General features: G+C 40.6%; 1 protein-coding gene across 1 annotated transcript; it reads left to right on the top strand.

Moving 5' to 3' along the window:
* The first annotated feature begins 12,937 nt into the window (after positions 1–12,937).
* Positions 12,938–52,455, top strand: SUSD4 (sushi domain containing 4). The gene is made up of 8 exons (XM_009994812.1): positions 12,938–12,989; positions 21,252–21,464; positions 28,747–28,926; positions 33,297–33,485; positions 48,604–48,795; positions 49,276–49,420; positions 50,738–51,120; positions 52,295–52,455. Exons 1-8 carry the CDS (start codon positions 12,938–12,940, stop codon positions 52,321–52,323), a joined length of 1,383 nt encoding a protein of 460 aa, XP_009993114.1. The 3' UTR covers positions 52,324–52,455.
* Positions 52,456–72,089: the final 19,634 nt, after the last annotated feature.

Below are 72,089 nucleotides of genomic sequence, written 5' to 3'. Positions count from 1 at the left end.
GTATATCTAATCTGTAAACATGTGCAATACTAGACATTTCTGTCCAAAAAGAATCAAAAAAGCAATCACTGGCCATATATATTCCAACTTTCATCTGCAGTCCATTAAGCAAGAGTGCAACATAGCTAATTTTTTTTTGACACTTTCTCCACTTGATCTCTTTGAGAAAATTCCTATAGAAAAACCTAGGTTGTGATATGAGTCTTGTATTTCATTTTGGTAACAGAAAGTTTTGAGATCACAATCACATTCGATATGTGCGAGTTCTGCAGAAGAGGTGAAATTCTGAGACCCTTTGTCACCCTCATCTGTTGTAGTTGCAGGTCTTGTTTTGGGGATCTCAGTGCTAGGAGCACTGAGAGATGGCAGCTGCTGTGGCCATAAAGGGGCTGTTTCAGGAGGGCGTGGAACTTACTTTCTTCAAGATTTGGAAGATCAGTTTGAGTTTGGGTCCTGAAACAAATGTGGTATGTTGGGTCATTGAGAATATGTTCTTCTTTCCCTTAGTTATAAACTCTGTAGCTTCCTTGTCTGTCTGCATGTATAGTGCAATATGGTAGCTGAGCCAGCAAATGAGAAAGATGTAGTGTGGTTTGGCCATGACTTCAAGGCATATGTGACTTAACAGTAGAAGAAGTATTTGTCATTACAGAAACCTTGTGGATATCAAGTAAAGAATCCAGAAGACATTCCAGAGTGCAACAAACTACCTGCCACTTCCCTTTTGATTGAAAGCAATCTTCAAAATGTAGCCAATTCAAAAAAATATGTTCCTTTTCAAGGATTCACTTCTTCCTTGTCCATACCTGGGGATCTGGATAGCTCAGTGGTAGTTTCATCTGTGTGTTTGAAATTGTGGATGTACAAAGTAGAGGACTGGTTGTGTTTCATAGGTCATATAAAACCTCATGGCATTCACTGGAAGTGTATCTTCACTTTCTGTATAGGAAAGGATTTAGTCTTCTCAAACTATACTAGGGACATGTTTTCAAAGTAGGAGACAAACTGTCTATTAGATCCTATGTGAGTATCTGGGAAGGATGTTTTAAGTCAGGTTAGTGCAAGCTGAGCTCTCCACTTCAAGACTTGTATTTTACTCATCAACATTGCATAGTCAACTGTTAACAAATTCCTCCACCTGCCCTAGTCTAAAGCACTTTTGTTAGCTGTTTTTGCATCTACATCCAAGTCTGGTGTTATGCAGGCACACATTTTAAAGGGGAGGCTCATTTTCAGATGCTTACAAATCCTAATCATCTCAGAGCTGAGCAGATGGAAAGCAGCTCTGCAGAGAATGAGCCTGGGGTCCTGGTGGACAAGCTGACCATGAGCCAGCAGCCTGCCCTTGCAGCAAAGAAGACAGCATCCTGCATTATGAAGAGAGAGACAGACTGGGGCATGGTTCATGTAAGGAGAAGCTGAGTTGAAATTGTTCAGCCTGGAGTAAAGAAGGCTCAGATGAGATCTTACTGATGTATAAAAATAACCTGAAGGGTGAGAGCAAAAAAGACAGACCAAGGCTTATTTCAGTGGTGCCCAGTGGCAACAGAAGAGGCAACAGGGACAAGCAGAAACACAAGAGGTTCCTTCTGAACATCAGAAAACACTTTTTCTGTGAGGGTGACTGAGCACTGGTTGCCCAGAGAGTTGTGGAGTTATTCAAAACCTGACTGAGTATAGTCCTGGGCAGCCTGCTCTAACTGACCCTGCTTGAGCTGCATCTTTGGTCTAGATGATCAGAAGGTTCCTTTCAACCTCAATGGTTCTGTTCTTCCATGATATACCACCTATCAGCAGACTTAAGAAGAAGTCTCCCTGTTACACTTGTTTATCTATCAGTCCTGCCAAGGACATGGGAAGTGTGTGAGACACACTCCATTACATAGACATTATATAGCTGTGGTATGACTGAATATGAGGTGCAGGTCTTGTCCAAAGCACATGGACTTGTGGCAGTTTGGGTGCCAGGCTGGGATCTGTTCCTGAAATAAAGAAGGAGCTGAAGATGAGTTGAAGAAGCTGAAGTGAGTCCAGAGAAGGGCAACAAAGATGGTGAAGGGTTTAGAGCACAAGTCCTCTGAGGAGCAGCTGAGAGAACTGGGGGTGTTCAGCCTGGAGAAAAGGATGCTGATGAGAGACCTTATCACTCTCTACCTGAAAGGAGGGTGTAGTGAGGTAGCCAGTGGTCTGTCCTCCCAACTAACAAGCAACAGAACAAGAGGAAATGGGCTCAAGATGCATCAGGCAGCCTTAGATGAGATACAAGAAAAAACTTCTGCACTAGAAGGGTAATTGAGCACTGGAATAGGCTTCCCAGAGAGGTTATTGAGTCTCCATCCCTGGAGGTGTTTAAGGGATGTGTAGATGTGGTGCTTGTGAGCGTGGTTTAAGCATTGGACTTGTTAGAGTTAGGTTAACAGTTGGTAGAGTTAGGTTATGGTTGAACTCTATGATCTTAAAGGTCTTTTCCAACCAGAATGATTCCGTGATTCTGTGAAGACTGAGACCTGTTTTAAGTGTATCCAACAAGATTTGTATGTGTAATACATGTATGTGGACATTTTTGCTCATGCTCAAAGAATCTGAATTATTCCAGCCTGAAAATATGGCCTAAGAAATACTTCATTCTGGCAGAATGTAGTCTACCTTTCCTCCCCTTTATTTCATATCGCTTCTAACTTTAGTTCAGAATGAATATAGTACTTGGTCAAGGTGAAACCATTTAGCAGTCCTTTCAAAACAGAGTTACAGGTCTATAGTGCAATCTAAGTAAAGGGAATTACTGTTAGGAAAAAAAGATACATTATGTATGTGTTCTGGTTTGGTTTGGTGGGTTTTTTGGTAGCAGGGGAAGGGCCACAGGAGTGGCTCAGGTAAGAAGCTGAGAAGCCGCCCCTGCTCCAAACCCAGCCAAGGAGCCCTTAGAGGGACAATAGATGCACCTCAGTGATTAACATAGCAAAGAATCAAGGTAACACCTGAGCAGAGAAGCACTTAGGGGAGAAGAGCTGTGCTGGAGGAGGAGAGCGGTGCTGGTGGTTGGTGAGGAAGAAGGGGGAGAAGGTGCCTGAGCAGAAGTTTCCCTGCAACCCATGGCGAGATGGCAGCTGTGCCCCTGCACTCGTGGGGGAATGTGGTGGAACATTCCCTGAAGGCACCAGGATGGGTGAACTTGGCCACTGGACTTGGATTTTGTGGCCAGAGGATTTCCTGCCTGTGGACTCTGATTATGCAGCTGTGGAAGACCCCGGTGTGAGGGGAGTTTGTTCCCCAAGGAGCCCGTGACTCTGTGGGAAGCCCAGGCTGGAGCAGCTCCGGACCTTGTGGGAAGGACTCAGGAAGGAGAGGTTCATGGAGGACTCTCTGCCCTGGGAGGGACCCCATGGGGAAGCAGGGAAGGACTGTAAGGAATCCTTCTTCCTGTGGAGGAAGGAGCAGCAGGAACCAGCAGCCTGTGAACTGACTCTAAACCTCATCCCCTGTCCCCCTGTGCCGCTAGGGGGAAGAAGGGAGAGAAGAAAGGAACAAAATAAATTTGGCCCAGGGAACAATAGTTTTTTTTTAACATAGTCTGGCTGTTATCCTTAGCTAAAACTAGGAAGAGTTTGTTGCACTGGTGTCTTTATGAACACACAACATGACCGTATGCTGCCTTGGCACAAGTAGGACCAAACTGCTAAGGCACAGTTCGCATTCTTCAGTGTCCCTGTGTTGTTGCTTTCATTATAGGAACAGATGGCTTAGCAGGAGTGTTCCCAGCTTGGTTAAAACAAAGATGCAGAAGGTCATATGAACTAGCTTTTATTGGAACTTGCCTGCTATTACATTTTATAACAATCAATACTAGATGTACTTCTCCACTGCACAGGTAGGGTCAAAGATCTCTCAAGAGTGGGAAATATATGTGGCACAGGCATGAACTGAATGGTTTTAAGAAGGTGTAAAATGGCTGATTTCGTAGACATATTATGCATTTTGAGACATTTCTTCCCATATCTGATTCTGAATGTGTAGAGATAACATTTTTGTTGTACAGCTATAAAATCACTGCTATATTGGCAGTATCTCATAGTTGCTTACATAAGAGCTATGATGGCCTGGAAACCTTGAGTCTGGGTAGAGGGATCAAGAAACAGTTATATGTTAAGGTCCTGATTAAGTGACCATAAGTCAACAGTGACAAAAGGTTGCTGCCATCTAAATAGGTATTAGATGACCTCACAAATGGAAAAGGGATTTTTCGGTTGCTGAAGTGTTTGCATCATCTCATGACCTCAGCAGAGATGCCAGTTTTGGATGAGATCTTTGAAGCTGAACTGTGCTTGGTTGCAGAATTGAACTACTTGGGGTTGAAGAGGTGCTGCTGGGGCCATGGGAGAAATTTGCAATCCCCTTCCGCTAAGAATACTATTCCTTTACATTCTGGTGCTTTACATCCATGCCAAAAATCCTTTCTATGCTTTTTTTGACTGTATTCACTGATGTTTGCTTACTGTATTCTGGCCTTGTATGTATTGTACAAGGCAGTTGTATGTAGGCTAGTTTAGTTGGCATGTGGTTGCTTGCTGGACTTGTCCCTGAAACTGAGGGGAAAAAGCTAGGGACGTATCTGCAAAGTGACTTTATTTCATTTTCTCCTTGATTTATTTTGCAGGAGGTTGATGTACATTCTTTTCTTTGTTTTGACACGTATATCTTGGTCTCTTAACTTTCTGCATAAAACTTAGCTGCTCACTGATCCATGGATATATTTCAAAAGAGGGAAGAGGTCAATGAAGAAACTAATTATGAGATGGAGATGAAAGATACTTTTGGAAATAGGTTTCTGGTTTATTTAGATTTTGCTCCTGGTTCTAAACATAAAATCTTTGCAAACTTTTCTCCCGCAACCTTGTTAGGTTTTGTTCCAAATCAATTGAATCTTTTGGCCAGCATGCCATTAAAAGTCCATTTTGTAGTTCCTAATTATAGGAAAGAAAATGCAGCAACCTATGTATGGAAGGCCTTGTCTGATTCTGAGATGGTCCTTTTTTATAATTAACTTAATTGGTCTATCAAAATACATTTTTATTCCCTACCAACGTTGCTGTGGTGTATTCTGAAGGTAATTACAGCTACAACAGTATTACTGCTGCTCTGAAAGTCACAGCTGAATATGTCAGTGGGAGTCAAAATAAAAGGTGTGATAGAAATCTTATGAATTATTATTAAGCTACACAAGAGAGCTCTGCAGAGAGGAACTGGAATATCTTGGGAAATGGTCTGCAGTCAGCCAGCTGGGGAGGCTGGAGACAGAATGTTAATAGAAATGTTTTTCAAAATCACCATGACATCAACATTTATATCAAGTGCCTTGTGCTGGTTGTGTAACTATGACTTTATGAGGTACGATGAACAGCTGTGTAGTTGAGTGGGGCTGGACTGGTCTGGGCTGTGTTGGGGAAGGTGGAGTTGGTAGTGATGCCTGTAGCTTTTCAGTGGGAACCCTTGTTTTAATGCCCTATAACTTTGAAATTGGTTAACTGAATTTTCCCATGCTTGTTTTATCTTTGGCTTCACAGCTTTGTATTTCAGAAAATGTTAGAACAAGATTTTAGCAAAACCTAATTGTGTGCAATGTGTTCCTTTTTTGTATTAATTAATTACCAGAGTTTGCAAATGCTCAAAAGGCATTTAGGTGCTTGTGAAAGTATCTCAGTATTCCTATGCTGCATGTTATCCTACTCCATGCATTTAGAGCTTCAAGTTGCAGGAGGGAGATGTAGTCTCCACTTTGTCTCCTATGGGAAGGGCTGTAATCAGCCTTGACTCTGAGGCAGAAGCTACGCTTTTGCCTAGGAGAAAATAGAGCCACATGAAGGAAAGCACCAGTTTGCCTTCTTAAAGTCATATGCAGTTCAAGTTAAAGACATAGTAGAAGAGACTGAAAGGACACTGGACTGCAAAAACCCTCAGGTTACAAAATGCTGAAGTTATACTAGCTCAAATTGCCATTTTTCCAGTCCTTCTATAGCTGAGCCCATGATAGACACTTGACATCTTTCCCAAGACTTTTAATTTATTTAAACCCTGGTTGCCTGTGTAGAGTTATTTCAGATACATAAAAGAAAAAGTATTGGCAGTATGAGTTCCAGTAGGATATTTTCTTCAGGAAGAGAAGAATCCAGAACTGAAGTCCTTAGCATACAAGGGAAGGATCTTGAGGGAGTAAATACCATCTAGCAATCGCTCTGGTGTAGGCTTGGCAACATTTTCCTCCATTTGCAGGAAGAGAAAGGGAAAAGTCCCAGTTCCAGCCTAAGCAAACTAAAACATAAGCACTTGTCATTGTGAAGTAAAGCCCATCTGGCAAAATTTCTTGGTTAGAAGGATTGTAGTTAAGAATAACAACATATAACATCTTTATATGGTGAGCATCTTCTCAGAAACAGCATAAGCAATTCAGAAGTAGTTCGGGGAGTAGAACAAGTGATGAATATTTCAGTACATGTACCAGTGGAGATACCAGAAACATATTATATTATATCCTTTTTCATCCTCTAAGCAATATATGCTCTAAGGCAGATTTCTGAAGAGCCACAGAAGGAAGGGGATATAAACCACAGATGCTACTCTCTAGTAGTGTATTTTTAATATTTCATATTTTTAATGACATTTTGAAGGTCAATTGTCTAGGGGACATGAGGGGAATTGTGCAAGATTTTGAGAGATCTGAGAAAGCTCTACTGTCTTTTCTGAAAGGCTCTGCTTTCATCCATCTGCTCAGCAAGGCAGACGTGATGTCCTGTGTAAACACAGGCTTCATACACAGGAAACAAGCTGCATGTTTTCTTTTGCAAATTACGCTAAAAAGTTTATGTCTAGGTAGGGAAAACTTGATACAACTTTATTACCTTCATGTATTTATATATTAATATCTACTAGCAAAAGGCTAGCTCTGTTGTGTAATCTGAGTTGCTTCTAGCTACTCTCTGAGGCTGAAGAGTTGCTGTATTTTTGGATGAGGCAAGTGTTAATTAGTCATTCTCATCCCAGTCTGATTCTTGTCCTTTCTCTGCATGCTTTCCATATTGAAAGAGGCAGTTATGCCTTAAATTACATCTTTTTACAAAAACTTACACTGAAATAGTATTTGGTCTTCAGGCAAAGCTGCTGCTTCTTGGAATTCAATTCCTCAACTGTAATTATTTTCATTAATTTGTCTATCATTTTCAATCATTTCTTCTCCTCTAGAATGATATCAGAGGCTCCCTCTGGTGGCTACATTAACTTAATTTGGCTCGATTATTTTATTTTTTTAAAGAAAATTTAAAAAGCAGAGTATCCTGTAAGAGTGGAAGCACTAACCAAAAGAAGCAGTCAATAATAATAATAATAATAATAATAATAATAATAATAATAATAATAATAGTAATAATAATAATAATAATAATATTTGTCTATCATTTTCAATCATTTCTTCTCCTCTAGAATGATATCAGAGGCTCCCTCTGGTGGCTACATTAACTTAATGTGGCTCGATTATTTTATTTTTTTAAAGAAAATTTAAAAAGCAGAGTATCCTGTAAGAGTGGAAGCACTAACCAAAAGAAGCAGTCAATAATAATAATAATAATAATAATAATAATAATAATAATAATAATAATAATAATAATAATAATAATAATAATAATAATAATAATAATAATAATAATAATAATAATAATAATAATAATAATAATAATAATAATAATAATAATAATAATAATAATAATAATAATAATAATAATAATAATAATAATAATAATACATCTGTTGTATGGGAGCAGCAACGTAGATTCATCCTGAAGAGGGAAAAGGTAATTTCTTGCAGGGATAGCTGAAGGATTTGCTGCACAACATGAGTTTTAATATAACACATTTGTACAGTGTTGCTAGTGAGCACTATACTCAGATAGGAACAGGACATGAGATCTACTGAGTGAAAACAAAGCCTCTCTTTTTTATTACCTAAAAAATGACATCTGCTATCTCACTTAACGTAGGAAACTACTTTGACTTTTGATTAATTTTTTAAAAATAGAATTGTAATGCATAAAGGTGTTTTGAAGTAATGGTGGGGTCTGTTGCATTTAAAAACCCATCGCTCAGTTCCCATCAGTTACTTTGTTTGTGTTTATTTTCTTCCCATGCTTTCTGAGTGTATGTGAAATAATTCAGCAGTGTGGTTCTGTTGTTAGAGATCTGGCTGGCAAATAGTCTGGATGCAAGAAGTTAAAGCTCATGGAATTAGTCTCATGAGTGAAGGGTGTGCACAGTCTGTCGCTGACGCAGGGCTGACATCTCCTTCCAGTTGCCAAAGCGAGGATTGGTTTTAAGTGGTGCCCTTCCCATTTCTGCACACCTTATGCTGTCCAGTACATCCATTTTCTGTAGGTCATGAGCAAATACTCAGAAGGTTTCAGGTTGAAAGCTGCGCTCCCTGGTCTTCATGTTCTGCCTCTCCCCTTCCACTCACTGCTACTGAAAGTTGCCCACAAACACAGCAGTCAGAATTTGCAGTAAAATCTCTTAAAGTGGCCCACTAGGTTAGATATGTGGCAGATTTCCACTGGTTAGTGGCAATTTGAAGGAGCCTGGTGTCTACAGCATAAATAAAACCAAAATGGAGAGGTGATCATGAGTTATTACCGGATTTATACACAGGCCTGATTCTCATGAGGATTTCACAGTTTTGCTGAAATCTGTAATGGTAGGTGAGACAGACAAAATACTTCAGAAGCTTACTCCCAAAGATAAAATGTATTGCACAAAATTGTTACTGAAAATAATATAAGTCTTCATTGCTGTTATAAATCACACTAAAACAATTTCCAGGTATGCCATATTTCAAAAGTAAGTGTAACAGGATGTGGTTTTCTTGTCAGATTAAGTTTACCTGATTGCTGACTAAATTTTTTTTTAAATGCAGGATTCATCCCAAATTGGATTATTTGTTCTTGTACTTTCTCTATACCATGTAGAACAGCTGATAAAGTTGAGACAGCATCTCTTGCCACCTAAGAGAAAGCTGAGTTGTTTCAAGCCAGAAACGCATACAAAGCTTTGAGGAGTAGCAATTTTCTCATTATTTCCATGGCATGCACTCATTTTACCTTGATCTTCACTCCATTTCCAATTAAGCTTCTGTATGTAGTGTACTGTATGTCTATGACATAGGAAACATGCTGAGATTTAAGATGTATGACAACATATGTATATATAGTTATTTTCATTAAGATAGCAGAGTTAATGAAATGTTCAACATGCAAGAGGAACTTAGCTTTTTTATTTCCCTCAGAGAATCAGGAGCAAGCGATAACATTGGCTGTTTTTTTTCCTGAGAAACTTCCTTTTTAAACTAAGTTTAAGAAGTTCAAGTTTAAACTTTCAATATAAATTAATTAGCTAGGCGGGAAGAAGGATGAAGTCCCTGAAAGAATACTTCAGTCCTCAGGCTAGATTGAAGCCAAATCCCAGAGTATGTTTGTGCATGTGGTGTGTAGGCTGTGTCCTTCACCACAGCTCCTTTCTGAGTGGCACACAGGACACAGGGTTGTGCTTCCTGGGTCAAGCCTAATCCTAGCAAAGCAAAACATTCGTGCTGCTCCTCCAAAAGATCACTTTGACATCAGTCCTTCTCGGCTGAGTTGTCTGTCCCATGTCAAGACAGCTACTAAACATGAGGCTGGCATTTATCCCTTTACGCTATTGCATATATGTCCTATAGCCTTTCATTTAACCTTCACTTTAACCGAACAGTATAAGCTTATCATTCCTATAACCATGCCTAGTTTCAACATGATGCTGACAGGGCACAAGAGGTTACGTTTTATGAGAGCAGTAGGTCTAAAGGTGTGGAGGACATGCATGCCTTCTGTGAAATATAGACGTAGTGCTTAGCAGCATGATTTAAGCACTGATTAGGTAGATTAGGTTATGGTAGGGGGATTTAGGTTACGGTTGGACTAGATGATCTTCTGGGACGATTCTTTCTCCAGGGTTAGTACTCTAGGTCAAGGTTTAAGGGTCTAGGCATAAGCATCTAAATTAAATGGTCTAGGGTTAAGGGTCTGGGGTAAGGGTCTGCTGTTATAGGTCTATGGTTAAGTGTCAAGGGTAAATGATCTAGCTGATGTGGTGGTGCTAGGTCATAGGCTTGACCTGATGATCTCAAAGCTCTTTTCCAGCCTTTGCGATTCTGTGATTCTGTTATCAGTGGAGACTGCAATTTGCTGAACACTGGAAGGCAGGATCAAAAATCAGTGCAGTTATAAAAAGAAATGGCTGAGCCAAATATTTTGTAAAAACAAAGTAAGATTTGAAAAAAGAAACCCTGAATTAAATCAGGCAACCTGTTATGTGCGTGGCTGGAGTCTATAGTGTAAGGAGGGAGCCAGACTCCTTCATTTATTTGTCTGCTTACTATATCATTCAGGGTAGCGAGGTGAACTAAGGAAGAAACATTAGCTTCAGCGTAGAATTTTTATTCTGGTCACTGGAGCCTAAAGTTATTAAAAGAACAAACACAATTATGACATCCTAGGGGACTGGCACACATAAATCTGGGTACGCTCCCTGTTTCTCGCAAAGCATATGTACGGATCTGTGTAACACCTGCTTCTCATTTTAAATAGGTTTGCTGCAGCTGCTGCTCTGAAAAGAACCATTTAGCACTCTGGTGAAAGAGAAAGTGCAGAAATCCACAATATTAATATATATTAACAGAAGTAAGTTTTAAATAAATTGTTTGTTTATGTGGCTAAAACTCTTAACCCTTGAATGGAACAAAGAACCATCTCTTTGCTATCTCTAGACCTTTCCTAGCTCCCAGCTAATCAACTTGCAATACCACAAAAATGTAATAACAGCATATTCTTCCTCTCCCTCTCATTCTTAAAAATGATGGGAATCTGTTTTTGTGACAGGTAGGGATGTGAATACTTTCTGAATAACAGAAGCCCATAGTCTTTAAATTTAGCCAGTAGATGTGATTTTCAGATTGGCTTTTATGAAAATATTTTGAGCGTCAGGTAGTTCAGCATTACTTATTATCTGTGCACATGAATCCTCTAACTCCCAGTCTTTCCACAGACTAGTAATGATGTGTATATATTACAGAAAGTATATTAGATTTCATCTGACAGTCTCAACTTCAATGTTGTCAATGCAGAATTCATTATGGAGTCAGGAGTTTTTAGAGGTGTCAGAAGGAAAAAACCAAAAACAAGTGGGGTCTTCTGGTGCCAAAGGATAGGCTGTTAACTCCTGGGAAGGCTCTGACTGTATTTCCAGCATCCAAAACTGTCTTGCCAGGCATCTTCCTGGCATTGATGCCCTGTCCTTGTTTCATGCACCTGTACATCCTCTTAGCCCTGATGCCTGTGGTGGGGGTTTATCCCACTGTTCCTTCTTGTCCCGCTCTGGCTCTCCATTTTAGCCTACTGGGAACCCTGTTGGGCTTCTTGTGTCCCCATATCCTTCTCTCATCTTCTAGTGGCATCACCATCCAAACAGCTGTCAGTCTGCTTCCAGGCTAACAGATTATTGCATGTCATTACATCCCATCTCTGTACCTTTGCCAGGTCACTCCTGTTCCTGCTCTGGTTTCTTCAGTTTCTCTTCTGTCCACAGTTTCCTCCCCTGCTGCTTAAGTTCACTGCCATATCCATAATGGAGAGAGTAAAGTCTTAAGATACTGTCTGTTATAGCCATAGATTAAAGGGGGGGAGGGGAGGGGAAGAGAAGACCACATGATCAGGACAATCAGGGACTTGGCTTTCTCACTTCAATAATCCACAAGATTTCAGATTTTTTTTTAGGCTAGAGAGGTTAAAAGCCTGAGAGGTATGATATAAAGTAAAGCATAGATGTGTTAAAGAAAGATTGTGTCAGACTAATCTGCTAATCTCCTGAGACAACAGCTAGTTTTGCAGACAAGGGCAATGCAGAAGATAGAGTCTAGCTTGACTTTAGAAAAGTGCCACCCGGGAAGGTCCATGTGAAGGTTTGGATTAATAGAAGAATTGTGAAATTGATAAGAAACTGGCTAGATGGGAAACAGATTGGGTTGAAAGGGGAAATACTGGGCCAGGGGGGATGATTTTTTGATGATGCCACAAAAATTGAGAGCTTGCCAGTGCAATTTATCATTGATGTTTTCCTGGATTTTTTTTTTAGGGGGTTAAGTATGATGGCTCTGTAGTGGCACTGGGTTTTAATTATAAATGTTTCTGTCTCACTCACCAGCTCTTCTGTGACTTTGCTCCTTTAGTTGCTTGTTCTGCTGTTCCAAGCAGCCAGCCATCACTTACCAGCATCTGGGAGGGAGGTCCTGGGGCAGGACTGCACCAGGGGCATGAGCACAGCAGGATTTTTAGTGGAGAAGGGTGACAGGATTATCTGCTATTATATATTATCTGCTGCTCCTAACTAGCCATTAGGGGAGTTTTTACCCTGTATCGGGTAATTAAATTGAACACAATTATGAGTCAAAAAGAATGGGAAAAAAATATGTTCCAGCATCATCTTAACCTACTGCTGTTTTTACCTGTCTTTTCAGTATGGACAGGTTTACTCACAGGACAGAGCATTTTAAATTAATAATTAAAGTAACAAGCGTTTTGGTATCATAACAATGCTTCACTTTCTGTGCCCAATTGGATTCCTGCTTTCTTTCAATACAATCTTGTGGGTTTGTCGCATTCTTGAAAAATAACAAGCCAACTTTGTTTCATTTTTCTTCAGTAAATCCTTTCTCAGGAAGGCAAACAGCAAACTAAAACCTGTGCTTAATGCTAACAGTACTAGTAAAATGTAGGAACATAAAGTCCCTTTTCCATGTGGAAAGAAATCAGAACTTCTCCTTGGGTCCAGATGAGGACCAAAATCAATCAGGCTGGTTTTTTTTCCAGCGGATATGTCGAAAAACCTTTACTTGATTGTGGTGTTGTCTGAAGCAAATGTGAAAGGTGCAGCAGCTGTCCTCATGTGGAAAATACGTTATGAAAAATATGAACATAGTCTTCTTTTCCTATACATCTTCTAGACCTGTTGGTAGATAGTGCTTCAGCTTTGCGAGGCTAACCAATTAAGATCCAGCAAGCAAAACATACACAGGGGAAAAGGTGAATAAAAATGGATGGCTGCCATGAGGTCCCCATCTAAGAGGAAAAGTCACAGTTTCAAGGGTAGGTGCATATAGAGAAAAAAAGACGGTAGGGCATAAGAGCTGTCAGAGCACCCAGAAGCATCAGAGGATTTGCAATAAGGAATCAAGTGCAAAAGATGGAAACGGTGTCTGTCTGCTCGCCTGCTTTAACTATGTGCCAGATTCTTTAATCCCTTGTCTCTCTGTTTTCTCTAGTGTGCATTTTATTTAAAAGTTTAATATTGTAATATTCACGCATTAATCCTGATTGTCCCTATATCCAGCTCTGCCTGTTCCTAGGAAAGTATAAAATCAATTTCTACAGCCCATCTGAAAAGCAACATTTGTTGGATTACCATACCGTTTTGTGCAATAAAAGTACAGCATTATCTAGGGAAGTCTGTAGTTGATTAGCACATAAATATCAAAGCCCCAACTCATACCTTTGAGTATATGAATCCTGCATCTTACAGAAACAAGGATCTCTGCTGAACAGTGAACATTTCATTACTTTGGATTTGCTGTGATGAAAAATATTACATGCTATTGGCTTAGAAAAAATATTGCCATAATAACTAGCTCATAATTCATAGTTTGTGTTGGGGTTTTTTTGCAATGTTTCCTAAGGGATGCCTGTCTAGACTAAAAATGTTTAAACTAAGTCTTGGTAATAGTAATTAATTTTTTGAAGAGTGTAAAAAATATGAGACAGATAAACAACAATACTTAGATACTGCTTTTTAAAAACACAGCAGTCCCATAACATTCTTGAAATTATAGGAGTATAGTTTTATTTTATCTGGCACTTTTTTATTGGTAGTTTTCTGTGTTGCTATTAATCCTGTTCAGTGACCTAAGGCTGGATTCCCAGATCGACAATATTGCAGCTCTAATGAAATCCTTGGACGTATAATATACCCAGTGTTACATATGAGGATGAAAATACAAGTGGGATTTGTTAATTTAAATTCAAGTAATGAGCCCACTTATTCATTTGAATCAGTAAAAAAGGAAATCTTGGCGTAAGTGATAAATTAATATTTTATATTTTTAATTTGTACATATTTCATTCCTTATGAGGATTCTTATGGGTCACCAGTCAACAAACACATGTTGGCAAAAGTATTTATTATAGTGCCTTATGGACATAAGGATCTGTTAGGTACATCCCCATTTATTGAAGCATATATGTAGCTTAATGTGCATTTGCTGCGTCCTTGGTTTTCTTATGGTAAAAGATGTAATTTGATTTTTTAATTATTTTTTTTAATAGATTGTTGAAAAAACCTCATAATCTATGTCAAAGTGTGTTTGTCTGCAATTACAATTCTTAGATGCTCAGGGTTCAGGTAAGAAACATGAAACTACCATTTTAAGGAACATACATTTTGAAGTAGTTAAAATTACCTGAAATATCATAAATATACATTAAAATAAGCTTACTTGGGGACATTTTATATTTAAAATTCACTTAGAAATGTGAAATATTATCTGTAACAAGGGAATGAAAGAAGTCATTAATGCTCACCTTGCTCTTCTTCACAGAAGAGGAAAGAAAAACCTGTTTTTATACTTTTAAAATTCCTGATAGAGTTTGAAGCTTGAACAGATCTAATAATTAAACAGAACTAGCTGAGTAAATGGAAATTAAGAAAAATTCACCTCTATGCAGGAGGATGAACAGACTCTGGCTTCAGGTTTTTAGTTATTTCTGCTCAATGCTTGATTTGAACTGGAGTCAGTTAAGACCTCAGCGTGCAAGTGCAATTTCCTATGAGGAAAGGATGAGGGAACTGGGATTGTTTCATTTGGAGGAAGCTGAAGGGAGACCTTATTGCTCTGTACAACTACTTGAAAGGAGGTTGTAGGGAGGTGGGTGTTGGTCTCTTCTGCTAAGTGGATAACAATGAGACTGGAGAAAATGGTCTGAAGTTGCACCAGGGGAGGTTTAGACTGGATATTCGGAACAATTTCTTCACTGAAAGAGTAGTCAGGTACTGGAACAGGCTGCCCAGGGAGGTGGTGGAGTCACCATCCCTGGACATATTTAAAAACTGTATAGATGAGGCACTTCAGGACATGGGGAAGGGGTTGACAGTTGGACATGGTGATCTTAGAGGTCTTTCCAACCGTGTAAAATTCTTTTATGCTGTGATTCTGTAATGGCCTTGGCTAAAAGCTAAATATCCAGTTTAAATGTTTAGGAATTGGGAGGAGGTTGTAGGATTTCTTGTGTCATCTGTGCATTTTAGTCACTCTGAATCATACTCCAGGATAGCCATGATAACTTTTGGTAATGAAAACATGGAAGAGCTGAGCTCTGCCAACAGACCTACCAACAGTTTACTTCCTTCCTTCTGTTTTTCATTTAAGTGATGGAAGGTTCAGAGGATCACCCAGTAGCATATGACATTTCATACAGGTTCAGAGATTATGCAGCCAGACTTGTTGGATTACAAGAGGCTGGAAGCAACAAGTGCTTATTGCGCTATAAGTGAAATGGCTTATTTACAAAGATGACAAAGCTATATTAATTCTGAGAAGTTATGATTAAAGGGACAGGCTGTGCTGTTTAAGATGTTAATTAGAAGGAACTCATTTTCAAGAAGAAACAAATGCATCTTTTTGGTTTGCTGTGGGTTTACATAAGTGCTCCACTGACTGTATTCTAAACCATCTTCCTTTGCCAGCAGATTTAAGTGGCTTTTTCTCATGCATTAGCCTAATGTCAAGGCTATAAAAGAATCCTCTATCAAGGTTCGCATTCAGAATTAAAAATGGTCACCTCCATGGGTAGGAAATGCAATTTGCTCCCTGCTGTATGACACTGGTCAAGCACCAGTTGGGGTGGACTGTCATCCCTGAGTGTTGAATGGTATTGGAGTGACTAATTGGAGGCATGACCCCTGAAATAAAGATGCTGTTCTTACATCTGCAGTCATCTATTCAGGGCCCTTGCACCTGCCCTGCTGATACCGTGGCTTTTGCTCAGTTCTCCCTAGTGATGTTCCCAGGCAGAAGCAGCTACCGTGTGGCTCCTGGAAGACATCTTTTGTCTTCCATGTGCACTTTGTCCTGCTTACAGCTCCTCACATTGCCCTAACTGTGCCTGCTCTGGAGGAAGCAGCAATCTCCAGGCTTTCCAGGGAGATGTCAGTTTGATTTAGCACAGAAATGGCCAGGGGCTTGTCATGCCTGAATAGGGATTCTGAGGTTAAGCTGACCATCACTCTTGGTAGCATCTCTGAGTGACTGCTCTTTCCCAAGCTTACATTGAGAAGAGGAGAGAGAGAGGTGGTGAGCATAGTGGTGGACAGGATTTGGGAGCATGGAGGTCTTAGCAGGAGGGTGCATGGGCAGGTGGTGAGTTGGCTTGAGGTGGGTTGAGGTGAAGGATGATGGAGAACACATGTGGAAAGTCAGGGTTGGCATAGAAAAGGACATGAAATTGAAAGAGAAGAAAAATAGGGAATTGCAAATGAGGCAGCCTTTCAGTGTTTTGAATGATCAGTTGCCTCTCTTAGAGCTTGTTGTCCTTTGTGCAGGGTTTGCTACTTCATTTTTTGTTGCAGAATGGTGGGTTTGATGCTCGTGAATTGCATTACACACTGATTTTCTTATTTTGTGCTATGACACTCTTGGGTTATATGAAGGAGAATGATGTTTAATGGTCTTCTTGATTTTATAGATCAGCTCGTGGCTTAAGTGAAGTACCCACCCCTGGAGGTCTTATTTGCTGCTCTGTTTCACCTACAAAGTAATTTGAACTTCTTCCATTCTTCCAGTGTGTTGTTCAGCTGCTCTGGATAAGGCTTATCCAAGTGAGGAGGGATATCCAGCAGTGCTGGGAGTATGTTATGCAAGGATAGCGAGGAAGGTTGTGATTCACATCTTAAACAGGGCAGGGTTTTACAAAGCAGCTGAAACCTCAGGGAAGCCTAAGCATTAGTGACCCTCAAGGGATTAAAGAGAATTTGGACTTCAGCAGGTATTTCACTAATGAAATCACGGGTTTATAATTCCATTTCACTTCCAAGGCCAGATGCCAGTCAAGGCACATCCTTCCTTTTCTTGTTACAGAGTTATGGAGATAGTTCAATTAACATCATCAACAGTGAGGAAGCAGAAACAGCCAAAGGCACAAGATGCTGTGCCTTTGTGCCTTTCACAGAAACAGGGCAGAAACTCTTAAAGGGATAAAAATTACTTCTCCTTTGTACAAGACAAGCATGTTTGCACTTCTGGCCCTTCCGCTTTAGTCCTGATACGGCTTTTCACTGAGAGCTGACCTAAGATAACCTGCTCCTGCAGTGTTTACAGACTCCTTACAAAATGTGCATGCAGGCAGTCTGGTCCTGCCATGAGCTGCAAAAGCCTCAGCCTTCCTCCATCACCAGCTGATTTAGTAAACCCAAATGCAGGTGTTGCCGTTTTCCATCCTGACTAAGACAAATGATGAAAATACTCAATCTTTGATATTATTGCACATTGTACGTCGCTTTTCCTTCACTGTGTGTGTAACTAACTGGAATGAGAGTGATGTCTCTGATCAAGAATGAATGCTGCCATTTCAGAGCTACCATGCATCTGCAGTGTGTCACTGAAATGCTATATAGCAGTTTTAGAGGCAAAGAAGTCCATCAAATCCGGGTTAGAAATCACCTTGCCAGCACTGTGTATTTACAAGGAGGTGTAAGATATGGAGGTAAAGGAAGAGGGAAACATGGAAAACAGAAGAGGAGGCTGAGAAAAAGATGCAGAAAAATTGAAAATGGCAGGAAGAGCTGAGGGATTCCTCCTCCTGTCTTTTTTCAAGCATATCTGAAGTTAATTTGGGGCTATAATGATTTATTTTCATCACAAATATGTGATTTTCTGCTGACTTAGGGTATTTCAGGCTTTCATTGGGGAGGAGAGGAATCATTCTATGTTTGAGAACATAGAATTCTAGAAATACAGTCCGTTCAAATTCATTATAATGGTTCATTTGACACCCCAAAGAGTGTAAAGAATTGCTTATTTTTCAGCCTTCTGATTAATATGACATAATTTTATCTTGACTGAGTAGGTTAGGTGAAATAGGAGTTCAAATAAACTGCTTGTGTTTTACCCAGGTTAAGAGCATTGGTATTTTCTGATGACCTCCTGTTGGTCCAACAATAGAAATGTAGTAAATACCACAACCCAAATATATTCTGTATCGACTCCATGTTTTACTGGTGATGATGACCTTATGTACTTATCAGTACCTTATCAGAAGGTGTTATTGTTCATTAAATTTTATTGTACATTAAATTTTAACATTCCTTAAAGATGTCATGATACAGAAGTCTACAACTTAGACTAAATATTAATCTATTTTGATTTCTGAAGTAGTGAGTTCTGGAAGTAATTGTGTAGTCTCTACTTTAGGGATTTAAAGCCATACAACAGCATCCCATAAAGTTGTTTCTAGAGAAGCTATGTCGATTATGATGATAGCTACTGACCTTACTAATTTTTTACCATATATGTAACATGAAAATTTACTGCTTTATTTGACAAATGTGTTGTATAGTTTTTGCTAGTAGGTGCTGATGTTTCCCCTTTCTCTCTTCGTAACCATCAGAAAAAGTCCAGTAGACAAAGAAAAAATTCATTATTTTCCCCAAAGACTCATTGAAAAGTTTATAAAGAAACAGAATACATTGTGGTTCTGTGTTATTTTTTGTCTTAGTTGCTTTACTTTTTCCTGCAGAATAAGACCTTTCTATTATAACCAAAAGACTGGCTTTCCCGTTTATGTAGCTTTTATTGTTCTTTTCAAATATGAGATGAAAAACCCTGGTGAAAACCAGAGCAATTCCTGCCTTCTCTAGATTGTCGTGGCCCCTTCAAAACAGCTGCATCTCCTCTGTGCACTGGGACATCCGGAGCAGAGTGGTCAGCCTCACTGCACCTGCCTTGCACAGGTCTTTGCCTCCTCCTCAGCCAAAGCACAGCAAGAGGTGACATACTGCTGGCTTCACTGCTTTCTGCCTGGATCACGTACATCTTCAAAAATAAGCTTTCCATACAAGTTGCTTCCACTGATTTTAGTAGGACTAAGATTTGGGCTATGTCTACTGTTGATATCTATGGAGAAAAGAGGGGGCTGGAGTTTTGTTTGCTTTGTCTTTGTGATCTTAGAATGAGAAGTTGCTCTATTGCATCTGTAATCCACCTAGCTGGCTATTCCCTGAGGCTTTTTCCTCCGTCCTTGCTTCAGGAACAAGCATTGGAAATGCTGCATGGAAGCAGTTATCCTGTGCTGATCCCATGTGTCATCTCTTATTCAGTAGCTGAAAAACAGCTGGCTACTGCCTTTGTAGAAACTAGAGGGTGCATCATTCAATTTTTCCATTTGCATTCCAATTCCTTCTTGGAAATTCCCCTTGAGGATAGATTTATCTGCTCACAGACTGCACTCAAGAAAAATAACCTAGGAGACCAACTTACTGCACAGTGGTCCCTAGGAGGAATGAAAATCTTTGCTGGGGAAAGGTTACCAGAAAAGCAAGAATAGGGTCACAGAATTAGACTGCACCAAGGGGAAAAAAAAAAAGCAAAACCAAAACATTCTTGCCTTCTATGTTGGGTTTTGTGCTGATAGCCCCAAAATCTCTAACTTTGCATATTTGACAATGAAAACTGAGAAATGAGGTTGGCTTATTTATTTTTTTTTGCCAGGCAAATTGTATGTGACCTCAGCACCTTTCTTTTTTCTGCCTCTGCAGGAGCACAGCAGTAGGCAGTTGTGTACTTTTCCCTGATGCAGCTAGTAAGATAGGACACATATTTCAGGGAAGGTTATAACATTCTGTGCCTGACTGCAAATTCTGACGTTACTGAAGTAATAAAATTGAGCTAAATGTCATGTTATCCCTTGGTTTAAAGGAAAAGAATTAAGGTCTTCACCAACTTTATTGAAGAATGTGGGCTTGCTGCCTGACGCACAAGGAGCTTCCGAGGGTGGAGGGAATGGTTTGGCCTTGGGAAATGGAGGTTTATTTTGAGAATTCTGCCACTATTAACATCTTCCTTCTGCCTGACTGTACCACGGAGGCACTTTGTGCTTCTCATGCAGGAAGTAGCTTCGGCTCTCTGATACTCTTCTTTTAAACTCAAAACATTAAAGCTACAATGCGACAAGTTTCAAATTTTCCACCGGTCCTTCCCACTGGCATTAATTGCCCTCTTGCTGTTCCTGCTGCAAAGCCATTTGTGCAGCACTTCTTCAGTGCTGCACTAAACCTTTGTTGCTCTGCAGTAAAAAAACACTTCAGATTATGCAAATGGCATTGAAATGAGTTTGATAAAGTGATAAATGGTTACATTTTATGATTGTAAGTGTTGGGGATTTGTTGGCTATTTTACAGTTAATTTTGTGAAAGTAAAGGGCTTTACAATCTTTGGTGTCAGCAGTAACACAGCACTCCCATAACAGCATTTGAAGAATTTGGTAGGGCCACCAAGCCAATATAATAGGGGAATCACATACCTCCAAAAGAGACAAATCCAATGTCCCTTTTCTCTGTGGTAGAGCTCCCTCCCAGCTCATAATCTCCCTGTACTTAGCAGCTCATCTTCTGTTTCAGTTACTATGTCTTTGGATGGCAGTTAGTCTTCATGCCTTTTTCTTTATTTCCTCTTCTTCTCAGCTTCTGAAACATTATTATTATTCTTTCCAGTGACTGTACCAGACCTCCAAAATCCCATAGTTCCCAAGAGTAATTGCAGATACATTACTGTGCACTCCCCACAGGTAGGTTGGGTCAAGTGCTTTATTTTTCACAGGTCAGCTACTGCTGAGTGTGGTTGACTTTGCTTCCTCAGCAGCTGCAGTACAAGATGGGAGTATTTCTGTCACCTCAGTGTTTCTGCTGTAGCTGCAGGTTAGTCCTCTCCCCAGCTCTGGAGTACCCAATACCCAAGTAGGTCATTAATGGATGATGCGAGACCCCCATGAAAATTGAATGTTGAATGGAAGAACCTAGAAAATGCACAACTACGGCTGTGTAAGGAGTAAATGAACATGCTTTGATTTTATCTTTGTCTGACATAGGATTTGATGATCTACATGCATGTGCTGATCCTGGAGCTCCTGAACATGGATACAAGACACCCAGTGCAGGTGTTTTCTTTGAAAGTGTCGTCGTCCGGTTTCATTGCCAAGAAGGATACAGGCTTAATGGTACTTCAAAAAAACTTTGCGTGAGACACTTTAATGGCTCCCTGAGCTGGAAACCAAGTGATAAACCTGTGTGCCTACAAGAAGGTAAGTCAGTTTTCTTAAAGCACTTCACCAGTGTCAGTTCTTCTCACTTGTTCACATATCGTGTTTGTGTGTCTCAGCACAAAACACAAAAGCCAAGCCATCTCACTGCATCTTATTTGATACAAACTTTAGTTTCAAATCTCTCCCATCCATAATCCCCAATTGTCAGTTAAATCTACACTGTGAGCGGCTGCGTGCATGGGTGTGCACGTGTATTGAAAGGTAGATAAATCTGAAGGGAGAAAAGTAGCACATTTCTCTTTTTACCTAGTTACAAATTGATGCATAGAGAAAAAAAACAACCTTCAGTATGAGTAAACTGTAACTATTTATTAAAGCTGTCCACTTAATACTCCTTTTTGTAATATACGACTAGGAAACTATAAGAAATTTCTAATGCTTATAGCTGCTAGCTAGCTAGCTGCTGCTAGTCAGGAGTTTTAAATAATTATATTTTATGACGTGCTTGATTCAAGTCAGAAAAGAAATATGCTTGGACTGCAAAAGTTTAAAGCCACAGTAGAAGTCTTCTTGGAGATAATTCAGACTATTATGGCATAAACCAATTTATTTTTATCATATTGGGTTTCTGAAATTGTATTTGGTTTTAAATAATTAGGACATTAAATTACTTTCTTCTAGGAGTTACGTAGAGGCAGGATTAATTTTAATATCATAAATGTAAATGCAAAAATGCATCCAAGTAGCACAAAGAATTCGTTTCACCGAGTATATTAAAGCTATAACTTGTTCTTTTTTAAAAAAAAATTTTGGTCAATAGAGCTAGTAAAATCAACAGGCATGAAAAGTGTTCGTTAAATCAAGTGTGTACATTTTAGTGTTGTGACCTCTACACTGAAGTTATTACCAATGTCTTGCTGTCTTCAAGATGGAGCAAGATAAATTCTGTATCAGGATGCCTTCCATTGTTTAAAATCAGATAAATATATGGGATTCATTCAAAAGTAGTAAAAAACTTAAGTGGCTCTTTTACATACACATAGAATCATGTATAATTCAGCATCTATAAAAACTGCGAGTACTTGTTTATTTTGGTGGGTGGGCACAGAATGAGAGTCCATGGTCTTTCAGGTAGCCACCCTGTTGGGAGGTAAGGTCATGGTGCGATAGGGACTCCTGGGCATGTGCCACAGGCTACAGAGCTGTGAGGGACAGGCTTGTGCTGTCTCAGGGCATGCACTGAGATGACAGCTGATGTGTAGAACACAAAGGCAATGAGGGCCTGTACTTCCTGGGTGTAATGATGGTGTGGGACAGCCTCAAAGGAACAACCTGATGTCTTTAAAAATAACTGATCTATTAATTTCATGCCTGCATATATTACAGCCATCCTCCATAAATGCCACTGTCTCTCATCTCATGGTTAATTAAGAAAAAATACACGCAGAGTGACAGCAGCATATGTTGAAGTGTTCAAACTACCAGAAAAAGCTATTATGCTTAGAGTATTTGTTTTCTTAACCACTGCAGGTAGCTTCTAGGAATTTTGATGTGCATCATGGAAGTAGTACCTGTGTCGTCCACTGTAGTTGTTAAAATAAGCATTAACATCTTACTATATATTCAAACCTCTTCTCAGGCCTTTAATGAATATTCAAACTTTCCTTGGTCCAGTTTAAATCTGTGGAGGTTGTTTCTGATCACAACAGCAGAGCTGCCACTGATGTCAGTGTGATCAACATTTGAGCCGGGTGTTTTTTTAAAAAAAATACAGAAATTGGAAGATGAGAATGTGATGGATGACGTGACGACAGTTGCTTAAGACATAATCATTACTTTATAGCACAGAACACCTAAAAAGGACTGCAAGCCAAGGCTCTGATGAAGCAAAGCACTTAAGCTTGAGCATAACTGTAATTATGTGATTAGTCTTGTTAAAGTTCTGTGCTCAAAATTAGGCATACACAAAAAATGCTTTTCATTATTTGGAATGAAGGGTAGGACTCTGATTTAGGATTTAGTGAAGCAATTGCTTAAGTACATTCCTGATTAACAGTATAATAATAACTCAGATATTATTAAAACAATCCTAGGGTTTAGCAACAGGAAAAAAAAGTAAGATTACAGAATTTATTCTTTTTTCCACCGATTCAGAAGAAACACTAAGCAAAGATTCAGTGATGATCCATAAGACCTAAGCATTTGGTTAAGCACTTTTTAGAGTAATCGTTTTGTGTGCTGGGAGCAGAATCGTGAGAGAGGAGCATGATAAGGAGGTGGGTAGTGTAGGAATGTGGCACATCTAGAGAGCAGTAAAGGAGGAATTATAACAGGATTTGTAATTCTCATCTGTTAGATAAAAACCCTTATTGCAGAAATCCTGTAATGATAGAAAGAAATTTGAAATTTGTAGCAGGTACTGTAGAGGAAGTTACTGTTTTACCAATCATCATTAGCTATCACAGTGCAAAATGAAGTTCATGTTGCATTTCCCAATTTAAGGTAGGGGCTGATTGCCATGTTTTTTATTGTATACTATACATGCCTCTCCTCATAGTATATGTACATGTCAGATGAACAGTAAAAACACTCAATACTTCATTTTAAGTATTAAATGTATAAAGTATTAAGTATTCATATTAAGTATCCAAACTCAGAAGTTTGGATTCAATAAGGATGGTTGCATATAATTGTATGTCTATATGTTATGTACATTTAATTGTCATTATGTGTTTATCTCTAATCACAAACAAATACTATTTACCAAAGGAAGCAAAGCAGCCTGTTTCAGAATGTAGTTTATTTTAAAAGTAGTACATGGAGCTCTTCATTCAGTCAATTTGATTTTATAGGTCTGTCAGTTCTCATTAAGAGGCAGGAGATTTCAAGTGTCAGTAGGAGAATGAAGCTGCATGACTTGGTGCCCAGTAAATGTCCTGTCAAAAATCTGTGTGCTTAGATTTATGTTCTCATGTTGATCTCCAGCGTCTTGTGACTGTAACTTCCATCAATTCTAATGCAGTTCTGCACATAAATACCAAAGCTCTAAGGTAGGAATTTTGTGTTTACTGTTTAAGAGCAATATGTCATGTTGTTCACACTTCAATCTAATCTTCTCCCACTGTGATAATGTGGCTGGTGAGACTGTTGCCCTGCTTGGAACGAATGCTACCTCTTTCCTATGAGATTGAATCTAAATTTACATCGTACGTGGGGATGGCAACCAAGCAAAGAGCTGTAAACTTCCCACCACTTCAGCAGGCAGACACCTTTGAGATGTCTTCAGTGCCTCATTCTCCCCTGACAGAGATAATAAGTCTGCCATAAAAGTAGTGGACTGGTACCTAGTTTGGCTGCAGTTTTTCCTGTATGATATTTAGCACTCATTTCTCTTCACCTTTGTCTCTGATCTGTGAGATAATTGAAATATTTTTTATTTCTCCATCTTTTGTCTGTCTTGCCCTGTGTTTGGCAATCCTTAAACCTCATTCTGGGCTCTAGATGAGGTTTGTAACCTGTGCTTAGCACAAGGCCATATATCTTAGCTGAAGTCTCTGTGCACTGTTGTAATACAAGCAAAGACAATAAAAAGCACTGAAATACTGTGTTTATCATCCACAGAACTATCCTACTAACGCAGTACACTAGCAGAAAAAGAAAACCAAAACCAAAAAACGACAGTGTCAATCTTAAATGTTTACTTTGAAGAGCACAGAGTGTTGATGAGCTGTCCCTGCATTCAACCCATCCTTCAAGATACTCCTTTAATTCTTTCTCCTTGTTCCTCTCTATTCCAGCTTGTCAGTGTTGTGGCTAGATGTAGTCAAGGCTAATTCAGAGACCACTCCACAGTGAGGTGCATAGGAGCACTGAACTTCTGCATTTGAGTTTACATACAGACTGGTAAATGAAACAGTGCCCCAGCAGAAGCCAGGGCACTGCTCTTGAATTACACATACTGTTACAGTGTTAGAAAGGTCCCTGATATGGTCTTTTCCAATGTCAAGTAGTAGTCCCCAAGGCATTCCTACATGGACCATGGGCAATTTTTGGAGGGTAATAATTCACCTGCAATAGACATAAACCATGCCAAGCCAGCTGGTGTCTATTGGTGTGGCTATCTGCATTGTGTCCAGGTCATGTCTTCCTGCCGAGTTACCTTTATGGTCCAGGTGCTCTTGGGAGGAGGGAGGGAGGTCCTCCTTCCCCATCAGCTGACAAAAACAGTTCTGAGAGATGGTGCATGGTTTGCACACCTGCTGAGTTACCTTTATGGTCCAGGTGCTCTTGGGAGGAGGGAGGGAGGTCCTCCTTCCCCATCAGCTGACAAAAACAGTTCTGAGAGATGGTGCATGGTTTGCACATGAATTAAAATACTGTAACTGTAGTGTTGAACAAATTTTACTCTTTGAATTAATCTTCCTGTGATGGGGGCACACTTGGTTTGGTAAAGCCAAGAATATCTAATGTACAAAGCTTCATGAAGGTTAGGTCAGGACGAGCTTTGGCACCTGGCAGGCTGTCAGACCTGCCAGCTGCCCCCAGTCTTTGTGCCCCTGCAAGATAAGAAATGTGTTCCTAACTAGGGCATTATTTTGGCTGACTGGTTTTAATATTCACACAGCAGATGTAAGCAGATTGTGTAAAACTGCCAGAAAGGAGTGTAAGTCATAAGCATTGCTGTTTGATGCTGGTTAAAGACCATACAGTCCCTTAAATGGTTTAGCAGCTTCCACAGATTTGCTGAAAAGTACTTAGAATAAAGTAGTTTATTTTTTAGGACAGGCCATTTTAAAATACAGTCACTTATTCTCAGCTTTTTCAAGTAGCATCTGTGCCATCTAATACAGTTGTTTGTGGAGAGGCAGCTACTGCAATTTATGCCTGACCAAGTGCTAAACAGTACAAAGGCAGCCAGTGGGAAAACATTTACTTGTAAGGCATCAGGAAGAAGGGCTGTAACACTGTGGCCCATTGGTCTTGTGTTTAGGCAGAGCTCATAATAGGCCTGTTATCAAAGTCAGGCAGAATGTAGCAGGTAAGGGATGGTACAGTGAGCAACTTATCACTGTTCTCTGCCAATATCCAGCCAATTAAAATGATCCAATCTATAGCTGTTACTTGGAATAATGGGAATGAAGTTGCTGTAATAGGTCATTGTAACAAAATCAATTTCCACCGCATTCCAAGTGAAATCTCATGTTTTACTGCAGTGTATGTCTATACACCTCTCCTATTTGTATAGCAACAGAAAGCTGTTATGACAAGAGAGTGAGCTGTTCATTAACATTATCTTCTGGCATCCATCTCTGACCTCCTCCTGCATGGCCATGGAGCAGGATCCCCATCTATCTCATCCTATCCTCTGGGATGCCCAGGGCAGCCTCCTGGTGACAGCTTTCAAGACTTAGTGTCAGGCATATCTTAAGGGGCATCCTCTGCTGTCTCCTCTGCTGATTAACTTGCCAGAGAGAGAGGAAAAAAAAAAAAAGTCCAGTCTTTCAGGGTGATATATGCATCCTCAATCCAGTGCATTTTACAGCTTTCTACCAAGGTATACATCCTACCAGAACTGGGCATTTATAAACGAATAAATTCTAATAAAAGGTCTTGCTTCAGGTTCTCAGACTGCCTGGCAGATGGGCAGCCCTTCCCGTGCCAGGCAGCAGGAGGTACCTGCAGCAGCAGCCAAGGAGCTAAAAGTAACAAGAGAAATGGGAGAGTTTTTTACTAATAGTATATCCAGGCCCTGTGCTAAAAGTTAGCTAATTACAATGCATTTTAGAAAACTTCTCTTTAATAGGAAGGTACAAAGGAGAGTACGTTTTAACTGAGCAAGCAACATTCTTCCACTTCATATTAGTAAAATCTAGTGATAGAATCTCAGAATAATAAATCCCCTAGCTTGCCTAAATAAATACATTATGAAACACATTAGCTTTTAGTAGTTTGCATGTGCTATGCTAAATGACATTTTATCTTGCTTCTAGTTGTGCTTCTAAGCAAACAAGCAAGCTGTTGTTATCACTTTACTTTGTGCGTGCTCACAATTAATTGCCAAATACAAATTTAGGTTTGTCTCTTTCTCTTTAATGAGAACTACCCTTAAAAATGGCAGAAACTCAAGCGACTTCTGAAACATATTTTTATTTTAAAATATTGCATTCCTAAATTAAGACATTTGTCTCTTGTGGTGGAAATGTTGGGGAAAAAACAGCATAAAACAGGTTTATAATATTTTACTGTCTTGCTTTTATCTGAAATACGTTGTGGCTTTTAATGCCTGGAAACATTTATCACTGTCATGGATTGCCTGCTGACAGCCAATCAGACAATTTTTATTATATTTTCCCAATATTTAATATTTTCCTTTCTTCTATTTAATCTCACTTTGCATTTATGAAGAGGATGAACTTCAATTCATCACCTGGACTATTCCTTCATATCCTCTTGGCTTGTCTCTTAATTATTCAGTATTAGCAAAGGGCTTTTTACCCCACCTCACCCTTTCTTCCACTTTCCACAACATAATCTTCTTAGTTTTATTTTCTATCTTGTTGTCTTTTGAACTGGTATATAGAGTTAGATATAAGACTGTATACATGTATGACAGACAGGTAATGGAGCCCTTGCTTATGCATCACTAGAGGTTTGCAGTCATTTCCCAGGTTGAGGGAAACACTTGAGGTACTGCTCAGGGCCTTAAAAATCCCACTTTCTAAGGGCATGATTTCAGGCACATAAACTTATCTGATTTAAACAGAGGCAATGAAATTAAAGTGAAGACATTCTCATAGTGAACTCTGTGGAACTGAGCTGGATAAACCCTTGTAAATGCACCTTATTTTCATCTGTCTCTTTGCTGAAATTGCAGTTTTTCTGTGTTCCTCATGCCATATCTATATTTTATCTTTCCTTTTTCTGTGTCCTTAGTACTGTCAAAGAGTCTGCATTCGCATGGATGGGACTTTGGGATAATCAGACTGTGCAGTGTAATTTGCAGTCTTGATGAATGGAAGAACAAAATAAAAAACAGTCTTCCTAAACACTCTTAATGTTTAAACATTGAACATTTAAACACTCTGTTTAAAAAAGTCTGGGGGAGTGATCCACTATTGTAGCACATCAGCTTCTGTTTTAGTGCTATGGACTTTGTACCTGATGGTTAGTTTTGGAAAGGACATATTTACTGAAATGCATGTATTTTCCAAACTGTTTAAGCAAAGCACTTAATATTAACTGAAAACTTTTGCTTAAGAGCTTGATTATTGAAGAGTTAGCCATGTTTTTTTAATGAAGTTACTATTTTTTTTTCATGAAGTCGCAGATTGCCTTGTTCCACATGTTGAAGATGCAGAGATTCATAACAAGACATACAGGACTGGCGATAAATTAATAATCAGCTGTCATGAAGGATTCCAGATCCGATACCCTGACTTAGACAACATGGTTTCAGTATGTCAAGACGATGGAACATGGGATAATCTGCCCATTTGTCAAGGTTTAGTACACCAGCATATCCTGTTTTATAGTTCATGCACCTTGTGATAGTTTGCCAATATTTTTTTTTATATTTGTAAGGATGCCAGTGATCTCAATAGCCCCACTGTACAGTATTTTAATAGTGTTGCTGCTAAGATATTTTGATTTCTCTTCCCCAATGCTTACTGCAGTGACACTTTCTGAATATATCCATACTTAAAATGCTACTTGAAATACTGCTTTTTGTTTGCTAGTGTGAAATCTGACACAGATACTGGATTTTTTAAAAAATCAGGATTAAATCAGTTGAAAGTTCAGGGAAAGATGTGATGGGCAGCTGACATTTTTGCACCAATTAATTTCTGGAAAGATTTAAGCTTCTGAAAGCAAATTAGCAAGGGTAGAGGAGAGAAGCCAGAACATGATCTTTTATCAAAGTTTTCAGCAGAATTTTTGTTTAGCTTCACAGTCCATTAAACCCATAGGTATTGACTGAAAAGTCAAGGTGTGCACAGGAATGATTTTTTGCCTGAAAAGCCATTAACTGTAGAATTAGCAGTACTGGTAGCTTGTGATATCATCTTAGACTACGAGACATAGCTGTGGGTAAGCCAGCTTTAGTGAATGGGAATTTGATAACCCTGGGCTGCTATTGCCTTTGTGTTTCTAACACGCATGCTTAAGCACCGTTGACTTTGTGGATGTAAGTGCTGTTGACTTCACAGATGACACCAAGCTGGGGGGGAGTGTTGATCTGCTGGAAGGTAGGAAGAAGCTGCAGAGGGACCTGGACAGGCTGGGTCCATGGGCCGAGGCCAATGGCATGAAATTCAACAAGACCAAGTGCTGGGTCCTGCACTTTGGCCACAATAAACCCCTCCAACGCTGCAGGCTGGGGGAAGAGTGGCTGGAGAGCAGCCCAGCAGAGGGACCTGGGAGTGCTGGTTGGCAACTGGTTGAACAAGAGCCAGCAGGGTGCCCAGGTGGCCTGGAAGGCCAATGGCATCCTGGCTTGTATCAGGAATAGTGTGGCCAGCAGGCGCAGGGATGTGATTCTGCCCCTGTACTCAGCATTGTTGAGACCTCACCTTGAGTCCTGTGTGCAGTTCTAGGCCCTCACTGCAAGGAGGATATTGAGGTGCTGGAGCAGGTCCAGAGGAAAGCAACAAGGCTGGTGAAAGGACTAGAGGGAAAGTCTGATGAGGAGAGGCTGAGGGACCTGGGGTTGTTTAGCCTGGAGAAGAGGAGACTTAGAAGGTACCTTCTCACTCTATTCAACTACCTGAAGGGAGGTTGTAGTCAGGTGGGGGCTGGGCTCTTCTCCAACTAGCAACAAGACAAGAGGGCATGGCCTGAAGCTGTGCCAGGGGAGGTTTGGGTTGGATATTAGGAAGCACTTCCTCATGGAAAGGGTGCTTAGACTTTGGGTGCTTATCCGTGGGACTGCCCAGGGAATGGTGGAGGCACCATCTCTGCATGTGTTCAAGGAAAGGCTGGATGTGGCACTTAGTGCCACAGTCTAGCTGATGTGGTGGTGTGAGGTCATAGGCTGCACCTGATGACCTTAGAGGTCTTTTTCAGCCTCAATAATTCTGTGATTCTGTGACTTGATTTTAACCAGTTCACATCTTGGTAACCAGCTTGACCAGCAGAACAGCATTGAGAGATTTTAAGGATCTGTGCTAAGGAGAAGACCGGGTTAATATTAACTTTCCTCAAACCCATCTGTCATCTCCTAAAGCTGACATTTCTCTTTAGGCACTTAAACCATCACATCAGTTTGCAGAGTTGGGGGAGGCAGGCAGGGGACCTGGGAGACTCCAGCAGTGACAGTGGCAGGGTGAGACACAAAAGTCAGTGCTCTGTGCATTTCTGCTGTAGAGTGATGGGCTTGATGGTGCCAGAGTTCAGAGTAATAGGATCTTAGTTTGTATGAGTCTCCATGGCTAGGACCCTCTCTTTGGGGTGCATCAAACTGTGTCCTGAGGTCTTGTCTTAGATTCTGGTACAGGCATGTAGAAATTTAGGCACAATACAGGGCTAGTGCACTGTAGATGGAGAGGGCCAACAGAGTCGGAGAGTTTTCATGAATCCATAAAAAAGTGGGGACTAGTTTTGGGATATCTCACCAGCAATGGCATGGTTTTTACAGCCCATTTTAGGGACTGAGTGCACCTCACATGTATTTAAGGTAGATTAAGAATCTTGCAGTTAGATGAGATGATTGCTCCTGGGATTAATTTATAAGTATTGCCAAAGATCCAGGTGGAAATTTTGTGAGAGCCAGTGTTAAATGGGTAAGCAAAAGTACTCCTTGGCATGTTGATTCCTTCTGTGGCTGTATTTACACTATGAAATTGCTGCTACTCAATATTCAGCATTAACTGCTTTAAAAAATGAAAGCAGTGCTAATAAAGGTTATGAAACTGTTTGTGCATCTGTTAGCTACCAAAGAGGTGGAAAACCGGCAATTCAGATTAAAGTATCTGCCATATTCTGCCTAATTCTATAAACCTATACATTCTATAAACTTGTTCCAAAATTGCCTGCAGAATTTTCTTTTTGCTGTGTCAGGCACTAATAACAACAAAGGCACTTTTCTACTTGCACTCAGAAGTCTGTCAACTACATTTCTTTGGCCCTCTGATTACAACAGGCAGGGGAGTCTCATGACACTGACAGAGCAGTGGGAAAGGACTGTAGAGTGCATAAGAATCCAACCTCAGTATTTTTGCCATGAGATAATAATGATATTTACTGATCTGGAGATGTGAACTTTTTTGCAAATAAATGTAAAAATGAAGTTTTCAAGCAGCTTAAGGTATTTGGAGACCTAGGGATTTTCACAAACTCTAGGCTCTCATAAAATTTCAAGTAAATCTCTGTCCTGCTCCCAATGAGCATTAAGATTCTGAGCCAGCAGGACAAAACATTTCCTGATACAGTTCAGAGGAGAGAAAGAGTAAGCTCTGTCTTGCTCAGACAGTCTGTGGTCTCTCTTTCTGACCCACTGGGGGCTACTTAGATCATCCTGCTCAGTGGGCTGCTCAGTTTGCAGGAACCAGTGTCTTATGTGTGGGGCATACTTGATCAGGGGTATGAGCAGTAGGTAGGTAGGATGCTTGGAGATTTATTTGAGCAGGGAGATAACCAGCTAGTAAAAGAGCTATCAAAACCATTGCTCTGGTAGTGCAATGTGCTGTAAAAGCTTTGAAGCTTTTTTTGTTGCTTTCTTTTGCCTTTGTCCCTCTCCATTGCAAGGCAATAACCACTTGAAGTGCTGCCAAGATTTTTTTTTTTCAGATGCCAATATGTTACAAGTTCTTAGACTGATTTTAGTTTCCCCTTCAGTCTTAAAATTATGAGAGTCCTATGAATATCCTTCACAAATTCCTAGTAGTGGCAAGAGACCTATTTATGGATTGCCATAATGCAGCTTATATTGGTCTCATGACTTTATGATATTGTTTTTCATTCCCTGATTACTAATCATCTTTCCCCCACATTACTGTAAATTAAAAAATCAACGGTATTAAGTATTACTCAGAGGGTCATTTCTAAGGCCATGAGGAATTATGTTTTCCTCTAGTACAACCTCTTAGCTAAATACCAGCTCAAAACAGACTCTGAATGTATATGAATGACATGTCATAAAGTCATGTCATGTAGTAAATTCACTGTTCTTTCTTGCACCAAATATGGTTGTTTAATTGTCACAGCTTAGTACCATCCATGGTACAAATCCCTCAGAAGCAATTCCAGAAGGAGAACATAGTCTCTGACTACATTTACAATTTCTGGTGATAACAGGTACCTTAACGTTTTTATAACCTAATCTGAGACCTCCTTCAGTGTTTATCCTGGGACTGCTCATGGGAAGTCATGTCCCTTTAGACTTTCTTAAACCAGAATTTCAAAATCATTAATTCTGGCTGCAAATCTTCTACAGTTGTGTGCACTTTGTCACCGAAGTAGTTTTAATATTAAACATGGTTTACATACCTGTCAGTTTTAAGAGAAGGAATGAAACTCATGGTTATATAAATGACAATCTTTATTTATTAAAGATTCTACCTCAGAAAGAAATTGCCATCTGCTAAACCAGTGAATGTTTGTGAAACAAAATCCTGGCATTTTCGGTAAACCTTTCCTGGATTTGCTGAGAGCGAGTTCCACACTAGCAAAACATGTGGGCTAAACAATAAAAGGGTTTGAAACAGGATAATGAGGCATATATATATCTGAGGGAGATCATGCAGGCATGCCATTCATAGTAGAGAAGATGAAAAATATTTCACTCCTTCATTTAGGAATTTTAAGCAAGATGTGTGAAGATGACTGAGATAAGCAGCTTATATTTAAAGATACCTCCCTCTTCTTAATTTGCAGGTTGCCTGAGACCATTGGCTCTTCCTCATAGTTACATTAACATATCTGGGTTCGAATCCTCCTTCCCAGTAGGAACAGTGGTGTATTACCAATGCTTTCCTGGATATAAACTAGACGGGGCAGAGTTCCTTGAGTGCATGTATAACCTTATCTGGTCAAATAGCCCACCTAGGTGCCTTGATGTGGAAGGTAAATGTCTTACTGTTTGTTTGTCTTTACATTTTGCAAATCAGCATGCTCTATATGATTTTAACTCCGGGCTGTCACCACGGTTACACTATATGCAATGTTTCCTTAGGCCATGCAGAGTGTATCTGGGTTTTGTTGTGTGCAGCCAATCATGGTTCACTGCACTGTTAGCTCTTGGTGTTCCCTAACTCATGCTTGCTCTCTTGATGTCCCAAGGGCAAAAGGGGAAGCTCTTAACAATGGTTGTTTTGCCCTTAACATGTAAGTTCTCTGTAGCTTTTCTAATAAAAACACTGAGGAAATTATGGAATCTACGTTCATGTGCAGATGGTCAGAGTTTCTATAGATAAAGACAGGTTTCCATGATAAACTAAAAAAAAAATCCTCCATAGAAACTCTTCATTTGGGCTTTGCCAGCTGCAAACAGTGCTGCAGGAAGCTGCACTCCTGAATATTTTTTTGTCTCTCATAGTAGTTAACCTTAAGGAAGGATTTTCATCTAAAACGACTGAGCTAATGTATGGATTAGAAACAAAAAGCCCATTCAGTCTGAAACAGGTAAATCATACTGAGCCAAAAGGAATAATGTGTGACTATAGGTGCAGTGCTGGAATGGAGGATATTGTAGTGCATTTGTATTTCCATCCTGTACATTTAAAACAAAGATAGTAAAGTGATTGCTCCCTAAACTATCAAAACCTTGTGAACTACCTTCCTCCGTCTTCATACTGCATCATGAATGAAACATCTTATGAAGTCATCAGAATCCAAATACATCTTCTGCATTTCATTCCCCTAAAAGGACTACATTTTTGCTCTACTCCAAGCCTGTAATGAAGCTATATGTATAATTTAGATAAAAGTAATTATAGTTATTCACATGTGATGCTTATGTCACCAAGCTAAATGCTAAGCATTCTGGAAGTGCAAAAATTTGCCAGCAACATCAACAAATTGATATACTGCACAAAAATAATAAAATTATCTTTTTCTTTTAGCTGAAAATTCAAGCTTCAAAATTAAAAAATGCCTTTTCAATGGTCTAGTGACATAACAGGATGAATATGTTTTTTTAGCACACAAGAAAAAAATAATCCCAAATCAGCTCTATGTAAGCCATTTTTGGAAGGTTTGGTTGTTGTTTATATCATGAAAAATAGTTTCAAAAATCAGAAAGGCTTAATCCAAGCACTGTAACTGTTTTGATAAAAATGAAAAGTCTCCAGTTAGGAAGATAAGAGCATTAAAACACAGAAAATTAAGTGTATGAAGCAGAAAAAGTTGTGTCTTACCCTCACTTAACCTAGGTAAGCATTCCAGCTCCTATCAAAATACCCAAGAAAACTCATGTGCTAATTGTTTCTTGCTTGTATTAATGTAAAGGCTCTTTTTTTTCCTTGATAATTGAAAACATGAGATAAAAACTGCTGCTGTGACACTTCTACATTTTAAATAACACCTCAAAAGTTATTATTCCCAGTCAACTATGGCCAAGGCCATCTGGGAGGCTTCCTGAATTTTGATTTAGAGCCAGCCTCCATTTTAATCACTTTGTTATTGCTCTCTTTAAATGTTAGAACTTTCCATGGTGATTTTATGTTGGCATCCCATCTGTGCACATTTTGCATGAACCACAGGAGACTCAAGTCTAGAGCATAACGCTTGCAAGAGCAGGTTCTCCTCAGCTTTGGGGCTGTCTCTGTTCCTGTTGGGGCAAAAGAGAGAGCAGCATCACTAGAGGGTTGCCCCTGACAACTTCCCTTGTGAACTCTGTTGCTGGGATGCTTCAGCTGGTAGGCAGCAAAGTTCAAAATTAAATCCAGATAGGGGAAAACAACTTGAGATGCCCTTGTTTAAAAGTGCTTGTCCAAGTGATGCATGCAAGGGGTGCCTGTCTCTGAGATTCTGTTGTAATCCACTACTCTTCATTAGTGGGCAAAACCTCCCTCCCTGCGTATCGTTTTCTGCGTCTTGCATACTGATGTCAAGCTCATTACTCAGCATTCCTCTTACATCTGAGGCATGCATCTTGCAATCTTGCCACGCAGTATTTTTCAGAGGAAATTTTGCAACTAACAAACTAATTCCGTGTATTTATTTCCATGATGAATTAAAAATGTATTCTAATGACATTTCCTGCCCAGTATTTCAATATGATTATGACAAAAAGCAAGTGGTTGTTACGAAGCTAAACTACTTCAGAGCTCTTACTCTGCCATAAACAATGCTGCTTGCAGCTTTCTCATTTTGATATATGTTCTTCTTGAAGCCTTCACAGAAGGAATTTCTTTAATGTGTATGTAATCACACAATGCTGTATATAAATCGCGTTAAATTTTTCCTCTCTTTTAGGCCAAGTAAACTCTGAGTTAAAGGCTTGTAGCCCCACTTAAAATAAATAGTCATACCAGAGACCACTCAGCTCTCATCCTACGTCATGAATTCTAATGCTCAGTCTAGTCTTGTTCTCAGCCTCGTGAAGCACAGAGCTTACCCCAACTCTGTTGAGAAGACTCACGTTTGTTGACAGAGAAGATGATTTTTCTGATACTGGAAATCACTGTTGCTTTATTCATGGCAATGCATAAAAACTGTGTTACCTGCTGCTGAAGTGCACCCGACACTGCAATTCTCTGCAGCAGCTTCTCAGAAACAGCTGCTTGAGCCTGATCAGGGAGGTTGTTACAGCTTGGGTAAATGAGGATGCCTCTAGTTCAGATTGCCAAGTATTTGCTGGTACGAGAACCCCTCCTTAAATGCTTGTACCTTTGCCAAATTTAAAACATTCAGATTGCTTTTTCAGTTTCTTGCCTCAAGCTGAATCATTTGGGAAGCTTCAGTTGAAATGGTTCAGCTATATCTGAGAATGATGGGGGAGGAAATGGTAGTGTTTCATGAGTACTAGGAAATTTTAGTCATTTAGAGGATAATACGAAACACCCTAGCACTGAATTTTCTTCTTCTTTTATTCCTTGATTCACACCTGTAACTTCTTAATATATTTTTTCCTAGTGAACTTCCAAAATTATGCAAAAGTTTTTTTTTACTATGAAATCTAGTATGAAAATCTGAGGAAAATGTTAGTTAGTTAATTTTATTTGTAACTTAGAAATTTTTTCTTAATTAACCATCTGTTGAAATTAATTTTAGTTAGTGATTACCTTCTGTAAAATTAGATATGGAAAAGATGGTGAGTGGGGAGAAACCCTTAAACTGAAGGTTATCACATGAGGTATAAACATTATTTGTAAAATCAGATGGCTTCCAGAAACACCGGGGGAGAGCAAACACTTGAAAACATACTGGTATGGAACTTTGTGAAATGAAATGTCTAGAACTATAAAATGTTGATTTGGAGAAATTAAAAAAAACACAATAAAACCCAAACCAAATCAAACAAAAACCAATGAGCCCCCCCCCCAACCATTAGTATTTTGGGAATGTGATCTGCATATGATTACACACCTTGGCATCTGGACCCTGTATTTTAATCTTTCAGGCCCTTTGGAAGATTTCCAAGATGATGTTCTTAAAAAGAACTGGGGGAAGGGGGTAGTAGGCAAAGAGGGGAAAGGCTGAGAGAATTTGACCTTAGTCCTAATGCTAGAATATAAAGCAGTTGGATGGATAGTGTAATTGGGAATTCCTGGCTTTTTATTTCAGCATAAAAGGGAAAACAGGTTGATAGAATTTGTAAATGAACGTGATCCTGTTATCTGGGATATCTGGTTTCAGCATCATCCCAGCTGAATACAAAAGCCTATTCCTTTAGAAAATCAGATACATTGGAATATCAAAACTTCATTCTCCATGCAAGAATCAACAGATTCTCTAACTACAGTTAAGCTTGAAAGAATGTTAAATAGGAAATACTTCAAATTTTTGTAGGCAGTTTCAAAATAAAAATGAAACAAACATTAGGAATAGGCCTCAAAAGGGAAGGTCAATGAGTAGAAGAGAAGAAAAACAGGAAAACTGAAGGCATTTCAGAACTCTGGTGTATAAAAATCACTTTGTTGTAGCAGGAGGTGAAAAGATGTAACACTAACCTAACAACTGATTACAGAAGGGATCCTGAAACTTAAGAGAAGTTATGAAAGAAAGATAGGGGAAGGAAGGAATTAAGGAGATTTCACAACAAACAGAAGATGTGCAAGGGAACCCAAAAAACTCCTACCTAGAGTACCAGGAAACCAGCAAAGTATGCTACACAAAAAAAATATATTCTGGGAAAACAAGCTTTGAAATTATTCTTTCATAAACCTGAGGACAAGCAGTCACAGAGGTGGTCTGATAGTACTGACATAGAACCTAGAAAGTAAAGAGCATGAAAGATCACTGGAGGAGAGTGATACTACAGGTGAAATACCAGAGCTGCTTAGTATTTCAAACCAGAGTAGCTTAAACTTTCTAGCCAACTACATGCAAGATACTATGAAGGAAACCTTCAAAGATCTTAATTCTTATATGGCAATTGCTAATGCCATAAGCAGTGATTGACAATGAGCTAGTCATTTGATAAACTATGCCCTTAATTTATTTTTTTTTATTCTTAATGGAACATACAGCAATACGAAGAAAATAGATACAAGTCAGTCAGCCTGTAATCATTTTATGTTCAGAAGCCAGAGTAAAGTAAGCAATCTTAAGCCTAAGATGTTGTATGTTAGTACAAATAGATTTCTCTCTGTGTTTCTTTGTTGACATTGAGAAGGCTTTAGATAAATTCCAACGTGACGGACTGATGCATATCCTCAGGGAAGATAGTGTTGATGCAGCAGATCTCCAACAGAGAAAAATCCTGTAGAGTGAGTAGAGGGCAACTGTACAAGAAAGCTGTGAAACACTGTGGTATTAACAAATAAAGAGAAGTAGACTGTTTTGCTCTATGTTTACCCTTACTCATCTTGCAGGCAGGAGGGAGAATAAATTAAATGTTGCTCAGCTGCCAAAAGAGGTCTTCCAAGTTAACTGAGTTATCCAGTGTTAACATAAGAAGTATTGATAGCTTTGTTTTTAATTGCACTTCAGTATATATTCACTGCCTACAGCAATACTTCTTGCAACTCATAAACAACAACCAGAAGTAAATGCTCAAATAACAGCAGGCAATAATAGTTGTTAGCACCTTTACTTGGGAAACACCTTTCCATTGGTGAAACCTGTAGCCTGAAGGCCAAAGGATGAAGTAGGCTGACAGTCTTTCACTCTAGGGATGATTAAGTTGTAGAAAGCAACTGCAGTGAAGAAGTTTTAAATGATAGTTTTCTTTTAAGAAGTCATTCAGTAATTCTACATGTTTCTGCACTGTAGACAATTTGTTCATCACGTGAGATTGCAGAAATGATGTCTGTCCACCCACCTTGTACAAGTGTGGAACTGCACATAGGTAACTTGAATCATCTGGATTTTTGTGCTGTTGGAGAATGCTGAAATTCATCTTTACCCACAGCTGAAGAGTTGTGGAAAAGAACTGAATTCAGAAAGAGCACAGTGACATTAAATACTAGGCAGGCAAGTCATGTTCTTCTGTGGATGTGCTGCTTAATAATAATCCAGTCACTTAATTCCAGAAGGTGAATTGCAAAGAAAGAAAACCAGGCTGTGTTTCAAGACACAATGATACACAAAAATGGGCTTTTTGCAGCTTTTGTTGTGAGGGATTGGGAGTTTAGAGAATATTCTCCAAGTTGAAGACACGGTTTGAAGAAGACAAATACCATAATATTTCTAAGTGACTGCTCTGTTTTTGCATTGCAGGAATCTTCTTTGATCTTGGCTGTGACTGAAATAGATGTCTTCTCCACTGTTTGTAGCTTTTCAGGAAAGCAACAGAACAACAACTTATAACCTGTTTATTTTATACCTTCTCTTTCTGCTTGATGCACAGGACTGTCACAGTAAATAATTGTTTTACACCTGCTCGATCACCTGTGTGCCTTTCAGAAACTCCTCAGCATTTCCAGAATCAGCCAAATATCCCAGCTTTTTTATGGAGCCATAACTTCTGCCCTGAAGTTCCACATTAGCTGCCAGATACACGTAGTATTTTATCCACAGTGCCTTAAATATGCTGAGGATCACATGGGGTAAGGCAGACTGTAATTCTTCCTGAAGGCTTCTTTTTTTTAATATTAACCTGTAACTGTATCTGGCAGGGCTCTTCAGAAAGGAAAGGCACACCACCTTGTCTACCTTGAAATCAAGTATCTCTGTGCTTTGTGGGCACTTTCATTAAGTTTGGCTGTGGAGTACAATCACAGAACATCTTCCACAAATGGCAGGTGGGAACTGTAGCTACAGACCCCATGCATTGGGAAGTCTACACCCTGGGTTGGTTTGTTTGCTTCCAGAGGTTAAAAAAAAATAATTAAAGGGTGGCAGTTTCAGCAATCAGTATAGGCAGGTGCATGATAACTAAACCTAAGTAACAGAAACTGGTACTCTTCCATGCCTCTCTACTCTTCTAAGCTGGTTTGTGGTATCATGGTACTAAAATAACCTGTTGGTTTTCCTCAGCATTTTTATTTTTATTTTCCCCCTTAGTAGCTCTCCTTCAGGAATAAGACTGTGCTTTTCTTTTTCTCAGGTGGCATAGTTTGATTTTCTCAGACTTGAACTAAGCCGTGGAGTACAGTTTATCTGTGTCAGCAAGTTTGGTATTCCAGTCTCATCCTGATGACTGGTGTAGGTTACACCACATAGGCTCAAGGGATTCTTACTTGTAAACAAAGAGGAAAAAACAATTAAGGAAAGATAAAACTGAAGAATTAAAAAATAATAACGTAAAAACTCACAGTTCACAGTGTGTTCTGGCTTCTGCAGACAACCCTGTCAAGTGCTTTTATGTGTTTGGTTGTCTTAGCCAGCTACCCAACAGCTCTCTCTCCCTTCTTCACCTCCATTCTACTTCTAAGCACTTGGACCTTTTCCAGGTCTGGGATTATCCTGTGACAGTTGTCATTAAATATCCATGTCTTGACTTATTTTGAAGCTGTCTGATTCCTTCTGTTTAGGCATCAGTGCAGTCCCCAGTATTTCCTTCTCAAAGTCCTAAGAAAGACCATTACTGATCATAAAGTCAGCCACTCATAAGAAGAAAGAAAACTAGAAGCAAGTGCTGAAGAAAGTTATAAAGACCTGCTGAAAATGAGACCACAGTGCTCCAAGCACTTCTATATGAATAATGAGTATAAATATTTCCTTAAATACAATTTTGGGCCTCTTGCTAAAAGAATTCCTCAGTCTCTATTGCTGCAAACTTGTTATCAGTTTTTTTGTAGTTCAAATGAGAATTGTACACTGTAACTTAAAATTTACAGGAGAAAGATTACTTAGGGTGTGTTTCATCCTGTATTTGTTGTGAAATGCATTTGAAACTAAAGACTTTGGTGTTAATATCAATGTTTCATTGGTTGTTGTGCTGGGAACTGTGGGATTGTTGAGGATGAGAGTTTACCTGACTGGAATAGGAAAACATGCTCTGCAGTTTGTAACTCCAGTAACAAGAAAGTTCTGTGTATGATAAATGATTGCAAATCACCTTCTGTTTCCATGTAGGAATTATCTAATGTAAACCTATTATTGAAATAGGCTTGAAACTAGTTTTATATGTTTCATTTAGGCTCATTCAGCTGATATCAGAGATGACAATTTTCAGCAAGATGGTGTTTATCAAAGCTAGACTAGAGAAGCAGCTTTTCATTACAAACTTAATTATTCAATTCACTTCACAATCTGTAGAAGGTGTAAAGTGCTTTTTTTTTTCACTGTGTGCACACTGAAAGGCTTACCTTGCTATTATAGCTGGTACAAAATTGCCCATGGGTGATAGTCTAGGGTTACAGCAAGCACCTTAGAGCCAGTAGACCTGGAGTATATTCCAAGCTGATTCAATATTGACTTGCTGAGTGGTCTAGAAGTTGCTTAAGTCCTAGGTGTCTTTTAAGAAGAAAACATACAGGTGACATTGTGAAGGTTATTAAAAAAGGTTAAGATTGAAAAGAATTTGGAAATTGTCAGTCAAGAATACAGTATTTTTAATAAATCTTGCTGTAGGCTTTTGATAAATTGGCTGGCAACTTGAGAGCTCAAAATAACCATCTTTTGTCTGGTACTCTAAGTTGTGTGCTGTCAGACTTAATAGGAGTTGCTTCATATATTTTAGTGTTCACTTAGGTTTTTCCACTATTATTTCTATTCCGGTATTGCTATTGCTGCTGTTGGTTTGCTGTGGAAAAGCATAATCAGAGAAATTCCTCAAAGCATGTCTTCACTTTCAAAACAGAAATTCCATGTCCAAAAAGTTTTTCTCATTTATTCTATTACAATTGTAATATGCACTAAGTTTGCCTTCATGATGCTGGCAGCATTTAATGTAGGAATATATCAGTATGATATTGTTAAGCTGATGTTTACAATAAATTAAAAGTTACTCTAGTGAAGACTCCTGTTCTGCTTACATTTCAGAAGAGTGTAATTAGAAATAAATTCTCCTTAAGCATTGTTCTAGACTGAGAAGTTTTGACAGGGCTTATCTTAAAGCAATTAGGTTTGTTACTTACAAACCTCTTAATTTCTTCTTCAAGCTCTCAACTGGTTATGAGAAGTTGAATTCTGCAGTTTTTCTTCCATCCGCTTAAAGTACCAGACAATTTAGTGGGAATTTTCATTTTGCAATGTAAGAATTTAAATACTTTTGTTTTGTCCATTACTACAAATTTTTCTATAAAATAGAATATTTTTTTCTAACATTTGAAGTGGACAAGTTATTTCCTTTTCTTTCTCTTCTTCCTGTTGGCCATCCACTCCCCCTAGAAATAGCAGTTGTTTTCCACCAGTTTTTATCTTGTGATATTTTTGTCTAACAAATAAAATCAGTAAAATTCTGTAAACCTTATAGTGTCTTTAGGGTTTAAAAATCCACAACTAACTGCTACCTTTTTTTGAACACCACTGATTTATTTTATTTTTGTTGGTTATTTTTACAAACTCTTAACGATTAATAAACTTTTTTCTTTGGGAAAGATGCTAATATCAGTGTTCCACCCGTTTAGCAGAGGATAAAGGCATTACATTCCCCTCCATACTGACTGTTATAATGGGTTGCTATGTGAATGTGAGAGATGGAGGAGGAGCTTGAAATTAGGGCTCTGTACTGTGCAGTGCAAGTGTGATTCATGTGCTGACAATGTCTGTGGAAATGGCAAGGTCTGCCAGGTGAACTGGGCAGGAATATTTTAGGTATATGAGAGAAGATTCTTGGTTGAGTGTTTATTCTGAAGGTCTGAAGGGTGATGAGGCTGAAATAGCCAAGGAACCAAGCTTTATTAACACGATGTTCATAAAGAAGCAGAAAAAGGAACAAACATAACCTTCATATTCTATGGTCCTGTAAAAAACTGAATTTTCAAATCCTCCATACAGAAGCATTTGTACAAAGGCACTATGTAGAAAAGGATCAGTGGTAGTGGATCCTGAAGCCAGCCAGTAAATCACCAGGCTACCCTGGATCAGAAGAGTCAGACTTACTGGGATATATACTGTTGTGGTTCTGTGCAGTATAATTATGGCTGGAGTTAAACATCGGTTGGAATGCAGTAGCCAGAAGACAGATGTCCAGATTTCTAGTGTTAATTAGTGTCTGAGTGCATACAAGAATAAGAACTGAGGATCAGGAGAAGCTCTTGTACTCTACCAGTTCATGCACACATCAGACCTCTCTGGTTGCTGTCTAGCAGGATACACCAGTGTTTTCCCTGCATGTTGGAACTGCCAATTTTATACCTGTGTCTTTCAAATAATGAGTTTCATCTTGAGCTTTTCTCACTCTTTGCATAACAAGCATGATGTGTTTGGGAAAAGTGTTATTTTTACTACATGCAAATGTTGCTGACCTTGGCTGTCCCTCTGCCTAACAGCAAATGGCTGGCCTTACACTGGGTTTTGCTGCTACCCCAGCTAACCTAGCAATTAATATCATACAAGAAAGGCAGACTAGTAGATAGAGCAAAAACATACTATTGTGCTGGTCTGGCAGGATTTTTGATAGTGGGGGAAGAGCCCCAGGAGTGGCTCTGGTAAGAAGCTGAGAAGCTGCCCCTGCTCCAAACCCAGCCAAGGAGCCATTAGAGGGACAATGGATGAGCCTCAGTGATTAACATAGGAAAGAACTGAGATAAGACCTGAGCAGAGCAGCACTTAGAGAGAAAGAAGAGCTGTGCTGGAAAGGTGAAAGGCAGTGCTGGGATGAAGATCCTGCTGGTTGGTGAGGAAGAAGGGGAAGAAGGTGCCCAAGCAGAAGTTTCCCTGCAACCCATGGTGAGATGGCAGCTGTGCCCCTGCACTCACCGAGGAACGTGGTGGAACATTCCCTGAAGGTGCCAGGAGGAATAAATTTGGCCAGTGGACTTGGATTTTACTGCCAGTGGACTCTGATTATGCAGCTGTGGAAGACCCTGGTGCCAGAGGAGGTGGCTGTTCCTGGAGCAGCCCGTGACTCTGTGGGAAGCCCAGGCTGGAGCAGCTCCGGACCTGGTGGGAAGGACTCGGGAAGGAGAGTTTCGTGGAGAACTCTCTGCCATGGGAGGGACCCCGTGGGGAAGCAGGGAAGGACTGTGAGGAATCCTTCTTCCTGAGGAGGCAGGAGCAGCAGGAACCACCAGCCTGTGAACTGACTCTAAACCCCATCCCCTGTCCCTCTGTGCCGCTGGGGGGAAGGAGGGAGAGAAACCAGGAACAAAGGGATTTGGGCCTGGGAAGAAGGGAGGGGTGGGGTAACATCTGCAAGCCCTGCTGTGAGTGTGTCTGTGTCCTGGGTGTGTGATTAGTGTGAAATTAAATTATTATTTTTTCCCCAAGTTGTCTCTTATGCTCGTGACCTTAATTGGTGAAGATCCCTCCTTGTCCTCTGTCTTGACCCATGAGATTCTAGTTGGCCTTTGAGTGTGTGTGTGGGGGGCAGTTGAGTGAGCAGCCATGGAGCTGGTTCTTTGTTGTTATGTTAGGCCCAAACCACGACAACTATGCAAAAAATCAAAGACAGAAAATAGTCTTCTTACTTATTCCTACCCATTTATAGAAGTGCCCTGTATTTCAAGACGTTTTTGCCTTAATTTTTTGAATCCTGTACAAAAGCTGTGCAAAACCTGAATAATTTGCCTCCTGCCTACTTTGACCAAAGACTAAACTGACAAGCCATTGAACTGATTGACTAAAAAGAAGGTTTTGAGCAGTGTATTTGTCACTCCACTGTTATATCTCTAACAGTGGCTTTTAAAAAGTGATGTGACATATTTATTCTGTGCCATTGATGTTAATTGAAAATATGCTAATGCCAAAAAGTATTCCCTCCCTCCTACAGTTCCAGTGTCAACAGTGCAGAACTACTGCAGTGTCCTCTGGGCAGACTTTTAATAGCTTCCTGACCTAATGGTTAGGAAAACCTACTGTGTGAACCCCATTTATTTGTCTAGTGTCTGAGCAGTGAGTGCCCACAGCCTGTGTCACTGTTTCAATGACCCTGGTCCATGGGATGTGGTTACCATGCTCTGGAGACTGCAATGGAGGGAGCAGACCTGCCTTTACCTTTTGCTGTGCTGTCTTTCAGGGACCTCATAAAACCATGCTTGAGGTCTTAGCATCTGAGGACACCTCATGGAAGAAGGGGCTTACCTGCAGGCACACGTGCAGACAGGACACATTCTGTTGTCTTTTTTTTATAAAAATCTCTCATTTTTAAGATTTTACTGAGCACACTCATCTTTCATAAAAATCAGTCAGAGGAGAAAGCCCATAGCTTATCTCAGAGAACCCTCAGCTCCTAAGAGCAGGCAGGAAAGTCTGTAAAAGCAAATCAGGAATTCCTCCCTTCAACTTCCTTGAGTAACAGACATCTTGAGCATCCCAGAAGGGATTTGTTTGCCATATAAACACTCCTTTCTTTCTGATGAACAATTCAGCTTTTCAGCTGAGAATGCTGAACTGTAAAATCCCTGTAAGTGTCTGCACAGTCTGTGCCCGGTTGTTCTATAGGGACTGATCCAGAGATCCAGGATCACATACTGCAGAACCACCAGCAGACTGAATTATGTCCAGCCCTCTAACAAGCTCCAAGGTGAAGGACATACAGGACATGCAGTCCTTTAGTATTGGTCATCAGAATACACGACTGGATTATCCACACTGGATGTTGTAATTAGTTCATTAAAGTCTCAAAAGCCTTGGAAAGTTAAGATGCTGGAAACTACTGGTGATGAAGATTTGGTGTCATATTTAAGAATGGAGATTTTTAATCTGTCAAAGTTCCTGAAGTAGAATTCACTTGTCTTTGGGATTATTTATTGATCATACTGCTGTTGGTTTTGATGGTGAAGGTGTACTTGTCAGACACAATTTTATTTTAATCAGTTTGGAGTTATTTTCATTCTGTGAGTTTGATTCATTTGCCTGAAGTTCATGGCCTGTAATTTCAATAAATAATTAGGACTGATCACTGGGAATGCTAAAATTTTAACTTCCCTGGAAAACTTCAGTGGGTTCAGTTTTGCCATCTGAGTTTTCAGCCATATTTAATCTTGCAGCTTTCATTAATCTGAGTAACCTGTAACGTACACTGGTATCCAGCATAAGGCCAAGTAAATGCCAGCATTAAGTGATTTGATCCTATCAAGGCTTCTGACTCTGTCAAAATCTTCTGTCTTTAGGAGCCAAGAGTGTTCAGTGGCCCTCCAGACTTCCATAATCTTGCTTTTCTATGATCAAAACTAAGGCCACTTCATGGCTATCCTGCCACTGACTTAAAAGGATCTTGTCTCATTTTCAAACAAGGTCCATTGCATCTGCTGTTCTTAAATGTTTAATGCAGGAGTTGTTGGCAGGTATAACCACTTAGAACTTAGCTATTCCATGACAAATTAGAGAAACGTTTGGAGAAGTTTCCAGGCAGCATCAATACAAGAGTATTTCCTTTGAAATATGGAGGGTATTAGAGGAACAGGTGACACCCATTCTTAGCATTGGGGACATACCCTACATGAAGAATGAGGCTCTTTTTCAGGTTCTATAAAGATGTTTCCATTTGTAAACAGATTGACAACTCTGTATCTGGGTTGTACCCGCAGTGTGTTGTTTTTAAGCAGCCTGGAAATGTGTAATTCTGGAGAAGACCCACACTGCTGGGACACCGGCGCTGAGGCTGCTCTGTATTCAGCAGGTTCCTTTGGCCCCTGATTACATTAAGAGCTTAGGAATGAGGCAGCAGAGACATTGCTGGAGAGGAGAAAAGTGTTTCTCAGAACAGCTGCTCTCTGTGGCAAGGTGTGCTCTCCTTTGCTCATTGCTAGAAAGGTGTTGTGCATCTACACATCTCTTGCAGCCTGTCATGGCTTGGCAAAGCCCAGTTGCAAAGATGTTTCAATTGCTGTCTTCCTTTGTTCTCATGCTCTGTGAGGATAATAAAAATATGCCAGGTTTCCTTATGGGCAGACTGAATTATTGTTTTTCACTGGTAATTTTCTTGTTAATAGAAGAATGATCCCTTATATGGACAAAAGGTCCTTTCCTACTATATCAGACCTTCGCCTTAGTCTGAAGACAATGGTTTTCAATTGTGAGTTGACTTACCAGTAAAGCATTCCTCTTTTCCTGGGCCCAGAGGCTTTGGAAAGTACACAGAGTGTTGAGGATGTGAATTTTTCTGTGAATTACTCGCTCTGATTTCAAGTTATTGCTAAGCCTTGCCACTGAAAATGCAAACAAAGCCATGTCTCCAGGGGACAGGGAATAGACATTGCTGCACATTGTAATCAGCCTCTCTTGAAGATTCATTTAATATCTTGTGTTATGGGTTGAGTTTTTTTTATTATTAAATGCATTATTCATGTAACAAGATTCACAGAGAGAAGCAGCAGAATTGTAATTTCTGGGAAGAGTTCTTCTGAGAGATGGCATTTTCATTATTTAAATCAATGCAGTAGGTCTTGCCTGCATGGGAGGGAGGCATGAAGTGATGGGGCACTGAGCCAGTGAGTTAACACCTCTGAACGGAAATAAAACAATCCATCCAGTAACTTAAGCCCTTTTTGGGTCAGTATGTAGCCATTTGAGATATCATCACACTTTGTAGTTTGTTTTGTTTGGTTGTTTTTTTTTAACTCTGTGTTAGAAGTACTTAAGAAAACAGCAATCAGCTAACACTCAGTGGAAGTTTTCTCTCATAAAAATACTGCTTGTGAGCTGCTTTAGCCACTGCTGTTTTCTAGAGAGTGCTCCCTCAGCTCTCTGTTGAGTTCATCTGCCCAGCCACATGAGAGGACATTTCATTTCAGGGCCTACAGTGTAAGTTCCACGTGTTTATATTGCAGTTCTCTCTTATTTACTTAATCTTAAGTAAACCACTGCACTTAATTAACACAAGCTTGGCCTGTGTTATATTAAGACCTCTCTCACCAGTGATCCCACTGAGATCAGTAGGTGTCCTCAGACAAAACAAAACACAAATAACATCAGTAGAATTTAAGATCAACTTGATAATATTACAGTGGTACAGACTGTAATTGCTGAAGTAACATTGTGTGACCTGCATCTCTTGCAGCACGGTTGATGGGAAGGTTGTTTTTTTAAAGTGAGTATTTAGGTATTTAATTAGTGCATATAATAATTTAATTATGTTAATGAACCAAATAGTAGCATGTTATTTGAGATGTTTCATAAGGAGAGAGATTCTCCTTATTTTGACTGCCCCTCTCTATCCCCATCCAGCCATCTTATCAGCACAGGTGTCCTCTTTTGCCTTCTTCTTGCCCTTCTCTTCTTCCAGAGGATGGGCAGTTACCCAGATCACATCTCTCAGGCAGGTGAGAGTAGAGCTTGCTGGTGTTGGTGAGAACCAGAAGCAACCCACCCCACCACGTGTTGCCCTGTGGGAGCTGTGAGAATTCATCTGCTAGTGCAGATGGGTACCCATCTCCCACAGCAGCAGTCTGGTACCACTGAGGTAAAACCAGAACTGCAGGGAGCCTGAAGTGTGCTCTGTGTATTTTGACACACTGAAGCTACCCAGCAGTGGGGTGCTGGCGTTAATGTCTTTCTCCTTTTCTCTTTTGTTTGTTTGCCCAAGTTTGTCCACTACCTCCAATGGTGAGTCACGGAGACTTCATCTGCCACCCGCGGCCTTGCGAGCGTTACAATCATGGGACGGTGGTGGAGTTTTACTGTGATCCTGGTTACACCCTCACCAATGACTACAAGTACATCACCTGCCAGTACGGAGAGTGGTTCCCTTCCTACCAAGTATACTGTGTCAAAACAGGTAAGGGAGCAGCAATGGCATTACTTCTTCCCTCTTTTTTTTGAGCAGATTTGTTGGTTTGTGACCAACGAACTGGTGAACTTCATCTCTATCTTGGTTAAGTGATGAACATTGATTTTAAGATGCTGTTAAATACAGTATATTTTTAGTTCCACAATCCTGAATTATCCTAAACCATTTCCATTGTTAGCTCTTCAAATGTATTTTTTAACATCTTCTGGATATTCTTATGTGCATATAAGCTAAGGTCATGATTGCATGTATAAAAAGAAGTCAAGGGGAAAATCAAGGTCCATCTCCTGTGGCAGCTTAATGTTAAGGTTGCTTTTGGTATATGACAATGGGTTTGTATGTGTCTCTACAACATACATGTAAAAGATGTCTTGTCCTAACTGGCACTTATGAGTATTGTTGAAGTATTAATACGAAATAATAACGGTAATGATAAAGCACAACTCTTGTGTTGCCTTTTTGTTACAGAACAAACCTGGCCAAATACACAGGAGACCCTCCTGACTACATGGAAAATAGTGGCATTTACTGCTACCAGCATTTTATTAGTACTGCTTCTGGTTATTTTAGCCAGGATGTTCCAGACCAAATTTAAGACGCATTTCCTTCCAAGGTTTGTACCTTTTGAGACTGAGGACCTTGATTCAGTTTTTACATTCACCACTCCGTACTGAGGAGTTGGAGTGACACACAAGCCTTGCAGATACCTTCTTCTGCTCTAAGCAAAAGTCTCTGAGCCACTGGTGTGGAAGAGCATGCCCAGAAACCAGAAGTAGACCTTTCTGCAACTAAGATAAAAGGCAAAATTTGCCAGATTCGCTTTCAGAGTAATTACAGCTCTACTACTGAGAATTGCTGTTCAGCATGTAAAAATAGCTGACAGTATTTTTAAATACGCATTTTCAAGTGCTGGGGGAATTAATTTTTTAACTACTGTAGACTAAGTAATGATAAGTTTTAAGAAAGATTTTCTTTTTCTCTATGGACAAATTTATATTAAAGGTTTCCTTTCCCATCATGAGTATTATTTTCATAACAATTCATAAACATCTCCTACATCTTCCTTTATTTCCATAAAATATCATGCAGCTATGAGCATTTTTCATTGATTCTCACAGCACTCCTCATGAGACAGGTAGGTGAGTATTGTAATTAACTTACATCTGGAAAAACAAAGGCAGACACGCAAAGTTTTAGGCACAGCTAGTACTGTATCTGGACTTGGACTTGTTTCTAATCTACTCGGTTTGCTATGGACCTTCACTATGTGACTCCGCTTCTGTGCTTGCTTTTTCTTGTGTCTTTATTGTATGCCCTATGTCAGTAAATATATGCAGCAGAAAGGACTCGGTGATCTTAACATTAAAGATTTTCTAGTTTAACAGACCTTCCCAATTAATAGAAATGTTGCACTTAACAAAGAAACCAGCTTAGTACTGGTTAAGGAAGCCTTCATCCTTTGAAAGTGAGACCTGAAGAAGGCCACAAATCTGGCCACCAAAGCTCTGTCATATCAGTGCCTGTTTGCATGAGCTGTAAACACTTGTGTTCTCTACCACACATCTTTCCAGGGGTTCAGACACTTTTGACTAGTGACTACATCTGTGACAGTATATCTGTGATACCTACTATGCATGGCACAGCACATGGTGCTCCCTATCTCATCCAAGCACCCGTTTTCCTTCCCTTCTCAAAGCCATGCTTCACATTGCCAATTGCATTTTTTGGATTGTAACAGATTCCACCTGACTGCCAACCTGAGCAGAGTTTTGCAAACCCATGAAGCAAACATTTCTGTGAATGTTAGTGACCCTGTAGCTTCATTTGGCATTATTAGAGAAGTGCTCTATTTAGTTAAATTAAGCAGTTGCTCCAAGGTGCTTCTGACGTGCTCCCGCTGTCTGTGATAACTTGTCTTTGTTTGACGTAGAGGCAACCAGGAGGGCTCCATGGGTGACCCTGACTTTGTGGTGGTGGATGGCATTCCTGTCATGCTGCCTTCCTATGATGAAGCTGTAAGCAGTGGCTTGAATGCTCTGACACCTGGATACTCAGCTACCACAGACCAGGGGCATATCTTGCAGACAGAAGATCAGAATCCTCCTGCTTACCCTGGCCCCACGATTACAGATGTGCTGCCTAGTGAATTTGAGACCTGTGACAGTAGGTTGGGCTCCTCTGAACTGCTCCAAAGTTTGTACCCATCCCTTGTGTGCCAAGCGACAGCGCTTCCCAGTTCTGACAGAACTGATGGATCCCACAGCACTGCCAGGGAAGCTGCATCCATGAGCCTGCGGATCGATATTGCAGATGGTGAGTCTTGCACAGGCGTGATAGGTGAGTCCATAAACAGGGGTGTTTGTCTCTGCTGTTAGAGCAGGAATAAACCCAGCTGACCTGCTCCTACTTTCTCCATGTTTTTGTCCAACATCTTAATTTGGACATTTTTTCAACCATACTACTTCATGGTCATAAAGCCTTCTGTCTGTGCTATGTCATTGCTAACTGTGGTGCAAGGGATTTGAATCCCAGGCCAGCAGGTTTCTCTCCAGACCAGCAGTCTCACCAACAGTGATGTAAATAGCAAAGCCAACCATCATCTTGCCTGTGCTGGTCTGTTCCTCTACCTCAACACTCACAACTCCCTCACATGCCATGACTTTCACAGCAAATAACCAGATTTTCTCTTTAAAATGTAAAACAAATCACATGTTCATACTCAGACAAAACTAGGAGCCTTTATTAACAAACTCATCATGTCTGTGCAAACAGCAAACTGTTCAGCCTGAGGCATGTATGCGTTAAGCTGTGGACAAGGGAGTCACAACATAAGGGGAACATACCCACAGTGCCATGAGTGACCTGCATTTAAATCGACCATGAGCGTGCATTGCTTTCTAGTGGAGCTGTGTTGTGCTGCCTAGTGTGTTAAGGAAACTAGACAGCTTTCCTTGGAGACATTTCAAAGGCATGGCTCTGATTCTGCTCTTCACAGTCACCAAGAACCACTAAGCAGAACAATCTCTATGTGCCTTACTGGTAGTGAGCTGAAGCCCAGGGTCCTACATTGAGGGTGGGTGAAGCTCTGGGTGGAGGAAATCTTCCTGCTTCATAGGGTTGGGGCTAACTTGTAATGACATCGTGAGGGAAAAAGAACAGTTGGAAGGAGGAAGACATTATGATCATGCCAGTAAAAGTCCCTGCCTACTCTGAATGCCAATTCAGTGATTAATGTAGTAGAATGGATGTTTGCATTTAGGATTTTGTGGGCATGACTTGCTTTAGAAAACCTGGGTAGTTTTAGTAGGTTTGTTTCCATAAAGGTGTTAAAGTGTAAGTGGGTCTAGAATTGGCAACACTGTCTGTCTTCTTCATATTTTTGCAACATCCAGTTCTATTTTTGCAGAATTGCTAGGTACTAATACTCTACAAAATTGTATAAGGAAGTTACAGGCAGCAATCAATGCTATTTCTTTTCTTCCCCTAGAGATTCCTTTGATGGAAGAAGACCCTTAGCCTGCACAGAGACATGTCTTCATCACATTGCACTGTTGGGTGACATGAATCATGAAGATTTAGAGATAGAAAAGACTATCTGTGGATTTGGGGAGGGTATTCTCCTACTTACAAATCTTCCACACGATGATGTCACCGTATTGGTATCCACAGCAGGGATAACAACATCAGCATTTGGAACAGCAGCAGTTTTATGAATGAATCCTGGGGATTTGATGAGAGCAGATGTAGAAAAAGAACTGTGGCTTTTTAGAAATAAAATGTATATCTGCATTGCAGAAGTCATATGGTTCTGTAAGAAATACTATTGGATTTTGATACTAACTGCCTCACAAAAGCATGTCAAAGGATGTAAATTTGCTTATAAAGACTGCTTTAAATGATCTATGGACTTCTAGTTTATGAAGAATCCTTACAAGCTTAAAAATATATTAGTACTGAAACACAAAAAAAGAGGAAAGATCCTCTTTGGCTTTCCTATAATAATCAGGAAGCTTTTGATTTAGTGGTTGATGATTTTGTTTCAGACCATGTCTGCAGAAAATATAACAGAAATGATGGGATTCATATATACTTTGATGTATGATAGCATATACATACAAATACATATATATATTTAAAAACTCTTAAAGAGAAAGAAAAGGAAAGATTCTAGGTCACATGATGATGTGGAGATTTTTTTAAAGGTAAGGGAGAATTTATATCATATACAATATTCAACATAAAGTATCGATATTTGTATTTATGCAAGACTTCTGTGAATACATTGCATTTGATAAATCCTGCTATAAGATGAGAGATCTAGAAAATGTTAAAATTATGAAATACGTGCTTAAGAAATGTTGAACAGCCATGCCTCAACTTTTCTTAAGCTCTTACAGATTTCCATACTAGAGTAATCTACAGTCATAGCCCAGAGCACTGCCTTGTCCAGGTACATTGTGGTAGTATTCTGAGCCATTATTGTAGAATACTTTTTTTTCTAAATAAAATTCCATTTCAGATCTTTTGACTTATCTGACTGTGTGTAGTTGGCCTTTTTTTTCCCCCTTTCCTCACTTCTTTCAACAGCTCCTGAAGGCTCAGATGGCAGCAGAACACCTGGGGCAGAGTGCTTTTGGTTAAGCAAAGCACATGAAATGGGTGCAGCAGTGGCATGGTTTCCATAGATGCTACAAAGCTTCTGCAGAGGCTTTCCTCTCCTCTGCATTGCTACACCAGAGTATTGTGCTGAAGCCTGTATGAACAGTTCACCTTTGTGGAGTTACATGCTCTTCATTATTTGTCAGGAAAATTCCTGGCTGTTTCATCTACTTATTCAAAGACCAAACAGATTTTCTCGTCTTATTTCTGGTACTGTGCAAATGAAACATATGTTAAACTGGCAGAGTTTGAAGGAAGAGCTTGCCATATGTTAATGGCAGAGATTTCCATCATGTGGGCTAGGCCAAACCAAAGGGAAAAATGAGACTGACTTCCGATTTTAAATACAAAGTAAACCAATAATCTCTCTATTGCCTTAAACAGAGGATTGCTACAAGTTGCTCTGATATTTTTCATGATGGTTTAATTATTTATTCATATTGCAGTAGCGTGTAGTGGCCCCACTCATGAATCAGGCTAGTAGAATGATAGATATGCTGTAATCATTCAAGAAAATATTTATTAGCATCCTGTCAGCAACTGCATATGACTGCAAGAAGCAAGTGGAGACAAAAAAACTATGCAGTTGAGAGGCAATTATAATAAACTCAATTATTCTGTGGTATCATTGATGAAAATGTAGTGATTTGCATTGAAAGATAAGACATATTGCCCATTATCCTCCATTCTTGCTTATTTAAGATTTGCATTTTTCTTTTGCTGAAATTGTCTCAATTGCAATCATATCTTCAGGTGTATCCCAGAGCTGTATCTATCAGGTATTAGTACTTTCTTTGCTACCCCTTCCTTTTTAGGTCCCATGCCTTCCAGAGGTGTTTGCACAACCAACGGAAGTTCAGGATTGTTGCCCCAGCAAACGAGAAGAAAGCTGAATTGGAAGCTTGCATTGAAGCATGTCTCAAGCCTACAGTCAGTTAAGTGATTTCTATTTCATTATGTTACTGAAAAGTACTGAATTTACTTTAGATGCCCTATAAAATATTATTAAATCTGTCTTTGCTGGTCTTTTAACAGCTTGTGAAATTTGAATCCTTGTTACATTTCTGGACTTCCATTTATTAATTTCTGTTATGAAAGCTTCTGATTAATATTTGGAGCTCTACAGTTCTACAGATTTACACTGCTGTATGTATTGTATTGCAGTCATTTTATTAAGGAAGCCAGTCAGGGTAGCTTAAGAAATTTAAATTTATGGCTTATTAGACCATTTTATTTTTTAAAAGTGCAGAACTGCAAATGTAATAGAAAATATTGATGTAATTATATTGCTTGGTAGTCCTTTGATAGCACCATACTGAATATAACTTGTAAAGGTAAGAGGGAGTTTTTTACCATTTTTTGCTTATGATGCATAAGACTTCCTGAAAGGGTATTTTAGGGGGATTACTTGTGTGGTTGAGTTTGGGGGTTTTGCATGCTTGAATATATGGAAGGAAAGAGAAGACTGTTTCTGCTGCTTGGTGTTTTTTTCCACATAGGGCTTGAATTCTCATGATCTGCCTGCCTCCAGATCAGCACCTGTACCATGACCCAGAAGCTGATGCCCCGGGCTGAGGGCTGTCCCCAGGTGCCCCCCAGCCTGCCCAGCTCCCTGGCCACCCTGCCACGCCAGAGAACCCCGTAGCTCCCTGGCTGAAGACCTTAGGTTAACTTTGAGCACACCCTGAGCCCTGGCAGACAAAACCTTCAGGAGGGTGGATGCTCTTAGGACCCCGAGAAACTAAGAGAGCTGGTAAGATCATGACAGTGTGTTTGCAGTGCAAATGAAACCAGATGGGAGGATGAGCACATCTTATGCAGATCATAAGCTGTTTTTGCTTGAGCTAACTGGATGTAAATAGAAACAAACCCAGAAAAACCTTTGTTGGTTGGTGAGGGGAGAAGCAGCATGTCAGTGAAGATGGACAACCCATGGGCATTCAGCAGAGGGTAGAAAGGGTACATACAGAAAACTCCTGGAAACAAAAAGAAGAACTGGCTTCACACTGACAATATTTTTTAAAAAATGAAAAAGGAAGGAGGAGAAATGAGCAATATGTCAGCCTTCAACACTGACTTATGAATGAGAGATGACCTGCAGAGTGCCAGGGGAAGGGTGGGGATCCAAGGTCTTCCAGCAGCTCTGCAGGGAGTAAATCATAACCTGAGCATGAGTCAACAGGATGTGGCTGTTGTGAAAACGTTAAATGTCAATACTAGATGTTTACAGAGAACTGTACCTTAAAAAAACATATGAAGCAATCCTTCAGCTCCACTCAGCACTAGTGGGATCTCAGCTAGAGCAGTGCATCAAATGTTGAGCAAATTTTTTCCTCTTCAAGGGAAATGTGAAGTAGCTGGAGTGAAGCCAAGCAAAGAGAATCAAGAATTATTACAAGTTTGGAAGAGTCATGTAAGAGATCATATAGTATTCAATGTGAAGACCACAGAGGACACAGAAATTTGGTTTTCTTTAGGAAGCATATTTTGCAAAGAAGAAGGGAATCATCCATTTAAGTAGGACAAGAGTAATAGGCTTAATTGCAGCTTGAGAGAATTAGGTTAGATGTTAGGAAAAACCTTCAAGCCATGGGGATGGTGATAAGCAGGGAGAGAAGGTCTGAGGAAGCTGTCAAAAACCTCTGTTATTTGAGAACAGGCTGCCCAGAGAAATTGTGGAAGCTCTGTCCCTGGAAATGTTCAAGGCCAGGTTGGATGGAGCTCTGAGCAGCCTGATCTAGTGGGAGGAGTCCATGTCCATGCAGGGGGGTTGGAACTAGATGATCTTTAAGGTCTCTTCCAACTCTAACCATTCTATTATTCTATTATATGATTCTATGATTTTAAAAGACTGTTTTAAATAAAGGCCAGGAAAACACTGGGGCTGGAAGCACTACGTGAGCTTTAGGACCCCTTCTCATTCTGTTTCTGTGGGATTTCCAGCTTGTGAGAACTCAACTTGGCTGATGCATCATTTTCCCCATATAGACTAATTCCAAACTGATGGTATGGGGCAAACTTGTCAGCAGTCATCCAAGTCACAGCCAGAAACCCTGTTCCAACAGAGAAGCCTTTCATGTGGCATGGGCTGAACTCCAGTAAAATCCCACGAATTAAACCCTGTTGCAGTAAACTGACACTGATTTCAGAATTTTGTTCTGTGACAAATACAAATTTGGGATTTTCTGGTCTTTGTGTCTCTTAGGCATTTAAATGAATGTAGCCCTTCTAATACTCCCTGCGCATTAGGTGAAGTAAATCCTCTCTAGGCAATTATCTCAAGACACCTATTGAGTTCAAGGGAAAACAGCAGCTCAGGCACTGGAGCACAGAAACCATTGTCAAGTTTATGTAAAACTTGCTTTCTATGCCCCAGAAGCTGCTTGTTCCTCTCTGCATTGTGCTGCAGATGGTAGCACAGCTTATCACATCAGCTGTCAGAGAAGAAGCAGCACAGATGAGAGAAGCACATCTCAAACTCCTGTTCTTGGTCTCCCGTGGATTCCCAAGGAGCACTCGGGGGCAAGAAGAAAGCAAGTTAACACCTGCCTCAAAGCCAAGAACATCACCCATTGTTGATGACATGTCCGGTTCCTTTGACACAATTCCCAAAGGAACTTAGCAAGGCAAAGGGGCTGTCCTGCAGGGCAGGGAAAGCTGCTGCGCGCAGATGTTTTGTAACCCAGGAAAACAGGATTCACCTGATAAAATACACAGACACTTGGAGAAGGAAGAAAAAAACCACATTTTTATAAAATGCAGGGAGTACATGGATAAGCTCTCCACATTCTCCAGTAAGAACAGAATTAGTTATTTTCTTAAAAGAACTGGTTAAGAAGAAAGACAAGTGGCAGGGAAGGAAGTCAGAGCTTCCTGGTTTGGGGTTCCAGCAGTTCTTTCCATCACATCTGCATTTCAATAGTTAGACTGGTTCTGCTTGCAATAAGGGCCTTGGCTTGTTTTGGTTCAATGTACTTTTTCTGTTTTACTGTGTTTGCCTTCTGTTTCCCTGCTGCTTGTCCTTCTACTCTTTCTCCCTTTTTTTTTTTTTTTTTTGGTAAGTATTACTGTTGTTCCAGTTTCATCTTATCACCTCAGTCATGCTGGGAAGCAAAGCAAGTAGCTTAATTGCAGTGCAGTACACAGCAGGACATGTTCCCTCCCTCATAAGAGGTTGCTCTTATTTGCCTTCCTCATTTACATTCTCAGCAGAGAGGAAAAGGGACATGGAGCTCCTCACCCCACTGACAAATGGTCCGTGAAAATGGTTAGAGAGGGACACAGAGGGGACCTACTTTACTATGTGCATGATGTATCTATGTGCCTCAGTCCCAAGCCTCATGATCTTTCATTAGCTCAGAATTCACAGGTGCATGGGAATGCTCCCATACAAACACAGTAGCCAAGATTTCTAAGAATTAACTAGTATTTTAAAGTGTTTCAAGGTAAGACATTTTAAAAGAGACCCTCCGTTCTGAAACTGGTGAGCTCACAGCTTCAGAAAATGGGCATTGACATGGTTCAGTTAGGAAGCACAGGGTGCACAGGAGGTAATTTCATTTGGCCACTTCCTGGTGCTCCAGTAGGAATTTTTTTTCCCCCAGAATAACTTCTCAAACTAAACAGTTTCCAGTTGCTGAGCTGTCAGGTTCACATATTTTCTTTTTAATCTAATTAGGCTAGATTTATTTTTAATGCCCCTTATTACTGTCTGCCTCTGACTTCCATCCATCTACTGCCAAGTACATGCTGCTCTTGCCAAAACAAGTGTCTTTCAGCAGCTCTCCCAGCCCCCTGGAACTGTACAGCCCTGTGGGAGATCACACTTGCCACCATTGTCCCTACTATTAATTCCATGGCAGCACATGCTGTTCATCCACCCTGTTCAGTGCTCTTGTATTAATAGCTGTGCAACCGGTTGTTTTTTCTTTCATAACCATTGCCACAGCTGCCTGTTGTTGACAATTCAGGGTAAATGACTTACTACAAAGTTTAGCAGAACAACTTAGCTGTTCATTGATGGGGACTATAAATGTCTGCAGCCTGTCACAGGTATAGAAGTTCCTGACATTTAGTATAATGGGCTTTTACTGAAGTGAAAATGAGGGTTATTCCAACTGGCAAAGTCAGCTGCCTGTTTGTACACCCACTGCCTGGTTTTTCAGTGGGTTTTGGGCAGCTGCAAGTGCCATGGTGGCTTACCAGGTCCACTTAGTTATCCACTCACATTGTAGCAGTGCCCAGCTTAGATACAGTTACAGAAGTGCTTAAGCCCAGCATTATAATGGACATCATGGCAACTGTGAAGAGTCCAGAATTTCAACTGGCTTGTGCTGGGCTGACCTGTCACAAATACATCTTGCTGGAGATAGACATACCTACAAGACTTAGATTATGAAGTTCTCACTGTTTTATTGGAAAAGTGGGGGAAGAATTTCCAAGAAGCAGCATCATTAAAGGTAGTTTCATGTCCCTTTTCTCTGGTCTGGCAGTCACCTGTTCCCTGAAACTTTGAATTTAGGAGCTGTTGTAGACAGGAGGCTCTGGATATACTCACTGCTCTCAGCTTCTAGTGAAATGGATGGGAACAGGGACCACTGAGCCCCTTTTAACAATCAACTCTTTCTGGCCGTGCAGCTGGGAGTCCCCTTCTCCGGATTGCCAGAAGAAAGGCCATGTGCTCCCATCCAAGGGAAGGTGGGGTTTAGTATTACACTCCTTTAGACCAAAACTGGACTCTGGATATTCCACCCAGCTTTCTGATTTTACTTGCATTACACTCTTTGCAGGGGATAGAAGCAGACTGGGTGCCTTGTGGTACTCAGCATTCATTTAAGCCTTCACAACAAAAAGCCATGCAACAGTTCATCAGTGGTCTTTGGCTGCTCTAGGAGCTGCTGAGCGAGTGAGAAGGCAAGACAGTTTCAATTTTGGACACTTTAAATCTAGCATGCTGCTGTCTTCACTTCTGGATGCGTAAGTATCCTAAAATATGCCTAAATGTCTTAATATTAAATTATGAGCAAGAAAGTGATTGTTTCTTGACCCTCAGTTTCTTCATTGAGACTGTGTCACTGTCCTGGTTTGAGCCAGGATGAAGCCAATATTTCTTTTCCTTATTTTTTTTTCCTTGAGTAAGCTCTCTTTTAACTAGCAGCAAGCTCTCCTGCTAGTGGACTGATAATGCTGGAATGTTTATGTTACTGCTGAGCTGCCAAGATCACTTTGCCTCTGCTTGTTGAATCTGCAGCCTCAGATGCTACAGGAGCAGAAGAGTCGTATCTGTAACCCCCGTAGGGAGGAGTGGATTAGAAGGACAGCAACATTGATGAAAGTATTCCATTACATATATCTATGTAAGCTTGATGTAAGGTCAGGGATCACAGAAGTCAAGCCCCTTCCTGCTTCTTCTTCCCTTCTCTTCCATCCGTGGCCACGTCCAGGAGGATTCCATCCATCCATCACCATTGATCCCCAGGCCTGTGCATTCCTGACCCTCACAACTCTCCCCTCAGCTCCTGGCTGCTCTGTTTCTCTCTCCAGCAGCTCCAGGACATTTCAGAACTGCTCACAGCTCAGGAGGTGCCGTGGGAGTTGCTGGGGGTGGAAGGAGGCAATAGGGTTTTGCATATTCCTGAACACATTTGTATATAATTGTACATATTTTCTTTTGTCATTAGTATTTAATTAAAGCTGTGTAGTTTTCAATCTGGGAAGTCTCTCTCCCTCATTCTCTCTCCTTCCCTACCTGGGTGGGAGGGGGAGGGGATTGAGAGCATTGTTGTCGCTGGTTCAACTGCCAGTCCTGAGTCAAACTGACAGTCAAATCATATTTTAACTCACTAGGAGACAGCAGATGCAAAGCAAGGATCTGCCTGCTCTAGAATATATAACAAGGGAGGAAATTACTTCCATCCGTTAATGCAGACAGATTTTCTTGAAAGGATTTTCTGCCTTCCAAATTCAGTTTTAAAATGTGATTTAATCCTCACAGGCCTGCCTGCCTGTTTCCAGCACAAGGGGCATTGCCTCAGTTTGTTTGCAGTACTGGCAAGAACAACAACCTGACACTATCTCATCTTCTAAATTCCTTCTTTTGTCACTACATAATTTAAAAATTATAAATAATTTATTGAAAAAAGAAAACCACTCAAGATAAATTTAGATTTTGGGTTTCTTTACAAGGAAAGCTAGTGGATGTCCTTTCTCAAAAAATTAAATTATAATTTAGTTAGCCCCAAAGAAGACTGAAACTTGTGCACCTTACTTCTGTGGTCCAAGACTGAGCACACAGTAAGTACAAAGGGGGCTTTTTGCCCCACGTAATCAGCAAGAAATGACAGTGGGCCTTGGTTCTCTGACAGCATCCCTGCTTGCAGCACACAACAGCTGCACATCTGTAGCCACATCTATGGAGGACAGGAGAACTGGGAGGCCGATGCCGCTGCATGTTATGGGGAGAAAGCAGCACTGTGCCCCCTGTGCCATCTTGTGCTGCCCACATTGCTTCTTCTGCTCTCTCAGTTGGGTGGGCAGTGCAGCCCCACTGAACCTGGTATATTTACAGTCTGGCAGAATGGGCCTCCCTCTGCAGCCGTGCTTTACAATATCTTTTCCTTGGTTTGTCCTTGTAGGTTTTTGCATCAGCAGCATACGACACTATCAGCATTTTATCAGCATGTTCTTCAGACCCAGCTATATGAGGTAGTGAGTTATTTTCAACTCAGAGCAGCTCCAACATGAAAGCCATTGAAAACCGAACAAATTAAAAAACCTTAAGCAAAAAAAATCAAGTTTAGGATTAGCCTCATTGTTGTGTTGTCCCTGAACACAGAATAATAGAATCATAGTATAATAGAATCATCAAGGTTGGAAAAGACCTTCAAGATCAACAAGTCCAAACATCTACCCTACAACCCCCATGACCACTAAACCATCTCCTGAAGTGCCACGTCTACCCGTTTTTGAACACCTCCAGGGATGGTGCCTCCACCACCTCCCTGGGCAGCCTGTTCCAATGACTCAACACTCTTGCTATGAAGAAAATTTTCCTACTATCCAATCTGAACCTCCCCTGGCACAACCTGACCCCATTTTCTCTTGTTCTGTCACTAGTCACTAGGGAGAAGAGACAAACACTCACCTCACCACAACCTCCTCTCAGGTAGTTGTAGAGAGCAATGAGGTGCCCCTCAGCCTCATCTTCTCCAGGCTGAACAGCCCCAGCTCCCTCAGACTCTCCTCATAAGACCTGTTCTCCAGACCCCTAATTAGCCTTGTTGCCCTTCTCTGCCCCTTCTCCAGCACCTCAATGCCCTTCCTATACTGTGGCACCCCAAACTGCACACAGTGCTCGAGGTGCAGCCTCACTAAGGCCGAGGGGCAGGATCACCTCCCTGGTCCTGCTGGTCACACTATTCCTGATGCAGGCCAGGATGCTCTTGGCCTTCTTGGCCACCTGGGCACACTGCTGGCTCATGTTCAGCTGCCTGTCAATCAGCAACCCCAGGTCCCTCTCTGCTGGGCAGCTCTCCTGCCACTCCTCCCCAAGCCTGTAGTGCTGCTGGGGGTTGTTGTGGCCAAAGTGCATTCATTTTTCTGTTCAGATTAGTCATGCACTTGAAAAATAAGAAGTTCACAACAGGGCAGCCAAATCTCATGTTCTGAATTAGAACCCTGGAAAGAAAAATCAGCATGTAAACCAGAAAAAAACAAGCCCATGATTGCATTGAAATCTCAAAGCTTAATGCAATGCTTTTGTGGAAAGAAACAGCCTCTGCCATGCAACTACATATTTAAGCTCTCTGGAAAAGATTTGCTTATGGAACAAGAAAGGCATACATGCCAGGCTGCTGGGCAGACAGAGTCCTATGTAATTATCACAGGCTGCAACACAAATACAGCAGTTGGAAGACCTTTGACATTTGATTACTATTTTTCTCTTTTACAGAGTAAAGAGAGTTTGGACCTGAAAAGGAAAATGAGCTAAGGCTTTAATCAGTGGGGCTACAGAGAAAGAAATTAAGAACGGCTGTGGAGAGCAGTTAAGTATATGCTGGAAGCTTCCAGGGAAACTGATGCCAAGCAGATTGTTATAGATTTTAAATTCCAAATGGAGATGGACTCACTTGTGCAGGTGCCAAACACAACTGTTTCTATATAATTCTAACAAGGTATGAAGTTCAAAAACTGTCAAAAGCACAAATTTGTAATAACTGGAAAATGCTCTCCTTCAGCAACTGCTTTACCCCTTGGTATGGTCATAAAGACTTGATTCTGTTCTCTTAAAAGCACTAGCTGTTCCCTACTAAAGGCTGTTCTTTGACTAGTACCATATACACCAGTGCAAAAGACATCCAATTTTATGCTATTGTAGCCCATCTGTACCAGGTCTTGACCCACACGGGTCCACCAGTGCAAATGCTGACATATCAGCTGGGAAAACCAGCATCAAAGGCGACTAGACACAAAATTATCTCAAATGTATGAAGTAAATGAAAAATACCAGCAATCTGTGGGGTTACTGAAAATGGCAAGCATGCTATTTCCAGGCAAACGTGATTTGTGAGGTGATGGTTGCTTCTCAGGCAGTGAGTCACAGAAGCTTAGCCTCTGCAGCATCTCTCGTTTCCTTAGGCAGCACTTTCCATGGCAAGAGCAGGTGTAGACAAGAGCAGCATTTTAGGGCTTGTGCTGGTAGCACAAAATGAGAAGAAACTGCTCTCAAGTCAAAATGAGAAAGAAAAATACAGGAAGAGGCCATACAAAAATGAACACCATTTCTTGTCAGAAAGGTTGGACCTTCAGGTGTGGATGAAGCCTGAAGCAATGTGACATCTGCTCTGGGCACTTTCTCCATTTACTCCTGGCTGGCAGCCTGCTGGCAACATAAAAGCAGGAGTGCAAGTAGCACTGGTGGAAGCCTGGCTAAATCAAGCACTGAGTGAGGTGCAGCACAACTGCTGTATTTTTCTGTCCTGTCAGGTGTGACACCAGTTGACATGATTACTGCCTGAGGGGCAGGAGGCTGAGTAGCAGGTCACCTCTCTGGAGAGGGCTGCAGTGTCAAGCCGGTGCCAAGAAGCAATGACTGCTGGCACAGCTCTGCTCTGAGGCCTCTCCTGCCCTGACCATATGTGCCAGAGGTGGCAGCAGCAGCAGCTGCAGCAGAAACAGAGGGGCTGCCAGCCAGCCTGGGAACTCCTGTGGCTGCCCAGCAGTCTTCCAGCTTGCATCTGAGTAGAAGGTTACTTCCTCTTGATCCTTGGTCAAAATGTGATCTAGTACTGAGACTTCAGGTTTTCTGCTGCCTGCAGGCATCTTTCCATGTGAAACAAATGTTAAGGACTATTTCTCTGGGATACAATGTTCTCATAAACCATATTGGAGATCATTACAAGAATAACGTTCCTAGGAGTGCAAGAAGTAATGTGCTTTTTTGACACCCTCCTCAGCCTCTGCATTTCTGAGTGGCACAACATGACATGTTGCAATTTCTCTGTCCTTTTCACGTTTGGAGAAGCAGTCCAGCCATCCCAGCTGAACAGGCTGTTGCTAACTGACAGATGTCTTGAGTGCAACAGGAGTCTCGAGGCTGTTGTGAAGGTCCTGCCTTTTAAATCCCAGTTGCATGCAGGAACTTGGCATCTGTCAGCATGTACAATTTTCAGTTTCACAGGACACTTCTTTGGGTGTTATCAGTGTATTTTGGTTTACCTCCATTTTCCCTTTTTGTTAACACTGCAGGAATGATGGTGTGTGCATGTGCCGTGTGATTCCCAGGGGGTTCCTGTGGGCAGGGACCAGAACTTGCACAAGTGCATGCATATGTATGCTCACATACAAATGCTGGACAATTAAATAACATGAAAGCTGTCACAGGCCAATTTACTACAGTCCCAACATTTGAAAGGTATTTAGGTTAGTATAAAACCAGGTTTTGTCTCTGGTCAGCTTTTCTTAGTAGAATACAGGGAACAGCTGCCTGGCTGGTGGGTGCTGCCTGAACAAAGGTCTCTTTCTACTCATGAGTGGCCTCAGAGGGAAGCTAATGCTGTGTCTGGCTAGCCTGGCAGCAGGGCCCAAAATAGGGATTTGCCCTGTGCAGCTGTAGAGGTCAGACAATCTGAGGCTGTATTTTATAAATACAAATTTTAATGTGGGAGGACATTTTTCTCCTACCACCTACTCAGACCTTGGGGAGAAGCAAAGCAGGCTGACTCAGTTCCCCAGACACTACCTTTTTTGCATATTTTTACCTAATTTTTAAGAATCCAAAGCAGAATAAGCCCAGCTCAGAGCTTTTTTTTTCCAAAATCTGGCCGTCCTAATTTCAACAGATGAAACTTTGGTTTCAGCATTTGTTAAAATGAAAGTATTAGCATTTTCAAGATGTAATATGTTGACTTTTTTTTATGTTGAGACTGATAGAGTACTGTCATCAGTTGGTCAAACGTTGCTCAGTTAGACTTCACTGGTCTTGCTTTTCTTTGGTCAAATAAACACAGTCATATCTGTAATTGAACTCAGTGGTAGCCAAGGCTATAAAGGCATATAAATGCAAAAACCTGCCTCTCCAAGCTCTCCAGTCTCACTAAGAATGAAGCTCACAGAAGCACATTCAGATCAAAATCAATGAACTAAGGAAAAAATTTCCTCACAGAGGTTCAATTTGCAGCCTTCTATATGTATAAAGGGAGAATAGTTATCTTTGCACATGTAGAAATTTAACTTTTCTTATTCTATCCATTCTGAGAACCAACTTGAGTTTACTGCTTTGACAAAAGCTTTCTAAAACACTTTGATAATTCTCCAAACACTCAACACAACCCAAACTATTGTACTTTTTTTAAAGCTGGAATTTTATAAAGAAGATCACAGATTTTTCTATGTCTGTTGTGAAATCTGGATGGGAAAAAACTCAATAATTCTTGGTATTTAATATAATTCTAACTGAAACTCATATGTTAAAGGAATTTAATGTCATTACGTATGCAAGATATGAAAAGGCATGTCCTTAATGACCTTATTACAGTGCTGACCTTATTATTGTGTAGGTTGAAGCCTGCTTTAGAAGAAGCCTGTGGGAAATGATGATGTATTTTACCTGCCTATTGTACGTTGTAGGTGAGCCCAGAGGTACAATAAGATAAATGTTTGGTAAGTGTCTTACATGTAAGAAATCGGTAATTTAATGCATTAATCACTAGAGTGCAATTATAGACCTCAATTTGGAAAGTATTAGTCATTCACCACAGATAACCTTCAGTGGCTATTAGAATTTCACAGCCTGAGTTCATTACAAGTGGCAAATGTCACATGCACAGCCAGCACACACAAGGGCCTGTTCATTGGCTGGAAGCACATTTTTTCCATATTAAATTCACTCCATTAAATGCAAGAGAAAGCACCTGTTTGGGTCTTATTTCTATAAAGATTAAATCCTGGTTACATTTTAAGGGGGCTTATAAAGATTGCACATTATTAATGTATTTCATTAGCATGTTGCAAACAGAGTGGGATACATTGGAAATGTTACAAGCACATCAGTAGAAGACCATCACAGGTAGTGATAAATCATGCTGTCACTCTTGAGAGCCCTTTACTATTACACTTCGATATTTTCCAGGTAAAAGCCAGTTCCTGGCTGCTTCTAATTATCCTGCAAAGACAAAAAAAGATGGGCATCTTGCCCCTGGGCTAAAACCACTCTGTGAAAAATAGAGTCCAAAATGATAGCTAAGAGGGAAGGGCAGCTAACAGGAGGAAAATGCCAGTTCCCCAGAGTGTCTTATAGTCTAGGTCAGGCAGTTATCACATGACAGTTTTCAAAGAAAAATAAAGTCAACACGGATTCAGGATGTGGGGCAGAAATACCAGAGCGATGCCTGTGACTGCCCAGGGGTGGTTTGTGCAGCTTTGAACCAGCGTCTCTGCTAGGAAACAACTGTAGCACCAAGTTGATTAAAAAAAAAACAAAAACAAAAGAACCCAACAAAACAAAAACAAAACCAGACACTCACACACAAAAAAACAAACCCAAAAAACCAAACCCATGAATCTTCACCGTCCTCACTGAAACCTCAAGAAGTTCCTTTCCCTAGGACCTTGAAGAGCATGAGAGGCCTTGTTGGTCCTCTTCTCAGTCTTGGCTGACGCTCTGCCTTCAATCATCCCCTGTCAGACACATGGGAAGAGGAACCAGGTCTGCCAGGGCTGGCAGCTGGACCTGTGCCCAGCACTGAGGTGCTTCACTGGAACAACCAGCCCAGCTGGCTTCTCAGGCATGGAAAAGAGCAGGCCGGCTCTGCTCTGCAGGGAGACACTCTAAACAGTGCTAGCAGCTAAAAACAACTGAGCTAGGAACAGGGGCTGGAGTCTAGGGCTCCCTGTGCCTGTCCAGTTTAGTCCTGTCCCCCAGAGAAATAGCCCAGAGCATGTTTGTGTAGAACCAGCCTCCACAAAAGACGACTCTCAACCAAATTGACTGGATAGACTTAAACAAAGGAAAAAGGGAAACAAAGAAACAAGCAAACAAAAAACCACAAAAAGACAAAAGAAAAAAAGCAAACAAAAAAACACAACACAAAAAACAACGGTGTCAGCACTGTGGGGTGTGGGGGCTCAAACAGTGAAGGACAGGGACAGCCAGCCCCACCTTGCTGTGTTTGCAGCCAGGACCAGTTCTTGCAGGAACCCACCTCGGGGCTGGGAGCTGAGCAGACTGATCCAACTGATCAACTGATCCAGTTGAGGGCTGTGATGGGTCGTTGCCGCCTCTCCTCCGCTGCTGCTGGAGCCCAGGAGAGAGAAGATAGGAGGAGGAATAGGAGGCCAGATAACAAGGAGCCTTCTGTGGCTGGGGAAGGAGCTTGTTCCTGTTTTTTCTCGCGGAGCCTGCTCGCCAAGGAGCTACACAAACGGAGCCGAAGAAACAGAAGAAGGACCTGGAGCACACTAAAGAAGCTGGAATCACCGCTCACTCCCCGAAGCCTCCTCACCAAGCGCTCCCAAAGCAGCCACTGCAGCCATGCTCCTGAGGCCCAGCCAAGCCCCAGCCCTGTCCCTGCCATCCCCGAGCCCCCGAGCAGCCCCGAAGCCCCCACGGCCGGCGCTGCCAGTCCCGTTACTCCTGTGAGTGTTTCTGAGCTGGGAACTGTAAGACTTGCTAACCAAGAAATCTTTCTTTTTCTGCCTTCTCTTCCCCAGGCAGAAGTGATCAGACACGCACACACACACCTCGTCAGCCCTATACAGTAAAGGCTTCAGGCTCTCTCTACCCCCAAACATGGCCTTTCTTTCTCTTTACCGACCGTGCACGTTTGCATATACAGTTCCCACATGCACACTTGTTAAAAAGCTGTTACAGTAAAGTGGTATTTAAAACTCATGGTCTCTGTGTTTGTGCTGGTGCACATACATCTAGGCGGAATTTGTGTCCTAGAGACACAGCCAGTGTAGCCAGCTGGTCCAAAGCTAGGGACAGACCCCCTGGGAAAGTAAAACCAGCCCATCTGGGGCTTTTCCTCCTCTAATCGAGGAGAAGAGAAGGGGTGATCCGTGATTCAGCTCGTTTTTCTAGCCCGGGTTGAACTCAGGACTGCAACAATGTTTTAGTCTGTACTTCCAAATTGATTTTCCCATCCTCCTGGAGTCTGATTTCTTTTAAAAACTGACAGTATAAGAAGAATAGAGGAATCTCACTGTCTTTGTGTGTCGACAGCTCATCACACCATCTGAGGGGATATCAAACCAAATAAATAACTACAAGCAAATAAATATAGATTATTAACAGAACCTAGATAATTACATAGGTAGCTTCCGATTACCCAAACCAGGGGCTGCTTTTTATGGTCCTTCTGCTGTATTAGGTCATTAATGCCCTATTATCTTAAGTTTTCCCTGTCAATGATAGGAACTGTTGGAAGTACACATTTGCCTTATAACATGCTTCCTGACTGTAAGTTGGAAAATGCTGTATTTGAGTTAAGCATCCTAGCAACTTAGAGGAGAGACTGAGGGGGTGGAAAGGGGCACATTCATTAATCATCTGATGAATTAAATAGTTTCTTTTTTAGATTGTAATTGGCTAGAGGGGGTCCATGAAGAAAAGTGTGTTTACACTGCACAGCTTTTTATGAGCACAAATGCATATATTATGATGGCTTGGAGCCTGGACAAAGCTTGGAGCTTTATTTTTGTTTCAGTAAGTATATTTCATCTAATCAGATAACATCAGCAATAAAAATTTTCACAATACCAGTTGGCCATTATTTGGCCAGTCTAAGAACAAAGGCTTACTGTTTGTGATATATCTTTCAAGATCTTTTTTATGGCCTCGATAAATATTACAAACAAAACCCTTGACAGTAGGCCTTCCATTAGATTTCTTAAAAAGGGTGCTCTTTAAAGGTCTTTGGTGGGTTTTGTTCTGAGAAATCTTGTCAAGCAACAAATACAAACAGTGTTTCACAGTCAGTGTGTAACACCAGCCTCTGGGAAAGTCGCCCATAATTGTTGCTGTGAATGAGGAAATTACTAATGATATTAAGGTATTGTATGAGGGTATTTTACTTGTTTGACACTTTCTCCAAGAAGTGGGAATGACTCTCGGTTCCCTACAGAACTATGACATGAATATATATGGAAAACTAAACTCTTTCATTTGGATGGCAGGAAGGGACACAAGTAGATTTCAGTAGATTTTAAGCAGCCAAGTCCTCAAAACCTGATCCAAAAGGTCCTTCAGTCATAAATCCACATGGCAGCACCATTTCTGCTGCTGCTCCCAGTACATAGAAGCCATTGCACAGGAGGGGCCTTGCACAGTGATTGCAGATGTTGTAGAGATCAATATGAAGAACATGACCCCAAGCAGGCATCCTCAGGGGAGCCTGCATGGAGCACTCCTAGCAGAGCTGCAGCTACTGCAGTCTACTGCAGGTAATAATAACCATAGGCATTTTCTCTCAAATTTTAGCCAAGGAAAGGAAAGGTCTCTGATATTATGACTCAGTTAGACTATTAAAGGAAGTGGAAGACCTGAGTACTTAGCCTTCCTCAGTCTGAGAAGCTTCAGTCTGGTTATTAGTCAACAAAACTGCTTTAGCCACAAGGCTATAAACACGTAAGTATATTAGGTAACAGTGCATTTTAGCTCTCTTGCAGAAGCTTGGTTGTGCAAACAAGAATGCAAGAGCTGTAAGGATTTTTTGCTGAGCAGGGGTTGGAAGATAAACTCCTTGAATTACTTTGGAATGGAATATTGCTTGCTTGGTTGTTTAATCCAAAATGTTAGTTAGGCTAAAATCCAGAACCAGACTTCATCCTTAGAGCATGTTGAGTACAGAATTAGCAACTGGTATTACTGTCCTCTACTTCCATCAGTACATGTCTCTGTCGTAATGTTGCATCCAATCAGCATTCTGCTTGTTTTGCAGAATTGGAGAACTATAGTTAACTCCTCAGTTCTTCTTTTAGCATGTTCTTCCACTTTGAAGCACGTTCTTCTTCAGTTTCCAAAGTTACAGCCTCTAGACTCAATAGCTTTGATCCGCACTCAGAAAACTTTAAAATCACAGGTAACCAGCCCAACTGTTTTAGACACATTACAGGAAGTCTCAGCCCCTTGACAAATAAACAAGTGGGACATGCTTCCATTGTTTGCAGAGGGGTTTGCTTGTTATTCTCTTCTTCTTTTTTTTACCATAACCCTTTCCCCAGATTCATTTCAAGCACCTTATATTCAATGTGGCCAAAGAGTGGTTACATATGTACAAAGACCAGGTATTTAAACTTTTAATACTCTCAGGTCATGAACATTTTCTTAGCAATCATTCTTAAAAGTAAACTGGGTTTGAAAGAGGAGAGAAGAAAGACAGGATTTTGACTTAGTCAGGATTCTTGTTCCAGAACTTGGGGACTGAATCAAGAGCTGAGGATATACTCAGACACCCTAGAGGGAAGGGAGGCCATCCAGAGGGACCTTGACAGTCTGGAGAGGTGGCCCAGTGCCAACCTCATGAAGTTCAGCAAGGCCAAGTGCAAGGTCCTGCACCTGGGTCAGTGCAACCCCAGGCACAAATACAGGCTGGGGGGAGGATGGCTGGAGAGCCTTTCTTCTACTCTAAATGTTTTTAGCTTTTTCTTGTGGTAAATTGATACATCTGTCTATTAAATTTTAGCTTACAAAGTACTTTTATCTTTTTCACAGCTTTTGGTGATGCTGTGATTTTGCCCAAACTTTAAAAACTACCCATAACATTAGGGGCATATACAAGGAATAGAAATGTAAACGTCTGAAAGATAAGTGTAATTTAAAACTGTGATGGTGTCAAGAAGAACCATCATAATAGTTAAAAAATAATAAAAGGGAAATTTGGTGGTTTGTTTTTGTAGTTCAAGCAGAGAAAAGTAAACAAGATCTTGAACGACCTGGTGTACCTGCAGCTTGTCTTTTTTAATAGTCTACAACATTTTCTAGTCACAAACATTAAATAGTTTACTGGTTTTTTATTCTGAAGTCCCCAACATAAGAAGGACATAGAACTCGAGTATGTCCAGAAGAGAGCCATGAAGATGATCAGAGGACTGGAGCACCTCCCCTATGAAGACAGGCTAAGGAGGCTGGGGTTGTTCAGCCTAGAGAAGGGGAGGCTCTGTGGTGACCTTATAGCAACTTTCCAATATCTGATGGGAGGCTACAAGAAAGCTGGGGTAGGGCTTTTTACACAGATGTGTAGTGAGAGGACAAGGGGCAATGGTCTGAAGCTTAAAGAGGGGAGATTCAGGTTGGACATGAGAAAAAAGTTCTTTCCTGTGAGGGTGGTGAGACACTGGAACAGGTTGCCCAGGCAGGTTGTGGATGCTCCCTCCCTGGAGGTCTTCAAGACCAGGTTGCATGGGGCTCTGAGCAACTTGGTCTAGTGGAAGGTGTCCCTACCCATGTAGAGGGGTTGGAACTAGATGATCTTTAAGGTTCCTTCCAACCCAACCCATTCTATGATTCTAATGTCCTTTTTTAACAGTGCACACTAGTTCAAAAGAAGAAGGTAGAAAACAGAACAGTTTTCTAATACTAGGAATTATTCCCCATAGATACAGATAAAATCTCTTAACAGAATCTTGTTACTCACTGCCTGGATTTGCTTTTCTTTGCAACACATCCTAAAATCCTTAGTGAGACAAAATGTATGTGAAATTTGAATGCCAGGACTTCTTAATTGATTCCTATATCCTATATTCATAAAGTCTTTAAAATGTCTTTTAATGTCTTGAAAATCCCTTTTTTCAAGAATCAGATCTTTTTCCAAAACCATTAAATTGTCTTATGTTGCAAAGTATGTGTCCCGGTTTGACTCAGGATCTGCAGTTGAACCAGCGACAACAACGCTCTCAAATCCCCTCCCCCTCCTACCCAGGTAGGGAAGGAGAGAGAATGAGGGAGAGAGACTTCCCAGATTGAAAACTAAGCTAGACACCTTTAATTAAATACTAATGATAAAAGAAAATATGTACAATTATATACAAGTATGTTCAGGAATATGCAAAAGCCTGTGGCCTCCTCCCACCCCCAGCAACTCCCACAGCACCTCCTGAGCTGTGAGCAGTTCTGAAATGCCCCA

This window comes from Chaetura pelagica, unplaced genomic scaffold, assembly GCF_000747805.2.
Source record: "Chaetura pelagica isolate M959 unplaced genomic scaffold, ChaPel_1.0 scaffold2, whole genome shotgun sequence".
Classification (NCBI taxonomy): Eukaryota; Metazoa; Chordata; class Aves; order Apodiformes; family Apodidae; genus Chaetura; species Chaetura pelagica.
The sequence above is the reverse complement of the archived record's forward strand: the minus strand, read 5'-3'. Positions and strand labels throughout refer to the sequence as shown.

Coding starts and splice junctions, on each gene's coding strand:
- SUSD4 (XM_009994812.1), top strand. CDS start 12,938: ATGTCGAAAAACCTTTACTTGATTGTGGTGTTGTCTGAAGCAAATGTG. Junction 12,990..21,251: donor GTCTGAAGCAAATGTGAAAG/GTGCAGCAGCTG, acceptor TGTCTGACATAG/GATTTGATGATCTACATGCA. Junction 21,465..28,746: donor ACCTGTGTGCCTACAAGAAG/GTAAGTCAGTTT, acceptor TTTTTCATGAAG/TCGCAGATTGCCTTGTTCCA.